This window comes from Embiotoca jacksoni, unplaced genomic scaffold, assembly GCF_022577435.1.
Source record: "Embiotoca jacksoni isolate LCO1_2020_lvr unplaced genomic scaffold, fEmbJac1.0.p SCAF_7, whole genome shotgun sequence".
NCBI classification, from domain to species: Eukaryota; Metazoa; Chordata; class Actinopteri; family Embiotocidae; genus Embiotoca; species Embiotoca jacksoni.
The window spans coordinates 6,524,148-6,586,220 of record NW_027185425.1 but is presented as its reverse complement, the minus strand read 5'-3'; the positions used below and the strand labels follow the sequence as shown (position 1 = coordinate 6,586,220).

Below are 62,073 nucleotides of genomic sequence, written 5' to 3'. Positions count from 1 at the left end.
TTGTTGTTCCTTAACTTTCTCTTCACACAACCAGCTGTTTCTCTGCACATCTTGTCCTCACAAATTTGACATTCATTCTTCATCTTACCCCCCCCTCACACACACACACACACACACACACACACACACACACACACACACACACACACACACACAAACACACACACACACACACACACACACACACACAGAAAGAGAGAGAGACCGAAGGCAGTGCTGAACATGTAGCTGCATATTTATGACACATTATAACAGTGAAAGACATGATGAGCCCGTCATCTCCAAAGCCACGCGTTCCGAAAACAAGCAGAAAACACCGTCCACCCGGTAGAAGGAGACGAGTGGACAAACACAGACTCCTTGGGAATGTTAGAAATATTCCAACACTGACACAAACGTCAGCTACATCTTACATGTATGTCTGCACACATGCATTCATTCGCTGAACCCTAAAGCATGCTAAAGAACAAAAAGGAGAATGAAAATTAAAGGAAAGGACAGCTACTCATTTTTAGGTTGTCAGTGACAGATTATCCTCTTTCTTTTTCTTTCCACCCCTGGATTAAAGTCCCTCTGGACATACAACACCATAGTCGTACAAGAAAATCCCTCCTGGCAGAATACCCACCTTCACTGGTCACATTTGAGGCCGTGCTGGCGATGGTATTGCGGTGAGAGGACACTTCCATGAAAAAGTAAGTCATCTTCAGAGAATCCCCTCATTATGGTCAGTTGTGGTGATGATGGACGGTGCGGGATGAATGAGGAGAATGGAGCTGGAATGACGCCTGTTTTGCAGGACCCGCTGTGTTGTGAGTCTCGAGGATAATGAAGCCAGAGTGAAAGCCTTAGGAGTTTGGTGCCATTGTTGCCGGTATCTGTGCACAGTCTGATTCTAATCGGGCGTCACCGCATGATGGAATGCAATTAGATTTTTGTCTTGGACTTGCTTAAAACCTCGGATGATGCTCAGTGGTTAACGCCATCAAGACTTGACTGGAGATGCTTTTTAGCTGCGGTAATGTGTGTCCACTCGATGTTTATAAGTGATATTTTACTCATAAATGTCTGATTTTAATGTCAGCTTCCAGCTGTGAATCAGAAAATGCGCCCGTTTTCATTTAAAATCACCATGATGTCTGTCAAAGGCGGCAGTGTTTTCGCCTCTGGATGTCTCTGGCTGACATCATCACTTCAGTCTCTCTCTGCTGTTCAGCTGAAGGAAACATAAAGCTGCACAATTGTTTTGAAACAACATTTGATAGTTGAAAATTGAAGCTACTATAATCAATATTTTGATGTTCAATATTTGTCAAACGATTATAAGTGACTATTTTGGCTCCCTCTTATCAAGCCCATTTCCAGCAGCAGCAGGCCACTGTTTTCAGTGAGGAAGCTGTGATAATCTCACTGAATTCACAGCACCAACGAGCAGTCAATTGACCACATTGTGAACATAGTGGGGCATTGAGCAGTTAACCAGCCAAGTAATGCTTCGCAATGCCCTCAAAAGTTGGTTTGCTTAAAATTTGTTTGCCAGGTTGTGTGTAAGAGTTATTTTTTTAACATCCTTTCCTTCAGGTTTTGTTTCATGTTTTTTGTATGAACCTGATCAATGACTTTCTAATTTAAAAGAGAGTAATTTGTTTGTTAACCGAAAATCTGGCAACTAAAACCTTAGATTAGCTTCAGAGGAGGAAGTGTTTAGTCCGGATACTGAATGGTTTTAAGAACAGATCACTTCACGGCTGGTAGGACAGCAGATTATAGCGACAAATAACTCAACATACATGTGGACAGTCCTTTAACCCTCTCATTTCTCACCTGGCCAGCAGTAGACCTCACCCCCTTTCACCATTTATCATCTGCCCGACCCTCATATCAGATCCATAGACTTTAAGTCGACTATAGTAAGTAAGTAAGTCGCTTTGGATAAAAGCGTCAGCTAAATGAAATGTAATGTAATAGTGTTTATATATAGTATCCACCAGCCCACTCACTTACCCGCTTTGTCAGATCATTCATAATGTTCCAGCCTCAGCTTTTAGCCTGGCTGCCTGATATTTGCTTTTTCCCTGTTAGTGCCTTCTTGCCTTTTCCCTTTCTGGATCAGTCTACTAGCCTGATGTTCCCAGACCCAAATTCAATGGGTACATGATATGGGCATGTGTATGTTTCATGGGGAACAGTTTGCAGTTGTTGCATGCTACTGGGCGTACACATTAGGTTTAGTTTGAAACATTCTGAGCAGCTTTAACCAATCTGTATGCAACAAAACCATCCCAACCTCTACCACCGCTGCACCACATTTAGAATAAAATACTCAACTGTAACGTCATCGCACTTAACCACTGCGTGGACGCTGATTAGTCCGCCTTTCAGAGTGGCTGAGCGAACGCTAATGTGAACAGAATTTCCCGACTGTAATCACAGCGAATAAAACAGACGCTGTGAGCAATATCAGGCCATCAGTTCACCCCTGCTGAATACCAACCTGATGCTGAACCAGCTTCTGTCTTCTCATTTTTTCGATGAGTACACACTTGAGTTACCGCTTCCCACATAACTAAAGACATAAGCTGATCTGCATGTAGTGATAGTTGTTCTGTCACGATTATGAGATTTTAAATGATGATTAATTGTCAGACAAATAATTGCGATCAACTTTTTATTTGTTTTATACCACTATTATAGCATCAGCCTGATCGTACTTTTATAATACACCTTATGAAGGGGAGGGCCATTTATTAGCTATTGTGTTTGGCTTTGCAGCCAAATTCATGAAGTTAATGTCAATAGATGCTCATAAAAATGTCGTCAGTCAATTATTAGAAGTTTCACGCCTCAGGACAAACAGTTGGTGGCGCTAATTCTCCACAAATGTGCCTTTAACCTTTAGCAGATGAAGAAGGCATCCTACGATAATATCATTAAAAGAGCACCAGTCAAACCTCAAACGTTGGAAGCATTGATGGAGATGTGACATCTCTGTTAGTGTCATCCAGCTGTTTTTATACTAATGAATAGAAAATGATTCTGACAACTGTGCTCAGATAATTACAACCAGGGGATTATGTAATAACTATGACAGTCGTTTGCAGTAATTGTCATGGTTTACTGAGTCACTTGAACAGATCTGAGCCATCAATTATGTTAAAAATAATCATCTTTCCCGCTGTGACAAGTCAAAATGTCTGCTGTGAAAAAATTTACAATACTGATGTGCCGGCGATGTCATGCTACATTTAGTGAGAAAACACTTGGGGAAAACCCTGGGATCTCAAATAATTATATGCATAATTGTCAAAAATCTTTGCTGCAATAAAACTGCGCATTATTTATTTTGAGGGCTTACTGTGATTTCACGCAGGATCCAAACTCCTTTACCTTGCAGTGTTCGTAATTATTGATAAGAACACCCTTCAAACAGTCTGCTCTTATTCTAAAATATGTCACCAGCGATGTGACGATTATTTCCTTCAGCAAGTATCATAAAAAACCAGACAGCTCCTCTCCTCCAGTTTAAAATACAAACTGCTTATTCAGAGAGTCTGCAGCCTCCTGTTCAACACTCCCGTGGGGAGCATGTGGTGGATCAGCTTTCCTAAATGTAATATACATTTAAAAAACACCATTATTAAGCAGCAAATTCAATTGTGCCAATGTGTTGCGCTGCCAACTCTTCAGGGAACGGCAGCTGAACAGGAGCTCAATATAAAGGCTTTGACCTCTGGAAAGCTGGTAATTGAACCACACAAGCGAAGAGGAAGAAGAAGAAGCTCCTGCACAGATTAAAATCTTTATTTTAATTTATTTTATTTTAGCACTTTTCAACTGTACCGGGAAAAAAAAAAAAAAAAAAAATCATCATCTGACTTTGAGGGGAAAAAACGATATCTGAATTTGTTCGTTCCGCTCAAATCATTTTCAATCTTCCCTACCTTGATGAAAAAGGATTGTGGTACATTTGCAGGAGGGTGGAAGCAGTGGATTTATTTACAGCGATGACTCATGTGCTGCAACGGGGATGCTATTTTCAATCAACAAAAGCAGGGTTGTTACTGTAAAGACCTGGGGACCGTGAATATGATTTCAGTCAATTAAAAATAATCTTTGACTCTTTCAATAGGTCAAAGACCCTCAATAAAAGGGTCTATCGTAAACTGTAGATATTAGTATTCACCTCAAAAAGCAATTACTGCACACAAGCCGAGCCACCGCAGGGTGAACAGGACTGCAGGAGCATGGAGGCAGTGTAAGCCTCCACTACATGCATGTGCACACACAACTCTCTCCTGGCTCTTTTTTTTAGCTAGTAGTTCTCTGGGAATCAATTCGTAATTTTGACCTGCACGCACTTCCAAAACATCTCTGAAGCTGAACTGTGGCGTTGTCCGAATTGTTTAATTATACAACTGCTACATGGGTTTGGCAGCCAGACGGACAGCCCAGATTCTCGTCACCAGACGCATCAATCTTCCGTGTGTGAGGAGAGGATGAGTAGAGAGGAGGGGACGGGGGGACGTTCCACTTTATGCAACGACGGGTGATCTTTGCTGGGGAAAGTTTAATGCCATGTCGGGGCAAGTTAAGCCAGCTGACATGTTTCGTCTACAATTATAAACAGGCCAAACTCCGACATTAAAAAAAAACGGTGGATCTTAGAATATACATTTTGTATGCAGTATGTTACTCCTGTGGCCACAGTTCAACATCTGTCGGAAGGTCTGTTTTTGAGTGCTAATAGGCCTCCATACTTACACAACTGGGGGGGTCAGGACCTCTCACCAAAGGGTTCGCTGGGGTGGACAGATAATGAACAGGGAAGTAAATCAGTAAACATACTTCTGTAACACAAAACGAGCTTTTCTTTTTCAGAATTTTGCTTGACAATCGACCTGTGTGTCTTAGATGAGAAACACGAGATGATTTGGTTTTGTGGCCAAAACAGAAAGAAAACACCCCATAGCTGGAGCTCCTTCCCGTGTTTTTTATACTCTCATACTCAAACCTCTCAGAGAACTTTGAAGACTGTGTTCATTTTAGCAAACAAGATGCCCTTACAGAAACAGCTTGTAGTAGAATAGATGCTGCTGGGTCAACGCCTGAGGTGCATGAGTTGCTCCAATATTCTGATAGCACTGCAAAATCTGTTATATCTGCAGTTTAATGGCTTAAAGCAGCCAGAAAATATTCTGATTGACTTCCAGATTTTTCATTTAACATCCTTAAACTCACTAGTTAAAATAACATTAATACTTATTTGTATCCCAAAACAGGAGCACCTTCTGTGGTTTCTGTGGTTAGATTCATAAATCCACCACCAGGAGGCGTCTCAGATACTTCCACTCACCTACACCTGAACCTACCTTATGTTGATGCGTCATCAGGTATCCTGGTGAATGTTATCATATCACAACGTTGCTGTTTGACAAATAGTAAAAAAAATGAGCCTCTTACATTGAATTAATCCAGTTTTAAACGAGACTCATGTTTCAGTGTAAATACCCATTAATCACTATTGAGACTTGAGGGACAAAATTACTGTGTCCAATGTACCGCAGCTAATGAAATAACTAGAGCAGGATCGATTCATCTGAACATCATTACATCTTCTGTAATCAGTTTGATATTGCCGCCCATTAACGGTCCAAGATGGAGTTTTGTTTTAATTAAAAATTGACCACTGAGTCTGTTTGTGCCATCTCAAACATTTGTCATGTCGTTTGGTGATTTAAGGAGACCTTGAGAATATGTTGCTACAATTAGGCTCAAAATAATAGATGTGGTGTCATGATGGTCAGCATTTGGATGAAATGCTGAACAGCTTATACCTCCTAAAATATGCTGTTTTATGCTTAAGTATTTGTATGTGCCAATTTGCTGCTTTCTACACTTCTTCAATTCACTTTTAATCATGTTTTGTGCATTAAAACTTCCATATAGGAAAGACAAATTTACCTCTAATGGGCAAGAGGTTGAAATAAGCTCCCCCCCCCCCCCCCCCCCCCCCCCCCACCTGCTCCACTGTGAACATCAGTGATGATTTTAAGATTATGTGGCTTTTGAGAAACTGCATGCCGACTGCTTGGATGACAGCCTCGGCTGTCTAATACATGATTTAGCTTTGGTTCTTAATGGCAAAAGGCCTGGCCAGATGTGCCTTTTATTGCTATTTATAGCCAAGCCAGATGGATGAGTAGTTTCCTTTGATATCTCCCATTAATATTTATTGTCTGAGAAATCAGAGCATTTCACCTGTTCTATTATGAGAGAGGGAACAAAGCACAGATCCAGGGCAGTCAAAAAGCAGAGTAGCTTGAGATTGATAGCCCCCTCCCCTAATGAGATTAGATTTCTCTTGCGGTATATAAAATATACGATCTGAGAAAACCAGTTGTAGTAATCATGAAGAAGAGAAAATATGTGGATGCATTCCGCTTTGGGCTTGTTTATATCCCACTATAATTACATTATAATTGCAAAAACATTACCAGACAATATTTCTGAAAGCTCATGAGTCACATTTTGTAAAGCGGCTGCTTCCTCTCATCCAAACACGCAGAAACGTTCTAATGAACCTGCCACCGCAGTGTTTGGTGCCCCATTATTACTTCCTCCCTGTTTCAAGGCTACGCAGAGGCGACCGCGATACGTTCGAGTGCCTTGCAAAGTATTAGCAGATAAGGAGGGAAGACAGCAGCATTAGTAAGGAAGGGAAGAGTGGCTCGGAGATAAAGTGGAAGTAACTGAGAGAGGAAGTTAAGAAACCAGCCAGGCCTGTTCTCTTTTTGTTTTTTTCCTGGTAAAATAAGACACCTTAAGGTTTTACGTGTGCATGGCAGTGGTTAAAGAAGTTGAAATCCACACATTATGAGTTTGTTGATTATTCAAATATTACACAATACAGTAATGTGTTTGAAACAGCAGCATCAAAGTACAGAAAAGGCAGAATTCTTCAACAAATTCTGTGTATTTCATCATAAAATGTAGCTGAGCAAATAAAAAAGTTCTCCATAATAAGGTCTTATTTATACAAAACATACATTACATACACACAGCATCAAAATACACAGTCAGGAACATTAGTGCAGTAGTAATAAACTTCATCAACAGCATACAGGTAAATTACATTTTAAAATTGATCTCATAAGGCATTAAAGATCCAGTCGAATGTGTGTTTGTGCCACTGAAAGCTCTTGCCAAAACAACAACAAAGACAACCTGGTCGACATTTTAGCATCAACAAATACATGTTAGTTTCTCCACGAAGGACTCGTCCAAGTGAGAATTCCTGAGAAGAAGTGTCCGACATCTAGGTCTGCAAGAAAGTGATGTGGTTATTTCTATTCCGTCTCATGCGCCGGCCTTTTCCATTGACTTTGCGCTTTTTCCCTGCTGGAACAAAAAAACAACAACTGATTAGTATAACTTGTAAATGTTATGACTTTCTATGCTCATAATTAAGCAAACAGGACTTCTTAGACAGATTTTGCTTGGTTTTCTCTCAGTCATAACATTATGATTGGCTGTTGTCCATGAATGGTTTGGAGGACATCATCCACCCTGAGTCCACGGTGTCTTCAGATGCCAAGCATAGTTTAAGCTTGATAATGAAGTCTGCTGATCATAATTTTGTTTCCTCCCAATCCCCCTCTGACTTGCAAAATTTTCAACAAATTCAAACCAATACGTGGGTCTCAGTGGCAATCCAAATACTGCCATTACTGAATTAAAGAGTCGGAAAACTCTCCATAAATTTACTCAGAGACACTCTTCACTGCGGACAGTGAAACGTGCACCACATGCATTCCCCTGCTCACACTAAAACACACCTTTGACACACACGTCCATGCAGCTCTGCCTCGAGACAAAGTTGTTGCTGCTCCCGCCGCAGCCTGAGTAGACGAACTCCTCGCACATCTTTGTGGTAATGTTGTAGTAATAGCGAGTTATGGAGGCTGAGCACTTCCCTTTGTCCAGAGGGTCCAGACAGAGAACAGGAACAGCTGTGAAACAGAACACAAGACAATGAGGCCGACGGTCACAGTCTTTGAAGAGGAATCTTCAAGTTTAATTCATTTCCTCAGATTAATCATTTCCTTATGACTGAAATGGCTTTGCATGAATAAGCCGGCATGAGATGGATTACTTCAGGACTGCAGTGGAAGAATGTTACTTTAAGTTTCTACTAACTTTTTTGTGGACTGCAGTACTCCAGGCATGAGGTGAGGTCTTGGAAGCGGTTGGAGTTACCCTGGCAGCCGCCGTAGTAAAAAGACTCACACTGCATGGTGGTCATGTTGAAGAAGTAGCGATGGAAGAGGCCACGGCAGGGTCCCTCCTGTTTAGGAAACCTGCAGATTTGTGGAATCTCTGAGGAGAGGAGGGAAAATATTTTTTGAGTTTTGGATTTAGATCAGGTGAAACACTAATTCTTCTGAACAGGTCTAGATCTACCATACCCTTCTGTCCAAGATATATGTTTATATGTAGAATAAAAACAAATTAAAAACACACCCAGTTTGCATTCAATAACTTTTAGAGGTGCTCAAAATCCCCATCATCCCAGACAATGTCTATTCTTATGACTCTGACAACTTACTTGGGATTCTGTAACATGTCTTCTGGCACTCCTGATAGCTCTTGAAGTTATTGGCATTCCCCTGGCAGCCTCCATAATAGAAAATCTCGCACTTCTGGGTGATGGTGTTGTAGTAAAAGCGCTCGATGTCTGCTCTGCAAGGACCCTCCTCCACTTGAAGGAGACACACGTCTGAAAGCAGCAAGGATATTGTTACTGAAAAAGATTCCATATGAAACATACCGCGGTTTAAACGCTGCCGAACACCCGCCAAACTGCACACAACACGTCTCAACGAGCCAGGTCATATGATGAAAAACGGTTTAAAAGTGTATTTAAAAAGCTCGGTGAAATAATGAAGCGAGAGTTTTAAAACAAATGCAGCAAGGTTACCTTTAGGTGACAGCGCCAAAACGTTGTAAAACGGGGAAATAATTGCAAACAGCGCTAACGTGAAAAACTCCATTGTCCAAGTTTTGGTTCAACCCCACCAGACTTTGTCCGCTCTGCAGACCACCCCGGCCAGATCCAGCTTTATAGTACTGTTTCCCAGAAGGGGGACTTCAGGGGCGGGGATTTAATGACTCATTTCTATACCGTGCTAGATCAGAGCAGTAATAAATTGATTCGTGACATCAGAGAGGGATGTTTCTACGTTGTAACACTGCGTATAGTAGGTGTTAACGTTGTGACTAAGAACATACTCAACCCAAATCAAATAAATCGAATTCTCTCTGTTTGAGTAGAGGCATCCTGCCACAGAGCACTGACGGTGGGAAAGATCATGATGGTGGTGATGGTGATGGTGACGATGATGATGGTGATATAGCGATGTCCAGTAATCCAAAGATTCCTCAGACTTTTCCACAGTAGAAGTATTCTTTTCTGTAAGTGACAGCCATAGTTGTGAAACATAAACTAACTTTGTCTGAGCCATCCTGCCAAGTTCCCACCATGCACCCGTCTGACTGGTTCTGAAGACACACGCACACACACACACACACACACACACACACACACACACACACTCAGAGTGCTGTCACCTCATTCACCTGCGGCTTCTGATATCTTTTGTTTTGTTTAATGATTGCAGCACATTATTTCAAGGAAACAGTGATGTCATGCTCCATTAAACACTCAAGGTCCTCATATTCTTTAGACCTGAAAGCAGAATTATTATTATTTTACTTTAGTACAAATTTTGTAAAAATGCACTGTAAAATGTCGATTTTTGGATTTTACATAACTGCTTAATTCAATCCCACTGGTTTGTTTCAACTGTTGCTGGGGGTGTTTCTGAAAAAGTGCCTTGTACCCATGTTCAGACCTTGACAGGTGGAGGCTAAATACAGATTAGCCATTTTATCAAAATGACACATGATACATGAAGCGCCGCCCCTTAACCCATATCTGAAAACAGAAAACACAGAGTCAAAATAGCACAAATCCAGATTTAATCTGCGTATATACAGTAAATACTCTTCTTTGTTTTTACACCTAAACAACCCAAAAAAGGGACACCGGGTGGGATTCCCCCCTTTCTTTGATAGTGTACTTGAGTTACTGACATGATCATTCAGTGGGGCCTTGTTTTAATCAGATTAGCGGATTACAATTGTTTGTACGGATTACTTTATAACCCAGATTGAGGGAGAGGAGAGGGACTCTTCAACAGGATTTCAGGGGTGAAGGACTGCTCCTTTTAAGCAATCGTAAGTACATTTCTAGTCTTTGTCTTGTGTGTTGTGAAGTGGAAGTTAAACATTTTCAGAAAAATGTAGCTGTCATACAGCAGCGAACATAAAATTAAAGTGACTGTTTCATTTTTTTCTTCTTTTTTTAGACAATGCCATTTATAAATTTGGACGATCTGACGGACAAGGACAAGGCTGTAATGGAAGTAAACCAACTTAAACTTGAAGTGAAACTCGAAAGGTGGTTGGTAAGTTCTTTAAACTGAGGTGATGAATACCATCTCTTGTTTTTAAAGTGACCAGTTATCCAAAATGCAATATTTAAATGTAATGATACAAAGTTCAATTCATTATATCACGAGCATTATTTAAAGCACAAATAACACCTTTCTCTGCCTGATCATTTTAGACATCTAAATGCTGCGAGGAAATCAAGGATTATATTCAGGGTGGAGTGGAGGAGGACATCCTCGTCAAAGGCATTGCAGAGGATAAGAACCCCTTCAAGGAGAAAGGTGGCTGTGTCATCTGCTAGACTGGACCTGAGGAGCTTTTCATATCTCAGATTATAGCACCCAAGGGCATTCTCTCTCTCCTCATAAAATGGATTTGCAGACCGAGAAGACTAGAAGGACACAATAAAAGAAAGAATAAATAAACCTGCACAAGTTCCCAAGTAAACAATTCCCCGTCTTCTGGAAAAATTTGTAGCCTTAAAATGTTATTCTTTGGAAAGACGCAATAAGTAAGAGTTGTATTTGGCAAGGGTTGTATAATGCTTCTCTCTCATGTGGTGTACATAGTCTGAACAAATGGGCCCGTGTGTTGTTTCATACACAGAAGCAACTGTCATTAAACGTGCATGTTTATAACTCAGCCTGTCTCCGTGATTCACTGCTGTCAAGACAAGAGAAACAGATACATCTTCATAACTCAGTTTGCATACATTAAGGGTTTGCCTGACTTTTTCTCATAAGATTTGATGTGATCATTATCATTTTGTAGCATACATAATGGTCAATATGAAATTCTAAAGGATACTTTTATGAGCTCGGTTTGTTTGCAATGTTTAAATCTTTTTCTACTGTTGCCTTTTTAGTTTGATATTATTTTATCTATTGTTCCTGTTGTTTAAGCTCATGAAGGTTTGAATTTGCTAATATAATTAATGGGATTCACAAGATTAAGCACTAATAGCAAAAGGACATAACATTTTCTGTGAAACATAAGGTAATTTTTTTTTCTATCTTTTGCAATTTAGAGGTCTGAAATGTTAAAAATGTCGAATTTTTACTAGAAAATTTAATATTTGTTTATTTTCCTGCCTGTGTTCTGCAACCCTCCTCAGATTAATCCTGTGACCCTCAGGTTCAGAATCACTGCTGTGAAAATGAGATACCCAGTGGTCCAAGAAGTATTCAGATCCTTTGCTTCAGTAAAAGTACCAATACATACATCAATGTGTAAATTACTTTTACTACATTTCACTACATGCTGTTCTCTGGCAGAAAAATGGAATCAAAGTATTCAAGTCATCGTGCTGGTTTAGTCCTTCTGACTGTTATATTATATATGGTACCATTAAATTGTTAGTGAAGGATCCTTGTGTAGGCAGCATTTTACTGTACCTGCTGTCGGTGGCGCTATTTGAACTACTATAAGCTACTTACAGTTGTATATATAGGGAGAGAGATTTTTCTTCATTTGAAAAGAAACGAAAGCTGTCAAAGTATGCAGTAAAAAGTTCAGTATTTCCCTTTTTAGTGTATTGGAAATATAGTAACATCTAATGGAAATATTCAAGTAAAGTACCAGTAACTCAAAATTGGATTTATTCGTGAGTACTTACTTTCCACCACTGATACTGCAGGCTACTGTAAGTGGATTAGGCATTTTTGTAAAACTTCTATGGAACCTTTTTTTTTTTACTTATTCAACGTAAGCATTTCCCCCAAAATGATGGAACCAGACGGGAATAGAATGTTAATAACTAATTTTCCGGTGGGTTTATTTTTGATCCCGGGAGAAATCACCGCCTTTGCTTCCCAAAGAGTCACAGCCAGAAACACGGAGTGCGCATGCGCTATTTTGTAAACAGTAATGGCGCTGAACGGGGGAGTTCTGCGTTTGAACCTGCTTGTGCACAGCCGTAATTTCTACAAATTTAACTCGTTTGTTGGTGTCCGGTCGTTGTCTGAAAATGCGTCGTCTAAACCAGCAGCAGAGACCGCGGCCGACCATTTAATCTACTCGCAAGAGCACTTTGCATTGAAGGAGTCCCTCAGAAAGGTACGCTGCACTGCAAACATTTGACACTGAAGTTTTGAGGAAACGGAAGAAAACAAAATTTGACTTTGTTTAGTCGCTGACAGTTGGATAACTTATTGGTGTTGCTCCAAGGCAGACTATAATATTATATAACCTCAAGAAGCAGTGTCATGGAGACAGTCAAATGAAAGTGGGTAAGAGGTCACGGTGATGGCTTGTCTGTTGATGTCTGCTTTTTCTCTGTGTGCAGTCCAACATTTTCACGGTTTGTAGTACCACAGTTGGAAAGAAGTGTTAATGTGTGTGTCTACAAGTGATTGTACAAACAAGCATGTCTTTATCTAACGTTATGGAAAGGGGGAAAGCAGGGCAAAGCTTCCAGGAGAGGTGACAGCAGCTGCATGTTTTCATGACCCCACCATACACTCCCACATAAATAAATAAATATATATACACACATATTACTTTATTAATGCCAGCAGTGCTCTTGCCAACGTGCACAGCGTCTCAGCGCTGATAATAGGATGATGAGCAGCTATGGTTACATATTTGTCCATTTTTTTTTAACATCTATTACCATATGTAAAGAATCATTGGGTGAAATGAAATAAAAGTTGTAACGTTTACAACTTTGTTCCGTCAGAATCACTTTTTGTTGGCCAGGCAGGTGACCACATTCAAGATATGAGTTGTTGTTTTTTTTTTCAATGAATTTACACTAATACTGTAGAAATAAAGCAGAATAAGAACAACAAAGCTTAAAAAAAAAAAGTCAAGTCGAATCAATTTTAGTGATATAGCCTTAGACTACTAGGGAGGCTGTGGCTCAGACGGTGGAGCGGGTTGCACACTAATTGGAAGGTTGGTGGTTTGATCTCCAGCTCCTCCTGTCCACCTGCCTAAGTGTCCTTGAGCAAGACACTGAACCCTAAATTGCTCCCGATGGTGTACCATCGGTGTGTGAATGTGCTCCTGATGGCGGCACCTTGCATGGTGATCTGTCTCATTAGTGTGTGAATGGGTGAATGGAAAGACCATGTAAAAGCGCTTTAAGACTGAAAGGTGATAAAGCTCTATACAAGTACAGAACATTTACCATTTACTACTCTGAATACCTTTTTTTTTTTCTACATATACCTGGACAGAAATGGATGTAAACTCCAAATTGAATAGTTGGTACACAACCACGAGGCAGTAATTGTAGATCCAGGAACATGATTCTTGATTCCAGTTGGGTTTCTAACTGGAGGTTATTTGTAAGACTAAAGTGTATAAACATTGTTAGTGTCTGGAATACCGAGTGGGCCTTGGCATTCAGATGTCAATGCTTTATCAAGCTAATGCAGCCTAAACAGATACAATTTGAGTTTGTGTAAAACAAATGATTGGCCCTACAAAAAAAATTTGCATATCACATATCTAAAGGCCAAATACCTTTAGTTACAAGAACTGTTATTCTTTTTCTGGCCATAAAGGTTGGCAGATTTAAAAACATGTTTGTGGAAAACTAATTTTTGGAGCTGTGTGATTTGTCGGAATTTGAGTCCCATTTTCTGCTGTATTTTACACCGTGAGATTTAAGAATGTTAATATTCCCTGAAATGGTTTGACAAAACACTGAAATATCTTGATGTACAGATGATCTGAACTTGAGATAATTGATTTATTTAATGTGTTTATGTTTGGCAACTTGTGGAGAAGGCAAAAAGGACTGTTTGATTCGTGTTAACTGCGGTTTTAGGGGCGGAAATATTCAGTAGAAACTGAATTTGAATCATTTGTACTTGAATTTGAATTGGTTTATTTTAAGTTTATTGAAATTCAGTTTCAAACTAAAATTTAAATTTCAAGTTTTACAATTCAAATTCAAATATTAATGATTCAAATTCAGTTTCTACTGACACATAGTTCTGCCCATATGGTTTCCCCAGCTTTATAAGCAGAAACAATTGTTTTAGTGACTTTGGGGTTAACCAATTGAGTTTTTGTTTTTTGCTTGAGCAAGAGGAGCATTCAAAGACAGTTTAAAGGCACATTAGGGTTGTAGACATGGACGGAGGCGGGATGACTCAAAAGCCCTCAGCCAACTCAGATTCTTTTAAAAGGTTTTATATGAAAATTTCAAATAAAAAAAAATTCTCCAAACTATGAAATGTTTGTACTGCACCATTTTTCTCCCATGTTTGCTGACATATCACGCTTTTGTGTTTGCTGAACTGAATATTAGCAGTTGGCAGTTACAGTATGGTAGCAAATAACTCAAAGCAAGAATAAATAATCAGCTTGACTCGTTTTGGATAAATATTTGTAGACAAACACTGGAGACAGACGCTGTAAAAATATCAATGAGAACCTAATTTAAGGCAGGTTGCAAAGATGTTGCGGTAAATGGAGAGGAAACTTGTTGTCTGACTAAACCTTCAAAGGACGCCAGGAGGTTGAAAATAAACTAGCATTGGGAATATTGGGAAGGATGAAAATCTGAAAAGGAAATGCAGAACAATAAGTTGGCAGTGCAGGAAAGGGAACTTGAGGCAGGATGGTTTATTAAAAGAATTCACTAGACTCGTTTGTGTTTATAGATAGTATTCAAATGGGGTTGTAGGAAATCCTTCAGTCACTGCTCAAGGTTAGGCAGTGGCGGTGTTTCCACTACTAATTTTCTATTAGTAGGAAGGGCCATGTTGGATTGTATTTGTGTGCTCATTTATAGACTGAAAAAAGCATTCTTGTGCCAAGAAATTAGTCCGGCTTCCAGGGTCTCCTACATGTACAAAACCGGCCAAAGTTGGTATGCGTGGAAGGTCAAAGAGCCAAACAATACTTCCCTGATATTTCTAGGAAGAAGCTACTCATGTGCAGCCTCCCTTAATTTTCAGACTGAGATTTCCCAGACCACAACAAAGCCATTGTAGTACACATGTCTAAGATATTACAGAACAACTGTGAGGACCAGCGGGCTGTAATTATTTTTCAGCCGTAACGTATAATATATGGTAAAAGGTGAACCTTTAACACACTTTAACACAACGAGTCTGTACGTAGCGTCTAGAACAGTGATTCCCAAACTGTGGTACTTGTACCACTGGTGGTACGTAAGGCTCCTTGCTGAAAGGCCGAACAATTGCACTCCAAAAAATAGACATTTCATTTCATTATTTATTACATGTACACATCGCATTATAATGATGTGAAGATCCGTTGTTCATCATTTACATATTTTAGGAATAAGTATGGTGATGTAACGTCTGATGTTAGCTTAATGCAGTTGAATTCAGACTCCTCAGCCAATGTTTGATCTTTGAAAGGATGAGTGGATGCTTGAAATGGCTACAAGGTCCAAAAAAAAAAAACAGTCAAGGAGGAAGTGACAATGCTGAACCTGACAGGTCCGGCTTATCCCATCATGCTGAGGATGAGTCAGAGTGCCGAGTGGCGCCACTTTGGCAAGAGATGTCAATTTGAAACTGTAGCCTTATGTTTTTGCTATTTGTCCTGTCTGAGGCTATTATACGGTTAGATTGTTGAATTTTGAATGAAGAATTGTTGATATATGTCGTGTGAAGTGCCTCTCGGTTTGGTACATAGTGCTACATGGTCTGATTCATGGTCTGATTGGCTATCTCGCCCAGGGCAAGGCTCCCGCAGTCCAGACTGGACATTTTGAAAGACTTGATAATGCAATGTTTTTGACCCTGTCTTACTACATGAGCGGTCAGTGATGCGAAATTGTTCTGGTTTCTGGTATGTAGCACATAGTGCACAATAACCTTTGTGCGGATATGTGGGATAACTCCCTGCTGACCTTTATGTTTCCCTTTCCAGCAACCACTCGTCCCTCCCTTTCCCTCCTCAGGATCTGAACTTTGAACACAGATGAGTTTAAAGCAGGTTAAAGGGGACCAATATCTGCCTCTTTCAATACCTGCCGGAATTTTCATATTCGGCCCAGGCATTTACACCCATGTAGGTGTTGACAGCCGTGTCTGTTTTCGGTGTTGGACAGTCAAAAGATGATGGCCATGTTTTCTATCTGCTTAGTGTTCAGATGTTTCTCACCCATTGTGTTTGTTTTTGCTCGGGGAGTGGACCGGTGGATTGGGTTTGCATGTTTTGGCACGAGAAAAAGAGTGTGCACTACTTTTTGCAGTCGTGGAAAAAAAAAACTTTGAATACTTTTTCAGGACTTTTAAAAAAAAATATCAAATCAAAGCAACAGGAAAGGATAATCAAATAGGGTTTTTCACATTTCTGAACATACCTCAGTTAACTCTTTTATTGGCTGAGGCTTGGATTACCATTTCCACCAAATACCTCTTTTGTTTTAATCATTACTTTTCATTGGTTTTACCCACCATTTAGAGCATATTGCACTGAAGAGACACACATTCAAAGAGCAAAATTGTAATGAGTCTGTTGAAACCGTGGCTCATTAAAATGTTTGTTCATTGAAGTGAGGATGCATTTTTTTTTTCGAAAGAAACATTCAGAAAGAAAGTCACAGCACATATATTTTTATTTCATGTGTCTATTTAATTTGCTCGATTTAACTCGATTTGCTTGGACAGCAGCACTGAATAATAACAATCTTTATTTTGCACAAACTGTTGTTGATGTCCTGTGTACTGAAACTCCATGCTGTCAAAGCCTGACTTGTGAAGAATTGTCTAAAAAAAAAAAAAAAAGATAAAAATGAGCACATAAACATGAAACTATGCTAGAGATCTTCAGCCTATTCCCTGTGAAGCATCCTGACGTGTTGCAAAGGAAAATAGTAGCATACGAGCATCTCAGTAGATTGGTCATTCATAAGTGCTTCTCCAGCTGCGCACCACTTCCAGTTGCTTGACATGAGTCATGGCACTGATGGCCGCTCGCTCCAAAGCCTATTCCAAAACCAGGTTGTAACACACTCTTCACTCACTGCAGACATTTTCATGACTCGCAGAATAAGGCTCCAGTGACAAAGAGTATAATGCTCCTTTCATTAGAAGTCGAAAGACAAAACAAAAGCCGCTCTCACTAGCGAAGGATTATTATTTGAAATTGAGTGACAACACAACCACAGTACATTTGTTCCTCCCGTATAAATCCTTATTTCATTTAGCTTTGGCACAAATTAGCATGAAGTTAGACTTTTACCGATATGTAAAATTAACACCATTTACCTCTTATGTAATGAAAGTCATGCAACAACCACAGCTGCTCACTTACTGCTCTTTTTTTTTTTGCCACACTTTAAAAGCAAATAATATAGTCATCCTTCATTTCTAGGCAGCTGTATCCCAGGCTTTGTGGCTGAGTAGATGGAGTGGCTGCTAACCCAGGAGGAATGTCATTAGTTTGGGTTTCAGTACAGAGCTTCAGTTTTGCATGCTGATCTAAATAGTACTTGAGAGGTTTTTTCTACCCTGCCAAAAAAAAACGTAACGATGGGGAGAAAATGGAGTCATTAAAACATTAGCATGCAAATGGTTGAATGCAAAGGTATTGAATATCAGCAAAATATTGGCTTCCGTACAAAAACCCCACATCCACTGATAATGTAGAAAATAGCGCGGCGTGCATACAGTCGCTGTATTCAACGTGATTACCATGTAACACATATTTCCAGCCAGCTTTCTATTCATTGATATGAAATACCTTATGTCTGTCAGCTTAAGAGATTACTCTCTTACTTATTATTATTTTGATGAGAGAGGTATGTGCCCCACACAACTGGGAGCCCGCGCATGCATAGAAGTCACTATGTCCTTTTGGTCTTACTTATGAGACGGGAGATAGAATAGTGGGGCTGTCGTGTATTGTCAGAATCTCATTAAGATACAAAAGCGAAGAAATCAATGCGTGTCCATGCACAAACGTGCAAACCAATGCAAATGTCTTCTTGAGATTCACGAGAAATTTACAATAAATATTTCATGCACGTTGTATATTAGAAGCACACACAAATACAATATAAGATATCTCCTTTATTGTGTTTGTGTTACAGCTCATTGAGCAGGACATCAACCCTCACGTGGATCAGTGGGAAGCAGAAGGGAAGTTTCCAGCCCACAAAGTCTTCAAGATCTTGGGAAATGCTGGCTTTCTGGGGGTCAACAAGCCAGTTGGTAAGACACTTGATAATACCTGCTCCTCTGAGGACTTCTAAAGTCAGGTGGAACATTGACTTTGATAAACACACTTCAGGGCGATGCAGTACCCCTGCAGTCAACTCCTCCCAACAACAATCTTCTTCATCCTCCCTCAGGTTTTGTCATGAAATTGCACACAAAAATGAAAGTTGGTGCATTTGTTTGTTACACCTGTATCTTTATTAGATCTGTTGAGGAGTAGCAATGTATTTGGGATAGGTTCCAACCCGTCTCCCCCCTGAGGAGATGATTTCCATTGTGATTTCGTATTTAAAATCGGAGACAACTCTTTTTGAAAAATGATGAGTTTAATTGATCTCGTGGTATTATCTGGAAGAGAGAGAGATAGTGAGAAGGTTTGTTTGATATAAAAACACAGAAGCCTTTATTTTGGAGACTCGTTTTCTGTGCAAAGATCCAAGAGAGACAACAAGCCTGCTGGGAAATGATAATAATATTTACACCAAGGTGCCAAACTGGGTTCCCTTTTATTGCTCATGGAAACAAAAGGCTTTTACCTGATTGTGTCTTAAAGACAATTAAAATTTTAACAAATGAATACAGTAAAAATTTATTGAGTTAGTTGTCTAGACAAGTCCGTGAACAAACTGTTGAAAACCTACTGTTTTACTCTTCTCCCTGATTTTCAGTTAACCTGGATTTCTTAATGGAAAAGTTAAAGCATCAAAGCAGCTCATGTTTTGACGTGTTTGCCAAAAATGCATTCATTACACGAGAAGGACGCTGGACGCATACGAGGGCATTTTCCGGTGCAGACTTTTTTTTCCCATTTGTATTCTTGCAAATTCTAGTTGGTCATTCATACAAACGTGAAGACTGATAAATCATCCCGGCCTCAGTCTGCATGATATATGCTGCTGGGACGTGCTGTTTCTGTTACCATTGCAAAAACTCCCATGATAAATCTGTAGCATATCTGAGGATTGAAAACCCCTTAAAAATGTTCCTTTTGAGGGATTAATAAAGTATCTGTCTATCTATCTATCTATCTATCTATCTATCTATCTGGCACAACATAAATATTGCTTTTAAGGATACAATATTTTAATTTAAGAAGACTGTCATGAAAAGCAGTCAAACTCTGAATTATAGTTTAGGTGGTGGATAGAATTTCCCTAAATTAAGGGATAGGTGGATTGAAATGTTTCCCGCAACACTAGAAACTGAGGAATCCTTCACTGTGTGCCCATTTTGACCATTTCATGCGTCACGAGACATTTAGCACATCTTTTTCACAGCTGAATTCATGTCCCATTTGTTTTCTTTTAGTTTGACAGTCATACATTTACAGTCGGTCTGGTTTACAAATGTTCCCGCTGTGATGATGGGTGTTGGTGTCACAACCCCCCCCTACACACACACACACACACACACACACACACACACACACACCTCCCACACCTCCCACACCTCCCACAACAGCTGTCTGCTATCCCATTTCCAGATGTATACCCAGCTGGGTCTTTGCAGAGGTAGAGGAGGGAGAGGGATAACTGCAGTACAGGACCACAACATTTTTGTGGGTTTGATGTGTAATCCATCCTGAATATGTGAAGAGATTTGTGGGAAATGTTGGACAATCAACAGCAGATGTTTAATCTTCCACAGTTTTTCTGTATTAAGTTATTTCCACAATAATAGAGTTGTTTCTCTTAATAATTCTCCACTTCTCATTATTATCTTCGGTAAAGCCAACTGCAGTTCTAATTCTGACATTTGATGCTGAAAAAATAGAACAAAAATGTGAGCGCTGTGACAAATACTCCACCACAAGTCTGTAGGTCAGAGACGAGGGAGAGCGAGGGAATTAAAATGTGCTGAGTACACAAGCATTAAGCATTAGGAGACAAGATTAGAGAGGAGGATTGGCCCAGTGGAAGACACACTGTATGAGCAGGTGGTAGATTACCTTCTATCATGCACAGGAAACATTCCTAGTAGATACCATTAGTAGAACTTAATGACAGTAGAGGATCAATTATACTCTATAAATTAGAAACAACTGGTTAGTGTAGTGCTTTGCACTGATACTGTGCCCTTGCAGTAGGCCATATAGTCCCTGTTCACTAAGGCCTATGTCAAATTTAAAAGCTCCAAATGAAACATTTTTGACAGGTAAAGCCAAGACTTTGCACTGCATGTGTATCTTCAAAATAAAAGACAATATTCAACACGTGTATTTGTAAACTCAGGCTCTTTCTAATCATTACTGCTGATTTTGGTTTAACCATAAGAGGAAAGGAGGACCAGAGTTGCTACTGAACTGTAAGTCTTAAAAAAAAAAACCAGGTGCATTCGTAGTAACTACAACAAGACGCTTTCTGTTGTGTCGCTGTGCTAACTAATGAAGCAGACTCAAAGAATTCTACTGTGGGTTAATTGATTTAGAGGCTTGGATTACAGGGATGGGAAAAGGGATTTGGGAGTGTGTTTCATGCAGAAATGATTCATTGGGTGGAATTACACAAGAGGTTGCGCTTGTTCAGTTGAAAAACTTTTATGTAGTAACAGTAAAAAAGAAATCTGTAAATGTGTCAAGATTTTATAATATATCTATGAATTTGTTACTAAATACAATTTCAGGAATTATCCAGAATCAATTGACATTGTCTTGATATCCTGAATGTGCACCATTTTCCCTTATCCGATATAGAGACTCAGTTCGAGACAAAATGATCTCACATTCTACCGTTTCTGTATTGCTTATGGATACTAATATTTTTTATGAAAAAAATAAATGCTCATAGTAACATAGTGTATTAGTGATACATTGTTTTCTATGATCGTGTTGACTGTTACCATTTAAAACCCCAGACTATGTAGCACACTTAACACGAGGCCCGACTGTGTCTAGGCATTTGCCGTCATCCCTCAGGGCTCCTGTGGGCCTTGATGACTTTATATTTCAAAGAGCAAAGTATGAAATGTCCTACGTTTCAAACGGCAAACACATTTAATGTGTCTGTTTACAGCCTTATGCAGTCCATAGACAACACTCAACACTTACTCCGCACTCTTTTTCCATGTGCAAGGAAAGGCATTATTACCCTTCAACACAAGAACAGGAAGTTTTCTCAAGGTGGCTTCGCTGAGAGAGAGAGAGAGGACAGGGATGACCCCTGGCTCCCTGCCTGTTTTCCTCTCCACTGACAGAGAGCTATCTGCAGATCACACCATGGAAATGGCCCAATGTCCTGCTGGCACTAGATACAGCCTGGTCGCCTGCACACTTTATTTTCCCTTTAACTGAGTATTTTTGATGCTATGTTTAAATGAATAACATCTTGGTGAGACTTGGGAGATTTGGGCTGTTTCCTGTTTCACATCTTTTACTTCAGTAATGCTATGATCAATGACTTTCTATAACTTAGAAACATTGCGAACAGTCTGATTTTACATGACATCACACTGTAATGATGACATGCATTCATGATTCAGTATTTAGTAACTTATTTCTATTGGCGCAGTTACATAACTCCCATGGAGATGTTTAATGATTCATCCTCTGGGGGGGGGGAAATCATCTATTTTAAAATCATTTCCTTGTTGATTTGCATATTCAGTGCAGAAACAGTGTAGAATAGCCATGGAAAACTACAGCATGTTACTCATCACCTTTGCTAATGGCTGCTTGTGCTACGCTTTGAAATCCTTAGATTTTGTATCCTTTAATTGGTGTTTCATATGGAACTCCTTTCGACGAGAACCTATGGTGAGGAACAGCTGCTGCTCTGAAGAACCATATGTGTTCAAACTTGACATTTGTGACAGAATTCTGTTTGTTTTTCTTCTGCTTGCTTGTTCAACCAGACGGCCTGCTGTTTTGTTTAAATTAGGATAAACCTTGGTGCTTCCCTTGGTTCACATTATCCGCGGCAGGGTTTCCAGCGCTCCGAGACTTATCGCCACGCAGCTGCACCTGTTTCCTTTTTTTTTTTTTTTTTTTTCTTCTTATTTTTTTTGGCTCACCCACTCCCTTATTTGCTTGTCCTGCTACATCTCCCTCTATCTGTCCCAATTTATTTTGCTCTCTTTCTTTTATTCCTTGTCTATTTTGACAGTCTGCCAGCCTGTGCTGTCCATTATTCAATAACTAGTCTGACATGTGATATTAAACCACTTTGCTAGAGTTGCAGGCCTCTGTGTGAGGGAAATTCACTCATAATTAGTCATTGTCAGTCAGTGGTAATAGTATCCATCATTCAGTTGCTGCCATGCTGTTTTTAGTCACAGGAAAACTGAGCACAGAGCATTCACAAGTACTCCATCTTGTTACTTTTGACTGCCTGGAAATTATCATCAAAAGATATGTCCTGAATGAATAACTGTCAGGTTATATTTGCTCGAGCAGCACGAGATGAAGTTAAACTTTTCTTTTTGTACTGCAGAACGACTGTTCATCTTCATATTGTTTATTTGACAATGTGTGTGTATGTTTACCAAACCATCTTGAGAGAAATGCTGTGTGAGAGCAGGTACATTAGCTCGCTCATTCCAGGAGTTGCAGGTAGAAAATTGGCCTTTAGCATTAAGCATGCTAGTATAAAAACCAGTCTGTTTATTACACAATGGATGCTGCAACTGATGATAAAAGGAAAAAGAAAGGAAAGGTAAAGAGATGGGGTTTTATGAGGATGACTGACACAAAGTGGTGTTTTAAACCTGGTTTATAATGCACTGTTCAACTCCATTAAGGACCTCGGGTCTCCACTGCCAGAGTGGAGTAAATAGACATCCTTTTTTTTTCTTTTTTTTTTTTTTGCAAATGGGTTGTGAAGAGATCAAAATCAGGTTGGAGATCCTAAGTAGAGCAGATGAGATGACACTGAGATGACAGTGACCTTTATCTACAGTGTGCTCCTGATCTCCCAGCACTGCTTTTTGCACATAATTACAGATGGTGCAATTAATGATAACATCCTTTGAGTGCATGCTCCGATGCCAATGGATCAGTTCAGAATATTATACTAGTGTTTAGTGTCCAGTTTCCAGCGTGCGTGTGCAGAAAAGCCTGCTAGGTGGTGATTTTATCACAGAGGTAACAGGAAATATGGAAGTGAGACAGGGTGGGTGGCTGTAAAGCTACTTTAAGGTTACTAATATAGTGACAGTGGCATATCTATCCACAGCAGCTTGTGTTGGTGAGCCTATTTTTTCTTCTTCTTTAAACTTAGTATTAATGCTCACAACTATTATCTAATTTGCATAAAGGACAACCAAACCAAAAATCGAAATAATGACAATACACAAGAATCCACTTGATGCACAGTGAACTCTTAGACTTGAACTGTCAGAGGTAGTTAAAGTCAGAGGTAGTTAAAGGTGTCTTGTGTTTTGTCCTGTGCAGAGTACGGAGGCTTGGGACTGGACTTCAGCTATAGTGTCGCAGTGGCAGACGAGCTCGGCAACATCAACTGTGGAGGCATTCCCATGGCCATCGGTGTACAAACAGACATGGCTACTCCCGCACTGGCCAGGTACAATCATACAAACCTAGTATCGAGTACTCGGATAAGTTTTGCCTGAAATCATATATCGCTCGACAACTTCCGTTGGATTTATGTAAATCGTCATCTTGCTTGTGTAACTAATCCCCCTCCAGGGCTGCGTTTTCTTATGGAAAGTACAGGCTCAAGCACCAACGCTTATTTTTATTGATTTATTTTTTGTTCCTTTTTGCACCACCTCTCGAGCCAGTTGTGTTGGAGCTGAAGTACATGTTCAAGCACGTTTCCATGCCTGGTTTTCAGATGCTTGAGATGAAAATAGTGTGTTTGATGTACGAGTGTTTAAAACCAAACCACGTCCAACTATGCAAGAGCCTTTGTTTTAGACATTTTCTTCATCGCTGTGAAGTCTTTCCACTTTTTACACCCATCTCTTCTGAGGTTCTTTTTTATTTTAGTGCATTTTTATTGGTCTATTGTTGACAATAATAGTTGTTCTGAGGCTCACATTTCACTTGATGTAATGTGAGAATTGTATAAGTAAAATTTAAAAAAAGTAAATCCATATCCAAAGTCTTTATACTGGTTACACTTCTACATAAATGTACACATTTTTGGAGTCCGTCCGTAATATATTTGGTAGTAGTTTGTCTCACCCTTGTAGTGCTTTGGCTAGTTGTGTAGTATCCTCCTGCTGTGAAACATCTGCTGGTGACACAAGATAAAATTCAGTGGAATAGACAGTCGGAGTCTCGGGAGCTTAATTAGGGTGATATACACCAGCCTGCAATGAGGTTTATGAACTAAGAGCTGCAGAAAAGAGGGAGTGATATCATGGGTCCCCTCCTCTCTCCCACTGGAACTGTAATTGGCTAAAACATGGCAGTGTTGTTTTAAAGCGCACCAGCTTCTCCTTTGTCTTGCCACAGTTACACAGCACAGTTTAACTCTTTCACACAACTGTTGCTACAAAGTGTCCTGCCTATCAGGTTCAGATTAGATGTCGACAATATGGGCATTTTCTTGATGGTAAGGGACACTGAAGGGACATTGAAATATCGTCATGGATGATAATCTTTTGTCCGTGACTGTATGTGTCTGTCTCTGCAGGTTTGGTTCAGCTGAGCTCAAGAAAGAGTTCCTCCTTCCCTCCGTCATGGGGGACAAAGTGGCCTGCCTGGGAGTCAGTGAAGTCGGAGCTGGCTCTGATGTCTCAAGTGCGTTTTTTTCCTTCAGTATTTTATAATAAATTCCTCTTTAACAGCAAGTCAGTTTCAGTGAGGCAATAAATTCACTGTCATCACATCTCACCATTTTTGTCTTTTTATTTCTGGATCAGCGTTCTATTAATGTAGTGCATTTGTGTTATGTTTTCTGCCTTCGGTAGTAATACACCAGCTTTAACGTAACAGTAATTTCTTTTGGTAAAACTCTACGCCTAAGTATTTTAATTTAAAGGCAGAGATTATATTGCTGTACCTTTTTATCAATTGAAACTTTTGATTTAACCCTCTGCCCTTTTCTCATCTTTGCATGTCGATGCACACTAAATGCTGATTCAAGGTATCAAGACCAAGGCGGTGAAGAAAGGGGATGAATATGTGATCAATGGGGGAAAGATGTGGACCACCAGCGGTACCCAGGCTGACTGGATGTGTCTCCTTGCCAACACCAGTGATGGTCCTCCACACAGGAACAAATCTCTCATCTGTATGCCCATGAACCTGCCAGGTAGGATCAGTTTGTCATGTAACTATGAGCTATTCAGCTAACTAATGAGCTGAAATCTGCTGTGGTGAATGTATGTAATTTGTGATTCATCTTACATCAAGAATCAGTCCTCAAATGTAGGACTCTGCATGTTTTCAGGTTGTTTTGAAAAACACAGATTGTCATATCCTTCTTAAATAGCATTTATTATTTGGTGTTAGTGTGTCTTTGCCAAGATGTATGATGATTATGTTTCCCGTCTTTCCCGTCGTAGGCGTACACATCGCCCGCAAGATTGGTAAACTGGGTATGTGGTCGTCAGACACAGCGGAAGTGTTTTTCGATGATGTCCGAGTGCCGTGTAAGAACGTCATCGGCAAGGAAGGCATGGGCTTCACCTATCAGATGCTTCAGTTCCAGGAAGAGAGGCTCTGGGCAGTGGCCAACAGTGAGTGAACCTTTTTCAAGTTAATCTTTCCCTCAGACTTCATCTTCCTCAGTTTTCTGTTATATTTCTTCTCCATTTTTTCGTCACATCTCATCAGCTTTGTACAGATTTCACTAGAAAATGCGTCAGTTTGTCGTAGTGTTGTTGTTTTTAGTCTCCAAAAATAGGGAGTTCAGGTCACACAGTTCAAGCCATTAATCTTTGGTAAAATCGTTGTTTACTTTCGATTTTGGGTAACAAGCATGAGTCAATGTTTTCTTAGGCAGAATGTTTGACAAAGTATTTAGAAGTGAGAAAGAATGTTTTTACTGAATGTGACGCTCTTAAATCAGTCTGCCTGGCCCTGTTAATGAAAACTTAGACTAGAAGACTCAGAGTCATCAGTGTTGTTGCCACTCAGTAGTGAAGATGTTAAGAACAACCCTACATCACCTATCTGTCTAAACTGTTACGCCTCTAGCATTGACCACGATGGAGAACATCATTCAGGAGACCATTCGGTACACACAGCAGAGGAAGATCTTCAAGCAGCCTGTCCTTCACTACCAGGCGGTTCACTTCAGGTTGGCTGAGCTGCAGACGGAAGTCGAGCTGCTCCGCTCCCTCCTCCACCGCGCCACAGGTGAAACGCAACAAAAACAGAAACTAAAGATTAATGTTAGTATCGGCTGACTCTGAATGACTGCGTTCCCTTTTAATGTCCTTTTATCACAGAATTAATACATTGGAATTAGGACAGCTGTTGGGGTTATGGTGTGCATTGATGGGGAAAGTGTTGGCTTGTACCACTATAGCATTTATTTTGAAAACACACATTAATGTGCAAAAGGGCTTTAGGTGTTTAGATTGTTATCTATCACACAGTACCATCAGTGAGGCGTCCGATTGGTCCCGAATTCATCTGTAGTGTGAGATGACTGCCTCAAACATACAGCCAGACTCGTAAGGAATCATTTATGTGACAAAAACAAGGAGACCTGCCACAGATGATATAGTCAGTCCCTACATCTCAAAGTCATGGAAGCGTTACATGAAGAGACAAAAACACTGAGGCCGCCTAAATCCACAGAAGAACTGTGGGAAGTTTGAATCAATCTACCTGCACCTTGGAAAACTGTGAATAAGTGCACTTGTGTTCTTTTAAAGGAAAAAGGATATTAAGTAGCACTTTGTATGAAGCTACTTTTTTACATGATATTATTTTTTTTACTGTTAGGTTAGGTTTTAGTGCCTAATATCGTTGTACATAGTTGTGTATTAGCTAAGTGCTTTTCTTCACAGCGTCAGTAAGTCACATCTCACCCTCAACCCAAGTTTGGTCACATTCTTTGTTTTACATCTGTGGTGTTTTTGGAAAATGATAACCAATGAATGCTTTGATACCAAAGATAACCAAGGCAAATAGTTGACTCAACTCTGCAAAATTTACGTGAATGCCAATGCAAATTATTTGCCCATGTATGATGCAGTAGGTTGGTTTGAAAAGACAGAGGGCATGGGGCCGACTGGAGAGCAATGTGGTGGCTCGATATTAGTGTTATTGAAACAAATGGAACATGCCCAGCTCTTCCAAAATACGAGCCAAGACCTTAACACTGCAGTGTTTATAATATGAATATGTGGGCGCATCTGTCGGGCAGAGGTCCAAGGTCTTGTGCTTTTCTCGTTCTGTTTTTTACCTCTTCAGTGGCTCACAGCCTTGAATGGATTCATGGAGCTGGTAACAGTTCAAGTCCATTTACCCAGAAATCCAAGCTTTTGCATCTGTTTGGCACAAATAGATAAAGGGCACACACACACACACACACACACACACACACACACACACACACACACACACACACACACAAACTTCTTTACACACTGAAACAGAAACAATCCCGCAGCTCACACGTGCTCCTCTCGAGGGTACCTATAGTACAATAGAGGTATTGATTAGTTGCCCTGGGAAAAGGCTTGAATGGAAAAAACAGTGAATGAGAGCCAGCCGCAGGTGACCCTGAAATTGAAGCACATGTGCTTATTGTCTCTGTTTTCTGCTTTACATTCTGTCCATCTGGACATTTTTCACACTCTTCCCTGCTGATGTCTCTATGTCTGTCCTTCCTGCAGCATTGTACATTAAAGGCAACGATGTCACCAAACTGGCATCCATGGCCAAGTTAAAGGGCGGCCGCCTGGTCAGAGAGCTGAGCGATAGTTGTCTCCAGTACTGGGGAGGGATGGGCTTCACCAGTGATGTGCCGGTCAGCAGATTTTACAGGTAAGACCAAAATAACGAAAGAGGTAAGATACAGGTTTTCTTTTGTTAAACTTTATTTGTAAAAAGGGCTTTTCCTGTTTTCTTGATGTATCAGAAAATCTAGAGGGTGAGAATTTGTGTGAAAATGACCAGTCATAAGCACACTGCAGATGTTAATACATAAATGTGCTCCATATTATATACTCTGTGTGTGTGTGTGTGTGTGTGTGTGTGTGTGTGTGTGTGTGTGTGTGTGTGTGTGTGTGTGTGTGTGTGTGTGTGTGTGCGTGCGTGCGTGCGTGCGTGCGTGCGTGCGTGCGTGCGTGCGTGCGTGTGTGTGTGCGTGCGCAAATGAACTCCGAAAGAAACTGCATCTGATTTGTAACATACAGCTTCATTATATTCAGGGTTTCGCTCCTGCACACATCTAATCACAAAAAAACATGTAATGTCTCACCACAAAACTATGACTCAGCAGCGCCAGCCACTAACACGCCAACTGTTGTTATATTTGACTGACAGATGTGCATTTTTTGTGAGGGTGTAATGTTTCTATGGTAACGGCAGCCTCCCCAGTTGCAGGACTGATAAATATTGTGGTCAGTGTGTTTTACTTGACTGCTAAATGTGATTTCTTAATCACAACATTATAACTGGACAGATGAATGGCTTCAGTCTAATAAAGAAAACTCTTGAATGAATACAATCAGTCTCTTTTTCTGGGAGCCTCCTCCCTTGGGTATTGAGTGTATAACACTGGGCAACAGCATTTCAACTTTTTTTTGTCACACAAACTAAAATAGGTGGGACTGATAGTACACTTCAAACCAAATTCGAATCTCATTTTAGCACAAGGTAAGTTTTTGAGGTAGAAAATAAAATTGTTCAAGAACTGTGCATTACGTATTCCTTTATAAGGCTCTTATTGCACTTACAAATGTGTACTTACTCACTTCTGAATTGTACAAGTGTAGGATTTTGCATATATTTGGCTTAGAAACATCTCCTGTCGGTGTGCAGCAATAGTCTGCCAACATACAAGCTGATACATGAATATACTGGAACAAGAAACTAGAGGTTATAAATACATACTGTAAACATATTTAGATTCAGCGAATGAAAAACAAAAGTGTTTTTGTTTTTTTTGCATGGGTCAATTTGTTTTAACTAGTATAATCAAATAATACTTCTGATTGTCAAAGTCCTTGTTTTGCACTGTGCTGACATTGAGTGATAGGGCAAATAATGCAACTGTATTATTAGCCACATGGTGACAGAAAAAAAACGTACTAATCTGATTTAGCATGAAGTTGCGATTGTGACACAAAAAAAACAAAATGGTTTGAAATTTGTCCCTCTCATAGGGATTCGAGGTTAATGTCGATTGGGGGAGGAGCTGATGAGGTAATGCTGGGGATCATCTGCAAGTACATGGACACACTACCCAAGATGTGATGTCACAACTTTGCTGATAGCAATCAATGTGGAAAAAAAACCCCACATAAATCACCTAAGTGCAGTCGTGATATTTTTTTGTCGCTTTGACCCGTTTCTCATGAGGATGTTTAGCATTTTGCCTTTGATAGTTTTAACAACCCGGCATGCGGTCATGAAGATTTCCTGATGTGCTCAATCAAACATCAATTAGGATTGTTTTTTTTTTTTTTCCTTCGCCTGACCTTACAAATATGAATAACAATTGCACAACTTTGGTATAATTACATTCAATGAATTTATTTAAATAGTAATCATCTTTTAAACGTACCCATTTATGCACAACCAGCTGTTTTATGATCAGGCTTTTTACGTGACATTTGATACATTTCCACAACTGTCAAATATTTAGAGCGCATCTTATTTGTGTCCAAGTAGACAGACTCATATTGGCCAATTCAGAGCATACATTTTTTTTTATTTACATTCACAACATTTTTACAACAAAGTTGAAACAATGTAATCCATCCATTCATTTTTGAAATCATGTCATTCTGTAACTAAATCACTTTTTACGCAAGTTGTTCTGTATAGTAAACTATTCAAAATATTTGTTTGCGTTGCTCATTCAACATTCCCACTTTTGCATTAAGGTTTGCGACGCAGTATTATCTTCCACAGTTGGTGCATGTTTAATGTCTTATCTCGTCAATGCAGATATATTTGCAAATTATGAAGTACATACAAATATTGGCAGCAGGTATACATACAATATACATGATCCTCCCTCTTCTGATTAATCAGATCAGACTTTATCCACTCCTCTAAACAAGTTTTACCAGTAGGACTCCGTCAAATCGCATCAATCGGACTCCTTTCATGACTCAAATTAGGCTCATCGTATGAAATGCTGAGACACCGGGCCACATATGAAGCTCAGTCTTTTCAAATAAAAAAAAAAAAAATCCCTGCGTTCCTTATCCTAGTCTAGATTAGAGATATAACGGCGTGGCACATAGTGATGTGGAGTTTAAGGGGCCAAGTCCAACTGGGTCCTTCTATCACCTCAGCTTGATGAACCAGTACAGGACAAAGAAGACAAAACAACAGAAGAGCAGCATGTAGCACAACAGTTTGGTCTGACTGCCTCTGGACAGCTGCTTCACTCTGCCGATGGTGGCGCCAAGCAGTCCTCCTGTCGAGTCAAAGTCTGTGTCCTGCAGTGGGAAAGAGGGATTAAAGAGTGAAGTCCACAATGCACCTAAACATTCGGATCAAAGGATATATTATTATAGTTTGAAGTGGTGGATTATAACTATTTACTTAAGTTTCTTACGTTTTGAGTACTTTGATTTCACACGACTTTATACTTCTTTTAAACCACTTTTTAGGGGGGGGGGGGGGGGGGGGGAATGTTGTACTTTTTTTTTTTTTTACAGCCGCCATGTTACTTTGGCAGATTATGGTTTTAACATTCAAGACTCTAGAATACTTAAATTGAAATAAAAAAAAAAAAAAGTAAAAACTCACCATATCATCCAGCATTTTATTCTGGTATTTAACCTCCGTCCCAATGTCGATTGACAGCTGCAAATATCAAGAAAAAAAAAAAAAGAAAAAAAAATTACATAATTGGCAATAAACAACAACAATTATCAAAACGTAATTTGACGTCACATCAGAAACAACAAACCCATTTCAAGATATCCACACACCAGATTTCAACCACAACGTGCACAACACTTCGGATCTTTCCTTTCAGCTGTGACTTGATTAAAAACATCCAACCTGTCATCAGTGGGTTACTTACACTTTTTAATGCGGTGACTTTGGCTCGCAGTCCCTCCTGGAGGTGTTCATTCTCCTCCTCGTACACGCTGTATCCACTCGCTACGTAATTCCCGGAGCCTCCTTCTCCTGTGCGAAACCAAAGTTGGCTGTCAGTACACCAATAGTGAGGGGATTTATTGACATTTGAATTCTGGGTTTGTTTCAACTTTTATCCCCCGAGGAGAGGACGACATCGGAGCATTTTAGCAGCTCTGGGTAACAACATTAGCTCGCGTTAGCTCCGCTCGCTAAACAAGCGAGCGGAGCTGACGTATGAACTTTAAAAAAAAATAAATAAAAGTGTTCAATTTCTGGTTTGTTACCGAGTCCGGCGCGTCTCATTGTGAGCCTCTGAAGCGAACACCGCCCGGTGGTATATTTGGTTTTGGGTAAGAAAACAAAATGTGGTACTAAATGAGCTGGCAGTGACAGTCATCAGTAACCGGGTAGCGTCAGTAGAAAGCCACGACATCATACGGTGGCCGAAGAGGACAAACCTTCACGGCGCATCCGCGCAAAGCAAAAACAGAAGAGCGCGTGCAATAATTGCTCCGTTTGGACGGCATGTGGCAACTATTTCAAGTTGATTTAAATTGAATCTAAACCATTTGTGTGGAATACATATAATATGAAAAGTGTTTGTCTGTTTTCTAGTGTGTGTGTGTGTGTGTGTTTTTTAAATGCGATGTAAACAGCTTGAAATCACAGCAGAAATTAGGTGAGGAAGCCAGTGACAAAGACAAACTGCTCTCATCAGTAAACTCATCAGCATCCATCTTTATTGACTGTGCTTCCTGCATTCTAGAGTGACAACATTTATCCGTGGCTTAAGGAGGGAGTTTCAGTCCATCATTATCAAGTGGCAGTAACTCTGCATGATCCTTTACGATTAATGTGACAATTGCTATGACTGTGGTTGTTATTCAATAGGTATTAACATGCGTGGTGTAATGGTGAGTCTAAACATGATCATATTGAAGTAGCTCCCAGGTCAAAAGAACCACATCATATTTGTTTTCTGTTCTCTTTATGAAACAATTACTCTATAGAAGTTGTGGTGAGACTTTCCATATTTAAATGTAATTATAAGTGTCCCTTTTTGTTGTGTGTATATCTTTAAGGGAATAATGGATCCACAGTCTAGGCCAGAAACATTTGTGATGGTTGTCATTTTCTCTTGCACAGCTCATACAAGTAGCTCCATTTAATAAATAAGATATATTGTAATTTAATTACCAAAGATTAAATACAACAATGTAATTAAGAAGAAAATTGATTCTTTGTTGCATCTAACACACATCTTTCAAACATAACAGGTCTTAAAGTGGAAAACATTAGTGGGTTAATCTAACTTCAGTCGCAGAACATTGTTATGAGGAGAAAATTGCCATGATCTTCCTTTTAGACACAGACAGATTGTTTCCTTTGAAGGTTTTGAAATGCGATCACCATAAAATGGAGACAAATGCTCTTTGTGGGTTTAGTAACGGGGCTTACTGACACATCCATCTGTGCTGCATGGGACAGAAAAGACTTTCTCAATATTTCCAAAATCCTGGTGGTGCTGTTTAGTGGTGATTAGCTTTCCTTATCCCCTCATACATCATCCCTCACCCAGCCTTGTACCAATATCGCACCAGGCGGCTAATATGATATGAGAGATTAAAATGACTTTCATGACACTAATTTATTCCAATCCAATATCTTATAAATAAATACAACTTTAAGCTGCTATCTACCATAATGCATTTCAATGCCCCGCAGTCATCTTTTTATGTTTCACTCAAAGGCTTTGCTGTATGCATGACCTTGACATGAGTGTCAAAGAAACAGAGGATATTGATTGAACTGTGTGTGCGCATCTCAGCTCCCTTTGTGGATCTGGGAGGATTGGATTTATCAAAAAAGGGTCTTTAGAGTGGAGAAAGGCGTTTGGACGTCAGGAAGCTGAGGATTAATCCTCCCTGAAACTATGTGGATCCAGAACAGTCCTGACGCAATGATCAACATTGCCTGAGTCCTCCACAGACTTTGTGTTGGGCTCACTTTTTTTTTTTCCATCCCTTGAGATATTCTGTATATGTACATATTTTACTTGAAGAGTTTTCAAAAGCTGTTTGAAATGTCTGCACCACATTTGAATGTCTTGTGGTCAATACCATCAGTTTTTTTTCTGTCTGCAGTGAGGACAGTTAGATCCCAGTTTAACAGACTGCAATTTACTGCTTGGGGGAAAAAAAGCTAGATATTAATCAAAATATCCAAATATTTTCACATTTTGCAGAAGCTTTCTTGACACATTAAATGAGAGGATTGAGAGTGTCATCATGTCTGCGTGATACATATGACTCTAAATTGGGTAAAACGTCCTAACATTTTCTTACCGGCTCATTCAAAGCTCAATACCACAGCAGGTCTCGTAACACAAGTGTAAAAACACGATTTGATATTTTATCAGCTATTATAAAATAACTGAGAAAGATAAGTGCTTTTTGGAGGAGTTATGCATTGGCTACCCTGCACATCATGAACATAATATTCCCATAACTAATCTGTGATGGCTAAAAGAGATCTTTTCCATGAAGTATGCATGCCATTTGGCGAGGCAGGATCATAATTACCTGAAAATGAGAGCTGCTAACCTATCTCTGCACTGCACCTCTCACCGGATGCTGCTGATGCTTAACAATATCTCGTTCACCCTGATTAGCATGATTTCTCCAGAGAATGGGGCGATGACTGAGTCAGATGACGGAGGAGGAGAAATGTGGAGGAAAAACATGCCAGAGTAAGGATCAAAAGGATGCTATTGTGCTTCTTTGGTCTCAGGAGATGGGATTTTGATTCGCACACTTAACATTGCTTTGAACCGCAGTTAAAAGAACTCTGCCAACCCTTTGGCTGTGCTGGCTGCTCACTGGCTTGTAAATTGTTTTCACATGAGGCTCCTAATAAATGGATATGGTGTCCAGGGTGGACCTATAAATCCTTTCATTCATCTATAAATATCTTATAATGAGATTTGGATAAAACTGTGATATTTGGATGGGGTGGAGGACCTTCAGACAGAACAGACAAAGTGAGAGTTGATGGAGGCTGAAATGAAATGATGGCTCTCCGTTACACTGTTGAAGTTACACTCTCAAAGATCTGCGTTTTGTTCTCTTTGGTGGCCTCTGTGGTGATGAGCAGTAATTATAGCTGTTTTTTGGACTAAACTTCCCAGAAATCCAAACAGTATCACCTGTGTGATGTTGTTTCTTTCTCTTTCATATTTTGTAGTCATTGATTGTTGTTTGTTCAGCCTTAGTAACCATTTACTGGCAACAATAGCAAAAGTGTAAAAAAACAACAACAGTATGCCTCTTCCTCTTCATTTCAGTACGCTATTTGACACAAAAGTGAGCTGAAAAGCGAGCCTGTCACTCTGCTTGTGATATTTTTTGTGAAGCTAACTTCCTAAAGTTTGGCTGCATTTTGGTAACAGTTTGGTACCAGAGTCTCTAAGAGCATCTGGTGGCTGAAGGTGATGAAGTGAGCACTGGTTCTATAGTGATGGCTCATCTGTCATTAAAAGTGATATCATGAAATAGAAATAAGGTTTCTCAAAAGGACATATTTAAAATATTAATTTCTACAATGAACCAAAGAAAAATAATAATAATTTGAGGTTCAGGTATAAAGTCATTATATTGTATAAACAGAAAATATAGATTTTTTTTTTTTATTATTATTATTTTTTTATTATATTGAACATTTTGGAGCTCCATACAGACATATCAGTGTGATCAGTGAGTCAAATATAAAAACAAAGAAAAATCTCTGTAAGAAACAAGAGCATGTGGGTTTGAGGACAGAGATAGCACCAAAGGCTCTAAACTGAGAGGCTGTTACAACTCTCACTCAGTGTGGTGATCAGAGTAGGATTTACTGACTTTTCCTCGATCTGGAGGGCTGGTGACCACTGGGACCCCAATGATTAGGCAGAAATCTGTGCAATAAGCACATGAAGCACATTTATTTGCAGCATCCTAAATGCCAGATTGCTTAACTTTCCAAATGAAGCTAAAAAACCCAGAAAGAAGCTGTCTCTAAACACAGAACGGCATCTGTCATCATATCGTTGGAACACAGATCTCTGTTGCCTCCTCTAAACCCAGTCTCATTATTTTATGTGCAGATGCAGTGATGTGTTTGTATTTGTGTCTATACACACACAGTAGACAGTTTTCGTTGAAATCACTGCATAGCTTGCATGCATTGTCGTCTCATCATCTCATCATTCTTTTTTTTCATACAGTTCGTCATCTTACTGCTTTTTTTCCGGGAATGGCCACCAACCATTTATGCATACAAAGCATAAGTGACACTTAAAATTGACTGTGAAAAGGAGAACGGTAGTGGAGGCGGAGGGAGAGGGCAGAGACCTTCTCAAAATCTTCAACATCAAAGCATACATTATAGCTTAATGGCTATCCCATATTGCTGAATTCCTTCAGGGGATTTCTCCTAATGAACAAGACTATTACTCAGACTAAAGTAAGTTGGCCCCCTATTGTGCCTAGAATAATATTAGAATGTGTGCTTGTGGGTGACTGTCAATCTCTTCATCCCCCGCTTGAATCCCACAGAAATGTAGAGAAATTCCCCTCTGGGCTTGTTCGTTCTCTTTCTCTTGTTTAAACTGAGCTTTGATCAATGGTTGACACTAACACTGATTCTCTTGACAACGGTGGTGCAACACCATTTCCAATTGAATTAAGGTAACGATTCGGCGTAGCGTTGCGAACCCACCAGGGAGCTGGGCTAGCAGTTACTTGGTTTTCAGATATATTATGATGCTCATGGGACTGTTTAGTCCTCTCTCACTGATGACTTTGTAATCAATAAATGCCATTTAAAGTGCTTGTGATTGCAGGTCACATTACTTTCTTCTTCTGTTGGTCTTGAATGGAAGATAACCTGACTCTAAGACTTTCCCTTTTTTTTACACACACACACACACACACACACACACACACACACACACACACACACACACACACACACTAACACACTTAGAGGCAAATCTTTCTTCTTTCCCCATGCGTAATGCACAGAAAACATGTTATCAGTGTGCAGAACGGACACCAGCTGGGAGAAAAAGCGTAGATGAGTGAGCAGTGTGTGTTTACACCGATACTGGCTGTTACTATTACTATGGTTAAGGAGAGGGAAAATTACATTGGTCATGGCTCATATTCATTTTATCATCCGTAATAGAGCATAAACAGTTAGTAACAGAAAATACATGACAACAATTTTGATAAACATTTCATTGTTTAAATCACTTTTTAATCCAAATGTGTCATAATTTGCAGTACGTGTTTGGTAAACTGAATAGTTGGGTTTCTTTGCCTAATTGGTCAGACAAAATAAGATACCTGCCTGGTTGATTGATTGATTGATTGATTGATTGATTGAATTATCTGTCTGATTAATTCCTATAGGTGAAAAGGATCTTTAGTTGCTGCCCTAATCACTGTTATTCTACACACAACAGATTATGCAAGGAAACATTCATGAAAATTCATTGTCAACAAGCTAAATGAGTATGTGTGTTGAAAGACATGATATCACAAAATTTATTTCCACTGAGGCCAGAATTCACTCGCAGGAAAGTCTGCATTGTTTAACAAGCTATGGCTCCGACAGTATTTACTGCACGTCTCTACTTATGAGTCATCTGCCAAAGTTTGTGTGTGCGTGTGTGTGTGTGCGCGCGTGTGTGTGTGTGTGTGTGTGTGTGTGTGTGTGTGTGGTGGTCACTGCCTGCATATGTCTAAAGGAGGATGCTTTGCTGAACAAATTTTCTTGCGCATTAGCCACACAGATGCACTGAGATTTAATGAAGCCGTGCTGCAGGTTGTTTACCTCGAGGCATGATGTAACAGAATGTAAGTGAATGTATACCTGGGGGAAATTATCTTGCATGATGGCAATCAAGCTGAAATGCCTTCCTACTTTGCATTATTCTGTCTGTTGCTGTTTGTTAGGTGCAGAGGTGAAAAGTTACTGAGTGCAGCTACTTGAGAAGATTCTTAGAAAGCCTGCATTGAATTCGGAGCACTGATTTTTTGTTTATTATAAAGGCAGCAATGTGTTTACATGGGAATATCGCAGATTTACTGACAGTTTTATACTTCTAGTTTCCAGTTGTTTTGTCTTGAAACCATGCAAAAACAGATTTAATTAAGTTTTCTTGCGCAAACAACTTGGACGGCATAGTAGTTGAATAAATGTACTCAGTTAAAATCCAGGGAGTACGATTGGTGGGGTGTGATGAGCGTGTTGTTGCATTTGGCAGATTTGTGTGCAGCACAAGTCTTTTCAATGTGCTATGGCTGGGCACATTGTCAAGTTGAAGAGTCAAAGTGCCATTGCATCAAAGTTCTGTTGCAGTGAATGTTTTCATGGCATTGACATTGCGAGTCTGACCTTGGGGGATGAATTCACAGTGCACAACTCAATGAAGGTCAAAGAAAAAACACCTGGTTGCTCTCCCGACCTGATGCGCCTTCTTTGGTCTTGGACAGTGACGTTTTGCCTCTCTTATAATACAAACACCACTAAAATCGCTTCTCCAGCATCATTGTGTCATTTGTCTTGATTTTTTTGAAGCATTTGAAGGGTCTCTGTTGACAATTTCCGGAGTTTGACAAAAATTTGATGTGTGCTCTGTGCTCAACTCCATGGTGAAATCGTAAATGCGCACGTACAACTGATTACAAAAGTGTGTGTAACTAAGGTGCTGATTTTGATCAAGTGACGTTAATTGGAATACTTACTCATGAAGATTGTAGCTTCCCTTGCTCCATGCACATGATGGTGCTGTGTTGCATTCGGGTGCAGCAGTCTTTTGATCCACCCTTGTACACTCCAATGCCGCTGCCCCTGAACCTCCCTAATTGGGGCCTCGATGCGCTTCGTAACCTGGGGCCCCGACGATCGCCACTGCTCACAGCGTCCATCCACTCATCCTCTAAAACACTTATCCTGCTCAGGGTCGTGGTACGATGGAGGTTGTCCTCGTACCAACACATTATGAAATGTGGTGATGAAATGGCATGCATAATAATACCAGCATTCGCTAATTAGCTCGTGCTGTATGTCTACTTGAAGGAGAAAACTTTGCAAGCCAGGAAGATGCAATTTAGCAGAGTGAGTCATAAGGCAGCCGGGAGCAGATTGTGTGTGTTGTCTTTTGATCATATTGAGAAAACATTTCTGTCATCTCTTGTAATTCCTGCAGCCAAGTTGGGTTCTTTCATATCGATGCAGTTAGACAAGAGCATTAATGTGCAAGCTGGCTTCGCTCGGTCCTCATTTTCATATTGGAGCCCTGCTCTTTCAATTTAAATGGTGGTGACAGTTGGAAAACTGACCACACGGACGTGCTGATACACCACTGAATTATTTGCTGCTGCCACAGGCCTGACAACTCTCCATTAACTGCCATGAATAGGACTTATTTTCCTCTTAGCGAAAAGAGCAAACCAGACAAAACCAACCATGAATTCCATTTGAAAGGCTTACCGACACAACAAAACAGAATCACAATTTTATATACTGCTGTATCCTTTATATTACAGAAGCTTTGGTCTGCTGCACTTCTCCTCCCTACTATATGTCACTTCTCTCTGAGACTTTGTCCTGCTATAATTGAGTGTCACCACGGCTCATTTCCAGCACTCCCTTAAATTCCTGGTGCTCCTTTGACAAGTAATTCATAGTTTGCTGAATAGTGCTATGAATTGCTTTACAATAATCTCCCCCAAGGGATGTGGCATAATGTCAAACCTCCTGTTTTGTTGTGTCTGTTGAATACTTATTGTGACCGAAGATGGCCTGGCCCAGGTTCAGTTTTTGCATTTATGTCCTGGCTGGAGTGGGTTTGGGCACTATTTGAAGTACTGCAGAGGCAGGCACCTTGTATATGACTTTGAAAGGACCATATGGCGGACATAATGAGGCTTGTTTACAAATGTAACACAAGGAAAAGCATTGCAATCTGCTAAATCTGCCAATGTTTGCTATTGCACGGACTGAATCACAGCTTTTTACTTGCAATATATAATTCTTTCAATAGTACAAAAATTATCCCAACACTCTATAGCCTGCATAAATGTTCTCCTTACTGACACATGTGCAGCCCTATTTACTGCTTATTATTTCACTTTTATTATTTAATTTCCCTAGTCTTATCTTATTCTTCTTTTTAATTTAAGTATTTTTTTTTTTATCCTACTTTATACCTCTCAAAATCTCTTAATTCTTTAAATATGGATATGCCGCACATACATTTGTATATCAGAATAACCATGGTTTAAAATGAAGAAATATTTTATATGAATAACAGCATTCAAGATTTATGATAAAAGGAGTTGTTTTGATGAAATTGACAGGATCTCCATACGTTGAACAAACTCATCAGCATATTACATTTAGGAAAAAAGTCATGAACCCACAGATAATTACTGTATCACCCAGCTCTGCAGTTCACCTCTGCAGAGCTTTAACCTCTTTCAGCTCATTGTTTTGGTTGTGCAGCCTGTGACGTTTTCTCATTGGCTCAGTCTCATCACAGCATTGTTTCAAGCTACAGTAAGCCCTGTTTTCAGTGTAAAACACTTAAAAACCTATTCTAAACTACCGACCCCAAACAGCAAACAAAGTTAACTATATGATACTTAATATAGTGGGACATTTTACAGCTAAATGGACAAATATTCCCTCGAGAGATGGTGGAGACCAAAAAGAGAGCTCAAAAGAGAGGGAATATTCAACTTAGATTTGTCTGATGGCCAGAAATACAACTCCAAATGAATGATAATGTTGCTCAGTAGCTGCTGGATGTGTCAATATATAAATAAAATCACTTAATGACAGTTTAACTAAAGTTTTCCATGTCAAAAATATTTAATATTTAATTTGTTGACCACCTAGACTATGAGCAGTTTACAGAAAGTGATGTTATCAATCTCTTAACCTCTTTCTTTTTTCACCTTTTTTTTAAAGACAAAAAACTTGGAAGCATTCTTTGTTGGACTGTAAAGATAAAAATAGTTTGCAGCAAGTTTGTGCCCCTACAACAATACAGTAATTAATTAAACAACAAAGGTAATAAACCACTTTCTTTTTCTGCGTAAGTGAGGAATTGTTGTTGTTGTTGTGGGTTTTGTTATCTTAAAATGGTTTACATTGTTTCTCAAATTGGATTCAGGATCAGCCAATGATATTCAACAACAGCAGATTTTTCATTTGGGTTGAATATTCAGGCTAGCTTTACTCAGCATATGACATCTGAGCCTCACCCAATTATCCAAGCGGAAGCTTTCATTAAACACAGCTGTTGTTTTCTGAAGTTTCACAGAAGTTACACCGTGACTTTGAGTTCACAGCTTCACCCTCTGAAGACACCCGGTACCTTAAAAAAAAAAAAAGAGAGACTAAGTGTGGGAGGAGCCGTCAGATCCCATGCTGCTTTTATCACTCCATAACATTCTGACCCACTTTCTGCCTTGGAAAGTACAGTTTGACTATATGGTGTGTAATCTGATCACAAAAGTCAGTGCAGGTATTAGCGCTGCAGCATTTTCCACAAACCACAACTGTGAATCTTTGAAATTTGTCATACCTCATTTAACGGATATCTAAAGCCAGAAGCCACGCAGCAAGTATATCTTAATCACAGCCGAACTATTATTATACAGCACTGTGAGATCACAGGGTTTAATTATCCACTCCTTCCACTGTGTATTGGTGACATTATTAAGGTTACAACACAATCAGATCACTAGTATTATTGATGGTCTTCACCATGCCAGCATCATTGCTGATAAATTCTTAATATGTTACTGATTGCATCAATCACAATGATGTACTTCATACAGAGGCATTTTTTTCTCTCTTGAACATTGGTAACACTGGAAGAAGAGCAACAGTGCCACCTAGTTTAAACCACAGTATGAACATCTCTGTTTCCATAAGAAAGCGATCCTCCTCTGTGTACGAGGGAACATTCACCCTTAATGGTAAAGTATATAATTAGTAGCCTGTATTAAGATTGATTAGCATAATTAGTGATTGGTACAGTGTTTCTGCTTCTGCTGAGTCAGTGCACTAAGATCTCACAAACATACTGCTGTCAGGAATACATTTGACACGACCTTCCTGATGGGGGGAGGAATTACACACACAAAGTCTTTATTTAGACTGACGCATCTTCATTACTCTTAGGTCAGCTGTACACTGTGTTGTTAATTCATCAGAAGACACTATGCAAATTATATTTCCCCAACATCCCTTGTACAGCTCAAACAGTGAGTCATCATAACACTGTCAGGGGAGAAAGCAAACAAACGGAAACTGAAAAAAATATTTTCTTTGCTTTGTCATTGTTATTCAAGACAACATAAGTTAACCTGTTTATTTGAAAATATTGTAATGTTTTGCTGCCTCAAAAGGCCACAACATCAGATGGAGGCTTTCAGCCAGCATGTCTCTCCTCCTTTGTTTGGTTAAGGAAGTCTCAAGGCTAGTTGAGAAACTGCTCAGTCAACCGCTCTATATTTTTTGTGTTTTTTAACTTATAGTGAGGGACAATGTTTTGAGTGTCAGGGGTACTTCTGGCATGTTGAAGATCAGCATGTCACAATTCAAGCCCAGCAAGTCCAGAGTCAAGACCAATGAGTCCCAAGTCAAAACCAGCAAGTCCCAAGTAAAGACGAACAAGTCCCGAGTTAAGACCAGAAATTTCTGAGTCAGGACCAATAAGTCCTCAGTCAGACCCAAGTCAAGACCACCGAGTCCCAAGTCAAGCATCTTTCCGGAGTCAGGAAAATAAGTCCCAAGTCAAAGCCAACAAATCTCAAGTCAAAACCAACAAGCCCCAAGTTTAGCCCAGCAAGTACCGAGTCTGGACCAATAAGTCCCAAGTAAAAATCAAAAAGTCCCAAGTCAAACCCAACAAATTTCAAGTCAAGACCAACAGGTCTCAAGTCAGGACAAACTAGTCTCAAGTTTTTTTCCAAAGTCAAGACCAACAACGCTCTGCATACACGTAATCATCACTGATTTACACTCATATAACTCTTCTTGGATACTCACCCATCTTCTTGGATACTCACCCATCTTTCTATGTCGGGTATTGCAGCCAGCATCGAACACCATATGATGTATGTTGTGCACTGAAACTCTTTTAGCTGTAAACAACACTGATCGTTCGTGTTCGTAATTGACCATTGTAGACCATTGCAAAAAAAATGTAGGCATCGTTCTTTCTCTGGCTTTAATTCTATAATGTTTGCTAGTGCTGCTCCAACAGTTCGTGTCATTTTGTCTTAATTCACCATCGCCACCATTGTTGGAGCTACACTTAGAAACAAACGCTTGACTTCACCGTCTTTGCACTTTGCCACCACCACTGGTCGCTGATTGGTCCAGCCTTTAGAGTGACTAAGTGACCCTTCATGCAAGCATGGTCACAGAATTTTTTTCTTAATGTCTTGTCTGGTAAAATAAAGCTTAAATTAAGTACATAAGATAGAGTATGAAGGTATTTATTATCTGTGCCAGACTGTCAATAGTCAACATATTTTGCAATAAATCTGGGGCATGTAGCTAAAATGGAAGCAAGTACATTTTGAACCAACAAAGAAAGTCCCTGAGCCAAAGAGGAAATTTTGGCTCAGGCAGAATGAAAGACATAAAAGATAAGAAGATTTTAAACCCACATTTATTTTACCCGTACAGTTTGTTGTAGGGTTTTTATATAGTCCAGGGAAATGGGGGCATATTTTCAAATGAAAGACATTTTTCTGGGGTGTTATTTTAGCCAAGAAGCAACATCTTGTATCATTGATAATATGTTGGTCCCTGCTGTCTTCTTGAGAGAGGTTTCTGCCTGTACTGAAAATGCAACATTCATCCTGATTTGAAAGCACTCTAAGGAGACGCTGTTTGGACTTCTGACAAAAAATATTTTTCAATGTGTTCCCATTGAGATCTCAATAGAGGAAAACGTTTGACTGATATGAATTGCAATACTTCAACGGACAAATGTCCATATTTGACAAAAATAAAAGTATGAATTAAAATTGCGTTTGGTCAACAAAGACATATCAGTTGCCATCATCACACGAATGCAACATGATTTGTTACCACAGTGCCACGGACAGTCCAGATCTCCCTAGTTTTAGTCCATTTTTAGCTGTTAGTGATTTAAAGGCAGGAAAAAAGGCTTAATGTGCATCTTAACAAATCCACAGTAATCTACTTACGCATAAGTGAGAGGAATTTAAACGATATTCATTGACACATTAGGGAGATGTCTCTCTTATGGCTTGCTCACCGAACACAAATAGGAAGAAGAGGAAGGCATCATTTCCTTTACGGTGTTCAACTTCAATGCCATCCCGATGTTCTCAAGTCACTATCCATTCAAACATGACGACTTCAGATGTGCAGACTCAGAGACATGATCAGCCCAGGAGAGCTTTCGGTTTAAATATAGAGGGAATGGGTTGGCAGTGTTCAGGTGCATCTGTGGTCAGACCAGTTATAATGAGGTTGATGGTGACATTAGAGAACAAGGTACTGCCAGATGCAGTAGAGGACATTCTGTGAGGGAAAACGAAACAGTTCAATCTGAGGTCTCTTCCAAATATTGCCACCAAAGCCGCTCTATCTAATCACATTTGCTTGTCTCTGGGATTCAGTCAGCGGATCGTTATTCAAATGTTGACAAAATCCCTACTTTGAAGTTGAAGCTGAACACAAGGCAGCTGAAAGACAAAACCCATGGACAATAACAGTAAGAGCAGAACAAAATTAAAACTGCAAGCAGTGATATGCGGGCCCTCGCACGTTGCATGTTGGGGATCCAGCGGGTCGGGGCTGCCAGCTCCCCGACGTGCACCAAGTGCGCCAAGATCCGCATATTCCCACTTGCAGTTTACATTTTTTTCTCGATCTCGTTCCTTATTCTTCTTTAAAAAAAAAAAAAAAAAGCCTGTTTTTGGCGGGTTTAACATCTTTAAAAACTCATGAAAGTTGTTGCCTAATGCAAGTTTCATGAAGTTTGGAGCATCGTTTGACCTTAAACATTAACTTCCTGTGTCACGGCAAAACATCAAAATTAGCCGCATCGCCCTGGTTACACTACATACTCTATACTCCATACTCCATACTCTATACTCTATACTCTATACAAAAATTAATTTTGGGTCACTTTTTGGACGACTGTATGACTTTTTTTTAATCATATTTTGGACAACATACTTTGGATATTTTGGATGACTTTTTTTGCAAGTTACTTCTCACTGAGGCAGTGCACAATGGGAAAAAAAAGTCTCTTAGTCCAAAAGAGACTTTTTTGAGTTTTGTATTGTTGTTGACCTTTGGTTTGGTATTAGTATGACTGCACGTACAAACCCGAACCTGGCTTACCCTTAGATGGATTTACCTTAGGAGGTCTAGCCCTCCATGAACCAGCCCCTTATCTTCACCACCCAGGTATTATTCAGATCAGTGCCAGATATCAAACAAAGGTCCGATTGTTCATTGTTGAGTACTGTAATAGTGAAATGATGAAAAAAAAAAAAAAAAAAAAAAAAACCTTTCCGTAGTATAGCGTGGCTGTGTGGTGAAAACATGTCGTAAAACCCTCGAACGATTCAGATACTGTCATCTGCAGAGAAATGTAACACTGTAACAATCATATTCAGTATACACAAACAGGAAGATTGTGTTCACATATAAAACAAGGTAAAACATAGTAAGCTTTTGAAAAACACAGACTTTATATTATATATATATATCCCTCGAAGTATAATGTTTAGATTTAAATAATTCTGCGATGTTTTGCAGCAAAACCCTCAAATCCATTTCAACAGACAGGTGAAGTCAGGCATCTCTTTCTTTATATTAGTGGTGAAGACAGTTGGAACATGATTATTAACCATCGGCATGATAAATTAATCTTTTGGCTTTTGTTATTTTTTTTACTTTCGTAATAATTAATTTAAACTTTAACATATGCATTTTATTCTTATTTTTAAATTACATTTTAACATCTCCGTAGATGTTTTTCTGTGAAGTAAGTTTCTTGCTGTAAAGCGCTTTATTATTATTGTTTAACTTTGAATCGCGGTGGAAACTGTCGACCACCTGGTGGTCTGGACTGATGAGGAGCCTCTCAATGTGATGCTACAGGACAAACAGCTATTTATGTCTTCCTGAAAGGATGAATGAATCTACAGATCAGCCATGCTTGTGTCCACAGTCTACAGGTATCAGAAGTTTTGGACTGAGCCCCAGGCAGAACAAAGAGCGCATAAGTGCAGTTTTTCTGTCAGCAGTGACTTTAATAAATGTTAGTTAAAAGGAGCAATATGTAAAGGTATCTCATACGGCTGCCAAACACAAGAGCATTGCTAAGAGTATAGGGACGTCTGGCCCATAAAATCTCAAACATGTACTGTTTCTGGAAGTGTTGCTTTCTTTCTTAGCTCAGTTTACATTTTATAATCAGCTCTCCTGACTTGGTGGCAGGTCACTGACAAAAATCATACAAGATGTAAGTACTTACATTATTATAGCTTTGGAAATGTTAGCATTAGAAATATTTGACAAAAAATAATATAATCTGTTGTGTCATTATAATGTTGTATGTCATGTACAGTAGTTAAAGAATGTATCTTAATGACTTTAGTGATCCCCAACATTTTCGTGTGGTGACACCATGAGGCTGACATTTTTGTTTTGAGTAAACTTCAACAGAAACTATGGATTACTATACAATTTATATGGATTATCTATACAAAAAAAATGAACACAGACTCCCCAGGATGAATTGTAAATCTGGTGATCCCCTGACTTTTCATCGAGTGCCATCATCAATTTATCAATTTCAATTTGCCCAATTCCTTTGTTCACCAAGTATCCAATAGGTGCTAATTAGGACAGCATGGTAAACACCAATGTGGACCATTGTGAACGTGTTACCTGTTACACATCATTTTGTCTGCGTTGTCATTGGTAGCGTGCTAATTTAAGCATTGGTAACATCAGAGAGCTGCTAGCATGCTAGACTCTGAGATTTGTTTCAAATCCATATAATTTCTAAATCATATTTTTCAATTTTGACAGCAATATAAACCACCAATAAAAGCATAAACGATCACATCAGCTGTCTAAAATTAAACATTTTGAGTTAATACAAAAAAATGTAGGTTTGTTGTCAGGAAGACACGATGGCCTCTCTGTGCTGCAACTAGCAAACCACATGAGCTGCCAATTATCCAGCAATTGCAATTAAATCTAAGCCCCAAACAATTATATTTTTCTCTTCAAGGGCACATTTCAGTTGATTATCATAATACATAATTACCCATGTGTGTCCTTTTGGCCCATCTGTCTTTAGTTCGCTGATCTGTGCCTTTCTCCTCCTCCGAGCTCGTCTGAAGTTGACACTTTTTAAAACTAATCTTTATGTATGGCTCCTGACGTGAGCGGCTGACTCCATTTACAAGTCTAATGTATGCAGAACAAGCTTTCTTATTCTTATTGAGGCTCCTGGTGAGTGACTCATGAGTGACTGAACGGGACCTTTAGTAAGTACAGATAAGCAGGGGCGAGGGAAGCATACATGCCAGCATACATCATCTTAATGATGCATTATGTATGCATCAGGCGAGTTTAGGGAGACTGCTTCCAGAGAAGTGAATCAAAAGTAGATTGACGCGGCTCATTTTGGTTTCTACAGATATCTAACACCACAGGTAGCTTCTATATCCATATCAATAAAGGGATATACCACTGTTCCTATACTGTTATTGGAGTCAAAAGAAAGCAGCCAGATCAGAAAAACTGGGACCTTGTTGGATGATGCTCTCAGAGAATGTTGCACCTCATAAAAATTTGTTTTAAAAAAAGAAAAGCTTATAGCCTTAGTAATACATTTCAAGAAAACTCACTGAGGCATCGCCGCTATGTCAGTCAACGTCATGCTGTATGATGGGAACCAGGAATGAAAGAGCTTGGGAGTAAGAAAAGAGGCGCAGGGTTGTAATGAACAGTCCTGATCACAATGTCAAAGCAACACGGCCCTCAGCAGAACTCACGGTGGTATTTAAAACATCTATTTCTTCATTTTTATACATGAAAAAAAGATTAGAAACATTTGAAATATGAGCAGATACCGTTATAACAATGGTATCATCTATGTTTCAGTGGTGGAACATGATTTCCTACTCACGAACGTACCTTCACTTACATACAATATCACGCCAAGGCATGTCATACATTCCACGACAGGATACCCATGTCAGTATCACGTTTTGACTCGCAGAGGCATGAACAGTAAGTTGCTTTAAGTTTAGCCACCAAAAAACACATGGTTAGGATTAGGAAAATATTTGGGATAAAATAAGTAATTTTACGTACGTCACAAACGCTACGTCAGTCAAATTTTTGACATTATGCAGGGACCTTATTTGCATTATTTAATAGAAATCCACATCACGTTCTCATGGACTCAAACCCAGGTCTCCTGAGTAGAAGTCCATCCAACCTCTGACCCACCACCCATCTTGGGAGTTTATCACTCTTTATTCTTAGTGACTTTTTCTTTGACCCATCGTGTGTGAACTTTTCACGCCTTGGCGAGGCAACACGTAACGCTAACATGGTGTCCTCTCGTGGACTGACAGATGTATTACACACTTTATCATGATCTGGGCTGTCACACAAGTGACTTTTACATTGTTGCATCGCAGCTTTTACTTGAGTTAAAGATTTTGAAATCTCCCTACCTCTTATGTGTTTGTCCCAGTATGTCTGTGGGAGGAGTAGAGACACATTTTCATTGGACATTTGTCTCCTCTTGACGGATGCATTTACGTTGTCATTTTTCAAGTGTTCATCATAATGGTTCAAAGTGCTTGGCATGTTAATAACTACAGAAATACCCTCTTTCAGTGACATGTCTCAAACTGCTTTATGCTTGATTGTCTTTTGGTCTGACCCAAAAGAAGATAACGATTTATTGTTGCTATATATGTATATTAGTCATAAATGTGGACTGACAGGTCTTTCATTCATTGACCTGTTTGTCATCCTACATCATGACTGTCACACACTGCTGCAGGAGAAAATATTAAAAAAAACAACCATTTACCCTGCTGACTGACAGCCAGGTTACACTGTAATGAAAAGTTCTTTATCTGGCGGGGCGGTCACTCAGAGTTCACAAAGCTTGCAGAGAAACATTTTGACTTTTAGTCGAGACGGAATTGGACTGTATCCATTAAGGCAGCAAAGAACAGAGAGAAAATAATGCATCTTGAACAACCAGTAATGGTGAAATGGGTGGCATGATCAGGAGATGAGTCAGGACTGCTTGGACGCAGACAAACCCAACATTTTAGGTTGTCGTGATGAGGATGTTTTGTCCCAACCATTGGTCCAATAATAGTGTTGTCCCCAACCTAAATTCATCATAATGAAGGCACCGCAGTTTGTATACAGTAAGGTTAAATGTAAAGACAATCTAAAGAAAACAAAAGGCTTTAAATGCTCAAGTTATTTGAGTTGAAAGTGGAGAGACAAGATGGACTCTCTCGGCTGAGATGCTTTTGAATAGATTGGACGAGAGGATCTCGGAAATCACTTAACAGGGTAAATACAAATGATTTGATCACCACTGGTTTGTAGTGAAATAAATGAATTTCTATCCCTGTAATCACTGAGCTTTTAAGGTGTCCATCATAGTCTCTTGTACTGGGCTGCTTTTAGGTGTGGATGCATGTAACATTTTGTGATAATGCATGTGTGAAACCTGAATGCTCTCTAATTAAAGGGACTTATGTCAGCGTGGGGGAAGAGTCTGCTGTTTTAACGGTTCCGCCTCGGTTTAATGGTTAAGGTCAGACATTTAGTGGTGATGGTTAAGTTTAGGGTAAGAGGCTATGGAATGCATTATGTCAATGAGTCCGTGTCTATGTATATCTGTTTATGTGTGGGTCAGGGCATTCATTTACTGTTCACTGTCCAATTACACGTGCAGCACAGCTTGCAGCCAGAAGTCACGGCAGCCGATACGTGGCTTATTTACTGAACATAGCTGTAGAGACACACCTTTACAGAATGACTCATGAATCAGAAAGGTGTTGCTGATGCTTTTTGCATTTTAAGGAGGGAACACGTCAACTGACAGTTTTGTATGTGATGCAGTGGCACCCTCCAGTGGACACATCTCACAAGCTGCTGAGGCTGACTAGACTATGATAATGCTACAAACAGAAGTTTGATCTGACGGTTCCTGCAAGAAAATGTATGTGGGTTTGCAAAAAAGATTACAAAAATATTGTATTCCCTCTGCATTAATGGAGTTCAAATCACTACATGCAAAATATAACCTGTTACAATTACACCAGTTTGTTCCCTGACATTTCCATTGTGGTGTGTTGGAACATTAGAGGAATAAAAGATACAGAGTCTGAGGGTTTGTTGAGTATTTTTACCAGAAGAGGATGCTGCTCTCTCACTCATGAAGTAGGAGGGGAAAAAAACTACAGAGCTGGGGTTCACAGAGGAGCTTACAGTGTCTGTGGTCGGAAACTTTTTGTTCCACAGCAGCAGAAAGAGCAAAAATAAGAGAAAAGGAGGTTTAGACATCCACAGATAAGAGAGAAAATGTTTAACAATGTTTTTTTTTTTTTAGAGGAATACCCTTCAATTTAATGCCATGTAAAAGAAAAGTTGACAAATGTGCCCTCAATAATAGTATATGTATGATTGGTTTGATTTTTTTTTTTTAATGTTTCCATTGTTTTCTTTGCTCCACGCACACACTCTTTATTTTGGGAGAAGCTTTTAACTTTTTCTCCTCTCTCTCTTTCTTTCGGTCTGCAGATGGTCAGGGCGGGCCTTGGAAAAGATTGTGGGAGGTGTTTAGACGCTTCATGTTTCTCACATTGTTGCCAGAGGCGTTTGGGGTGAAATGTTTGTGTGATTCTCTACAATATGCTTAAATGTTGTAATGAGCAGGTTGAGAGAGCTGCAGTTTAAATGGCTGCAGCCGGCTGTCTAGACACTGGAGACTGTAATGAACTAAAATGGTTCATCAACAGCATTTATTATTTGAAGCAAATTTATTCACTGCTATTACTGAGCAAGGATGACTTTTACAGAAGACAAATAAGTGCTTGGGCATTTCCATACAGTAAAGCAGAGGAAAAGGACAGAGTTGCAGTGTGTCACATCTTTACATTTGTGGTTATTCTAAATAATTGAGATGCAGCAACTGTAATCTAGTGTTTACACTCATCAAGATGAACAACACATTCACTGTAGCTGTCTGATTTCAGGGCCTGGATTGTTCGACTTCTGAGCAAGCCATGACCTAAGAACAAGGTCAGTAGGCTATCACATCATCTGCAGTACACTTGTTTAAGATAACATTTTTCAGCGTGTAAAAAGGGATATACCACGTGAACATATAAGTAACCGTTTTTTCTTCCATCAGGTACTCATTTATCACTGATTAATTAAATAAATTAATCTGAACAAATTAAAAAGCAATTCAGCATGAAAAAACAGGCATAAATATACACAGAATCATTTATCTGTAAACAGACATAAAACGGTGAGTTCCACTTTTTTTTCTTTACAAATTCTCCATCACATCTTCAACACAAACACTCACTTTTCTGTCTCTTTTAAGGAAAACGATTCTGGTGATGAATAGGGAATTTTAACTTGTGTGAGTCAGAGAGGATTGCACACGTCGGACGTTCGCTTTACTCTCTGTGAGGCTACACCACATCATTTAAGGAGCAGCAGCAGGCTCAGTCTGGACTTCAGTTCCTGAGGGAGCCACCTTCACGTTCCACATCCTCCGGAGGATGTGGAGCCTCTACACTGGGGCACACCTATTAATCAGGAAGTGATTAATGACATACAATCCAGCACTGTGTATTTATGACACAAACATTTAGTGGACACAGTATATTTAAACCAATCTTTCTGTATGACTTAATACAGAACATTGTTTAAGCAAAAAAAATCTGCATCTAAAACACAGCTAATACTCTTCTTCTTCTTCTTCTTCTTCTTCTTCTTCTTCTTCTTCTTCTTCTTCTTCTTCTTCTTTTTCTCCTTCTTCTTTTCGTCTTCCTCAGAGAAAGTGCGTTTCAGTTTATCATTTTACAGAATAGATTTGTGCTTCCGAACAGAATTGCATTTACAGTATTAGATTAAAAATGCCAAAAGTGAATACCTAAATAACGTAAACTAGGGACGGATACAAGATAACTTTTCTTAAAATCTCTAAGCCAATATTCATTTTCACAGCAATGTTTCAGTCTGTTCATTCTCAGTGAAACAACTGACTATATTACAGTAATCACAGAGTTGTATAATCATCTCCTGTAGTCCTATAATATATTTATATACAGCAGATATTATAAAGTAAAGAACATTTTATTGTTGAAAAGAACAGAATGAAAGTGACTGAGCACAATACTGCTGGACTGGCTCACTCTAAACTTTTTATCAAACATGCATCTTATGAATGAAGGCTCATAAGAAGCAACAGTGTCTCTGTGTGAGAGTCTGGACAAAATGACATAGTACAGCTCGATGAAAATGGCCTATGAGCGAAGTACAGCTGAACCATCACTGTATCCTTCATGCTCTGCTGTGTGGTCACCGAGGTGACATTTAAACTGGAAGCAAGCCGACTGGACTGACCCTCCCTTCATCCCTGCAGCTACCACATCATATAGCAAGAGCGAGGGCTCTGCCAAGCAAAGAAAGAAAAGAAAAGAAAAGAAAAGAAAAGAAAAGAAAAGAAAAGAAAAGAAAAGAAAAGAAAAGAAAAGAAAAGAAAAGAAAAGAAAAGAAAAGAAAAGAGGAACACAAGACCCAAATAATTAAATAATACAAAATCAATGTGAAATGTTGGACGAGAGAGTGAGGACGAGTCAGAGAGACTGGGAGAGAAGAGAGGGAGAGACAGGGAGGGAAGACAGAAAAAAGAGACGACGTGGCAGGAGGTTTCGTCTGATGTAGACCTTGGATGGATAAGTCCGGGTTCATCTGAGGATGAGTGCTGGTAGAAAGCTCCATGCAGCCAATCATGAATGTGCTGTCACTAAACAATCATTAACTTTCAAACCCCTTTAACTGCTATTTGCACTGGATGAATTCAGTTTTCACTATCTGTTTGATGCCTAATGTGGGACATTTTCTTATAAATTAAGCCATAAATTAACATAGTGCTACAAAAATAACAGGACTATAATGTAATGCATGAGTATTATAAGGTGGTTTGAAGACACTTGTTGTGTTTCCAAAGCACAATCTTTCTGTATTTTCTCCCTGCAGACAGATTTGATCACAATTATCCTATTGAAATAGAGCTTCCTGTTTTACTACCAAGAAGGGACCGTTTGACTTTTGAATAAATCAGGAGTCTCTATAAGGTCACAGGATGCTGAGGAAGATTGTGGAATTTATCAAATCCTGCAAAACTGTGAAAAACCTGCTTGATTAAAGCAGTTTGACCTTTGCAGCGTGACATGTTTGAGATCGTAGTTTTGAGGGTTTAAATTGAATGTTTCTGACTTTTTATCCATGTTGACCCACTTATATTAAGAATATATTAATTTTGAAGGGACTGAAGTCATATATCAGTGCATGCTTTGTGCACCCAGGCCCTGATCTAAACAAGATTCAATACCTTACCAACTGTTCAACAACAAAAGAAGACCTTCCAGGTTTTACTATGACCCCATGTGAGTTTCTGTTTTTTTTACACCAAGGGCAACACAAATATAGTGCAGAGCAGACGGCAGATAATTTTGGGTTTCACCTCATCGTGGCCCACCTTTCAATTTTACACTTTACTGCTGCTGAAATGGGGGGATTCACTCAACATGCAATCACAGGCCACGAGTCTGTGAAGACAAGGTACGACTGGCACACTCACACTCTTCACACACTTCACAGAACCAGACGTCAGACTTACAGACGTGGATACAACTACTTTGTGTAACAACCTCTTGTTTATAGAAACCCCGTCAGAATACTGTTAATGAACAATCCTTAAAATCTAGTATTTATCACAATTTATGCTTTAAACAGAGTGCAACATTGTCAAAGTTCCAATAAACAACTAGAGTCACTTCTGTTTGTCCTTTTCTTTAATGCAGTTTTCCCATTTCATTTGTAGGACGTGTCAGAAATCTACTCCAAAGAGATCACAGCCATCACATTTTCCAGACTAACATAAAGCAGAAGCACGTAAGTTACACCAATGTTTAAAATTTATATTGTTTATGATGACTTCTGGAAATTTCTGTTTATTTTTTGTGTTACTGCTTGTGACCACATTTCATGACCTAAATTTAAAGGAATACTTTTATATTAACACACTCTTTGCTCGTGTTCGATTAAAGAAACAAGAAACAAAAGTATAGGAGACAAGGTGTTTTTTAAAGGAATAGTGTCACATTTTGGGAAATATATTTGCTTTCTCTCTGTGAAATGATTCATAGCACAAAAATGATCTTCTAATGTAATGCTGAGCAAAAATTTTATAAAAATATTTCCCTTAATGTCAAATTGTTACTTTAAACTGTTCAACCTATCAGAACCCAGCCAGAAAATCCTTCCACCAATCACAAAGAAGCAGCATCCTCCTTGATAATTTGTAGAAATAACCAGGAGAGGGGCGAGGGTGAGGATCTATGAGGAAAGGAGTGTGTCTGGGTGGGACAGGGAGGGGTGGGGAAGGGTGGGAATGTGGCAGGCGGCACAGAAAGCCTGGAACGAGGGCGGAGGAGGATGAGGAGTGGCTGTAAAGGCAGGTTTCTCTCTCTCCTCATTTCCCCCCTCCCTTCAGTGAAAGTAATGGAGCCCATAAGAAAAGCCATCCGCCTCCTTTGTCGCTTCCTGTCTGCCTGGAGGTGTGTTTACTTCTTTGAGGGTGTCATCCAGTGGATCCATCCACCATTACCTATAACACACCTTGGCAGGCCGGTCCCACCTCCCCCGTCTCTGACAGGGTTTTTTTCTCCTCCCCTGGTGGTGGTCGGATGGCGAGGATTGTCCACAAACACCAAACCCTTTGGCTATGCAGATTCCACATGAGCTTCGTTCCTTCCGAGCTTTTGTTCCACTGCTACTGACAAGCACTGCAGGCTGAGACAATCCAGCAGTAGGAGCTTTAGCACAAGGAAAGAGAGAAATGGAAGAGGGAAAAGGGCCATGGGGGAGGGGAGAGCTTTGGACCTTTTAAGATGTCTGTGGAAAATGAATCATGGGGGCCTGCACAGGGGGAGATCCAGAGGAGAAACACATCTGGTTGGGAAGAAAAACAAAAGAGAAAATGACTAAGAAAGGAGTAGAAAACATTTTTATATTAGGACAGAAAATGTAAAAGATAAAACATAAAAGGAAAAAGAAAAGAAAAAACTAAGAGATAATGGGAAAAGAGAGAAGATCATATAAGAAAGCAGAAAGTTCACAGTAAGATGAGAAGAAAATGATAAAATGGAGACTATGAGCTATTATCCTTGAGTTTAATGCTATGTTATTCTAAACTGGAGACGTCCCTCCCTAAACACTGACTCTTCTCCATCATAGGCGGGCAGAGGCAAGGAAACGCAGACCGGCGCTGCCAGCTCTCCATCCACTCTGGCCACCAGGGCTTGTCATTAAGATTTTTTTTTTTCCCGTGTTCTCTTTTAGAAATTGGTTTGAGCCACGAGAAGCAGAGTCTCTGACCCAGCCACGTCATCTTAGAGACTGTGGAGGAAAATGATCACTGTGCATCACATCATTATGAAAAAACACAGAATTATATCAAAGTTGCAGAGGAGAGATTCTACTGTACAACTGTACAGCTTTTGTTTCCTCTGAAGTAGCTTTTAGACTGTTTTATAACAAAGCTCTTTGAAGATGTTTATATTAAATGAAATAGTTAAACTGAAAAATTCTGGCTTTTCATGACTGAATTTTTTTTAAATATTCTATATATGTTCTGTATTTCCATCAAAATCAGCAGGACATATATCTTTGGAAACATTTGGATAATCACTAAAATATTTCTAATGACATTTAAGCAATCCTTGACTGCATGCTGACTAGTTTAGTCCACTTAGAGGTAAATCATTTTTAGATTTTAATGAGGATGGTGAGAAAAAACTTTCAAATATGCAGTGCTCAAAGAACACCTTGGATTATAATGGGAAATGCTATTGCTTTTTTTCTTTTTTCCCCATTTGTGATTATTACCACAGAGGGAGTGGTCAACAGACGTGGAAGAGGAAAGACAGTAGAAGTAGAAGAAGAAAAAAGGAGAGAGAATTCCAGACATGTTGGAAGATGACCAGATCGGTGCGGCTGGAGGCAGCAGATTTAGAGCTCAGACTACAAGCTGAAAAACCGTCCATATCAACTCTCTTCTCAGGTGTTTTCAGTCAAATTTAAATTTTGTAGCTCTTCAAAACTTAGGCAATGTTTGTGCAAAGATTGAAGAGCTCCCAGAAAGAGAAAGTCTCCTACTCATGCTCTGGTATTCCCTCTCAAGCTTCCCACAGTTTCTTACATCACCCAGAACATTTCCATCAGAAAGTTAAGATGACTATTAGTCAGATATTTAAATAGAAGAATCATACTGATATAACTCATGGACCAACTCTGACTGAAATAAATAATGAACGCATATTTTTGTAACCTTGAGAGCTAAAAAACTGAAGAAAAGGGAGATATCAGTGTGGCAAGAGAACAAAAGTATGGCATGAATAATTCCATTCGGTCAAACATGCTGGGTAAAGACACAAAAAACATAATCTTACATTAAAGAGCAGCTTTTTGGTGTGAACCGCTGCTGAAGTGGGATGCAGGGCCGCGTGTGTGTAAGTGTGTGTGTGAAGGAGAGAGTGTGTATTGACACTGCAGACCTCAGGGAGAAGTTAGAGGAAATATCCCCGGTTCCTTCTCAGTGTGGTCATCCTGTCTGACACAAGCTAAGAAAACACAGCAACATGGCCCCCCTCACCAGCCTACATGGTCACCTGAGTTTGTGTGTGTGTGTGTGTGTGTGTGTGTGTGTGTGTGTGTGTGTGTGTGTGTGTGTGTGTGTGTGTGTGTGTGTGTGTGCGTGTGTGTGTGTGTGTGTGTGTGTGTGTGTGTGTACAATTCGTTTATATATATTCTTATCTCACATCGTCTCATATGGAATATTTATGGTGACACATGATCGAGGAGAATAGATGTGATTTTCTTTCGTTAAAAAGAGCTCATGTTTATCTGACTTTTCTCTGAGCTAATATGATCAGATATTTCAGTCACCTAATGTTTTGGTAAGTAAAACGTGGTTTGTGTTTTGTCTGAAGGGAAGGGCTGAGGCAGGGAAATGGGTTAGGTTTCAAATGGCTAATAGCATGTCCCTGTACATCTCTTATTTTTACCTGGTGAGGACTGACAGGCTGAGTGTAGCCTGACATCCATGATGGAAGCAGAGAAGGAAATGATGTGTGGACGCGGCCTATTAGGAGATACACTGGAGAAGAAAAATGATCAAATGACCAAAAAGCTTTCAGTGCTTTCTTTAAAAAAAAATAAATAAATAAAAAAAAAATGCATGTTTCTTTACATCTCAGAACTAGAAGTGTTTTATCAGTAAGAATGTAAACGGATGTTTAAATTAAACTGAGCTTGTATGAGAAGAAACTTCAAGATCAAAGTCCATCATTAGTTTGTGTGTTATTTTTTCCTTATTTAGATCATAAGACTGTGCCTTCCCTTCAGAGTTTTCGAACCAACCTCGGCTTCAAAGTAATTTCTTCTCTCTTATGGGAAGAAGAGTCCAAAAGGACCCAAGGGCTATTTCTGATTACAGACAGGTATGAACCTTTTGAACAGTAGTTTTGTTTCAAAGGCTGTACCTATTTTCCTTCCTTCTGATGAAGTGCTTACTCTGATTTATACTTAAACTGTGGGATTTCCCCCCCAAGTTTAAGAACTTGTTTGCTGTTGACACGTGATGCATGACTTAAATATGAATTCAGATTTGACCACATGTAAAAACAAACATAGATGTACATACAACGCACAACATACATGTGTTGATAATATTTTATAATATATGAGTAACATTAGAGTTATAAACATTATGGACATATGTTGCTTTTATGTTAAAACAAAATTCATCTGTTTTGGATCCTCTCCTCCAAGTTCAATGGAAGTTTGTTTATGACCGGCTAAAATAATTTCACTTACATGCTCATTTCCATATTCAAGGAAGAATTGATGGCAACGGTCTTATGTTTACTGAATTGACAATGACATAAAATCACGAGACTAGTTATCAGTAGGAGTGATATCATGAACATTATCAGAGCTGTATCTCTGAGGTTGTCACCTTCAATACACCAACAATCTGGAAACATGATGGTAGTCGTGTTTGAGTTTGAAATACTAAAGAAAACGTGAGAGAGGGAACTTATATCGCTCGCTTTCTGTCCGACACCAGTTGGGGCCTGTCCTCTTCAGCTCAACTTCTCTTTCCACTCACAAACCCTCCCAGGCAGACCGCCTCCACTCTCTCCTCCCTTCAGAGCTCGGGGTGACTCAGGTCACAGCGGCACAATGAGTTTGAAAGTTACAGCTTATAAGTTTGTCATATTAATAAAGACATAAAATGAAATAATGGACTGACAAAAATAAAAGAGACAGAGATTAACTATAGTGTTGAAAAGCTTTTCACCAAAGCAAACTATGTTTGTTTCACACTAAATACCCTTTTCCTGCATATTTCACAAATTTAACAGGTTTTTTTTCTGCTTCTTCCTAAACTCTGCATACATTCTCTCTTACATGCTTTTTTTTCTCACACCATATACAGTTGTCTCAGCTGTAATGGGCTTTTTCTCCAACCGTCATCCTAAAGGCAGCAAAATGTTTAATATCTCATGTATTTCATGGCAGAAAACCTGTACCCTAAAAATATTCAACACAAATGACAAATCCACAAATTTGTTCTACAGAAAAATTAGCTGCAGTCTGAAGAGTTGAACGTACACTTTAATGCCCAGCATTAGTTACCACTTCTTATCCAGCCGTCTGCTTTGTTCTTTCTTCTGCCCTCCTGCCAGCTCATTGACTGTGTGTGTGTGTGTGTGTGTGTGTGTGTGTGTGTGTGTGTGTGTGTGTGTGTGTGTGTGTGTGTGTGTGTGTGTGTGAGAGAGAGAGATAATTTGCATTGAGCACTAAAAATTCTCATTTCCAAATCTTTATTTAAGCACAAGAGAAACTGAAAAACAGACGTTTTCTTCCTCCCCTCCTCCATCTAAATCCCACACAGTGGACACGTGGAAGAATTTTTCTGGTCATCATGAAGTTTTGGTTTTAGCTAGGGAAAAAAAAAAACCGGTCGACAAAAAGCAGGACTGGAGAGGAGGAAAAGAAAAGAAATTCAGGCTCCACCTCAGCATCATGACTGGCTACAGGAGATCATCTGGCTAACAAAATGAACTCGGTGAAGAGTGGCAGTGCGGACACGCCCTGAAGCTACGAAGTATGTGTGTGGCGTGTGTGCTTACATTACAGAGAAAAAGAACTAAAGAAAGAGATGACAAAGAAGCAAGACACAAACTTACTGTTCTACCAGTCAAAATGTTAAAATGTGCAATGAAAACAGATTTAGTTTGGTAAGTATCCAGGTAATTCTTGAATTGTCTTTTCAATTGGAAAAATAAATCAAAAACAATCATTAAAAAAAATAATGAAAAATTCCTCATATGTATATATATATTTGGTTGACAAATATGTTTACAGGCCTAACTGTTTTATTCGTTTGGATTTTGTCTGTTTTTAAATGTTGAGTTGTCATTTATTTTGGAAAATCGAGCAAAACTAAATTATATACATGTAAAGAAGGAAAAGTGTGTGTATATGAGAGAGGAACAAGTCCTTACCTGTCCCACTGCTCTGTGGAAACCCTGGAATGACTGGGACTTAATATGTTTGTTGGGACCACCACAATGTTTCAGCACGTGGTCTCCTCAATGATCTTTACTGGCATTATAAAACCACGTCTTAGCTGTCTGACCAAACACCCATTTTGTGTGTGTGTGTGTGTGTTTTGGTATGTGATTAATGCATGGGATTTAATTGCTGCAAAATGGTCAAACTCCAAAGCAATCAGACACATTAATATGCATTACCTGCATTAATCTGCATATCATTCATTCACCATCTGGAGGCTGAAAGGCAGTAGTGTCTGCCTAGCTGTGCAGAAATGGTTCATAACAGTAAGTCATAGCAACCTTATGGTTTTATCTGATTAAACTGTCTGCCAAAGACACCATGCAAACAGTGATTGATGAAGAATTTCCTCTCGTGGAAAAAGTTAATTCTAGTTTGCTCAGCTGTGGTGAACATAAGTTATCCTGGACTAAATTTGTGTATCATCTCCCGTTCTTAATAAATTATCCTGTGAGAAAAAAAAAACGTTTTCCTGCTTGACAAGGGAAACCCTGTCAGTTGACAGTGAAAGTGAGACTTCCTTTCTCAACATAATATAACTCACTGACTTTGTAATTGGTTATCTTCACATTTTCTTATTCTTCATTTCAGTCTAAGCTTTTATTCATATGTTGTTATTTCAAATATAAAATCCTTTCCATGTTGGAAAAACTAGTTCTGCATTTTAGGAAATACTCTTGTTTGCTGACGGTTAGAGGAGACTATTGATAACACTCTTTTGTCTGCACGGTGAAGAAGACGTTATCAACACCGGCTAATTAGCTTGGCATGAGGACCCGAGACAGGGATAACGGCTCGTCTGTTCAAAAGTAACAAAGAATTGAAAACATTTGCTGTCATTTAACTGTAACTGTTGTTTTTACACTTTGGTTTTTGTATTGATTAAACCAACGGGACATTGCATATATTATGAGCTTTTCAGACAGAGGCAACATCTCCTTGTGCTAAGCTAGCTGGCTTCTAGGTGTAGTTTCCTATTTAGCGTTTAGACATTGGGGTCCCAGCAATGACAGCTGGCAAGCTTATCTCCCGAGATATCAAGCTGTATCCTCTTTACTTTGTACCTGCTGTTTTTTTTTTATATAAACCACAGTTTGTCCTTATAGGGATTTTATTTGAACTGAATGTTTGGTCGCCTTAAAGATCATTGTCTTTCTACTCCCGACTCTACAAAGAGATTTCAACTTTAACAACCAAACACTTCCTCCCAAACAGCACTGAAATGTCAAGGGGGAAACAGAGTCAGATTTCACCTCCCGTTTCTCATTCCATCTGAGTTTTGTCTTTGTTGACAGAGACAGAAAGAAAGTGGGAAAGAAACAAACAGCAATTAAACAACACATATTGTAAAGAGATATAGGGAACAGATTAAGTCCAACAAAGAAAAACAGAAGTTGAGGATGAGGGAAAATTAGAATATAAAGTGTCGAAGAGGCAGGGAAGTAGAGAGGGGAAAAGCAGGGGCAGTTGATTTTAACCAGATGCAAAACTTTCTCAGTGGACGTCAGCCAACAGGCATGTACTCATGCTTTAGCTATGTCATGGGCTGCCTGCTCTACCCTAAAACCTCCTCCCCCTTCCTTTATGCTCTCTCTATTTCTTTTAACCTGCCTCTCTCTTACCCCGCTTCTCTCAACCTCTCCGAACCCTGATATCCCCTCCGTCTCCCCTCCTTTTCAGCAGCAGTCTCTGACTCATAATACTGTATAAACAGATGCCTGACAAATAACGGACATGGGCTGTTTGTGTATTGTCATGATAAATACTGGTCATAAATGTTGTCTAGTCTTCGTAATAAATAGGGCTGCGAAATGAAAGAATAAAACAACTAGTTTGATATCGTCCTCGCTACAGCCTCTAACTTTTGTCTGCCGCAGTGATTTTGAGGAGACACACAGGCTAGAATTTGCTATGATGGTGATTTTCCATTGAGCCTTCAAGAAACCAGAAAGAGGGAGGGAGTGGGGAGGGACTAGACAAAAGAAACTGGGGGAAAAAACAAAAAAACATCTGTAATTCACGAGTGGAATTTCTTCCATCATCAGCCAAACCTCCAAATGTAACCAGCAGAGGAGGTCAACACATACAAGTCTGGTAGATTTAGTGGCCTACATACACAATCGACACAAACCCCTCTAATAGTGAAATGAGGAAGACATC

General features: G+C 39.4%; 4 protein-coding genes across 5 annotated transcripts; 2 read left to right on the top strand and 2 right to left on the bottom strand.

Annotated features, from left to right (window-relative positions):
* Window positions 1–6,871: 6,871 nt before the first annotated feature.
* Window positions 6,872–9,264, bottom strand: tfpi2 (tissue factor pathway inhibitor 2). 2 transcript variants are annotated; one of them, XM_069176198.1, is made up of 5 exons: window positions 8,978–9,264; window positions 8,606–8,776; window positions 8,197–8,376; window positions 7,836–8,009; window positions 6,872–7,395 (listed from the first exon to the last, which is right to left on the bottom strand). In XM_069176198.1, exons 1-5 carry the CDS (start codon window positions 9,048–9,050, stop codon window positions 7,316–7,318), a joined length of 678 nt encoding a protein of 225 aa, XP_069032299.1. In that variant the 5' UTR covers window positions 9,051–9,264; the 3' UTR covers window positions 6,872–7,315. The 2 variants fall into 2 exon arrangements, with proteins under 2 accessions (XP_069032299.1, XP_069032298.1); XM_069176197.1 differs by having other exon boundaries at window positions 6,872–7,398; window positions 8,978–9,121.
* A 1,019-nt stretch (window positions 9,265–10,283) lies between these two features.
* On the top strand, window positions 10,284–10,813 carry gngt1 (guanine nucleotide binding protein (G protein), gamma transducing activity polypeptide 1). Its single transcript, XM_069176764.1, has 3 exons — window positions 10,284–10,296; window positions 10,428–10,526; window positions 10,688–10,813. Exons 2-3 carry the CDS (start codon window positions 10,431–10,433, stop codon window positions 10,811–10,813), a joined length of 222 nt encoding a protein of 73 aa, XP_069032865.1. The 5' UTR covers window positions 10,284–10,296; window positions 10,428–10,430.
* Window positions 10,814–12,370: 1,557 nt separating this feature from the next.
* LOC138214736 (probable acyl-CoA dehydrogenase 6) lies at window positions 12,371–30,597 on the top strand. Its single transcript, XM_069176519.1, has 9 exons — window positions 12,371–12,567; window positions 18,539–18,659; window positions 24,052–24,181; window positions 25,262–25,368; window positions 25,715–25,882; window positions 26,136–26,309; window positions 26,770–26,931; window positions 28,422–28,572; window positions 29,916–30,597. The coding sequence occupies exons 1-9, from the start codon at window positions 12,379–12,381 to the stop codon at window positions 30,004–30,006; spliced, it is 1,293 nt and encodes a 430-aa protein (XP_069032620.1). The 5' UTR covers window positions 12,371–12,378; the 3' UTR covers window positions 30,007–30,597.
* bet1 (Bet1 golgi vesicular membrane trafficking protein) lies at window positions 30,443–32,277 on the bottom strand. The gene is made up of 4 exons (XM_069176520.1): window positions 32,139–32,277; window positions 31,796–31,902; window positions 31,516–31,572; window positions 30,443–31,202 (listed from the first exon to the last, which is right to left on the bottom strand). The coding sequence occupies exons 1-4, from the start codon at window positions 32,155–32,157 to the stop codon at window positions 31,047–31,049; spliced, it is 339 nt and encodes a 112-aa protein (XP_069032621.1). The 5' UTR covers window positions 32,158–32,277; the 3' UTR covers window positions 30,443–31,046.
* Window positions 32,278–62,073: the final 29,796 nt, after the last annotated feature.

Coding starts and splice junctions, on each gene's coding strand:
- tfpi2 (XM_069176197.1), bottom strand. CDS start 9,050: ATGGAGTTTTTCACGTTAGCGCTGTTTGCAATTATTTCCCCGTTTTAC. Junction 8,377..8,605: donor GACATGTTACAGAATCCCAA/GTAAGTTGTCAG, acceptor TCCTCTCCTCAG/AGATTCCACAAATCTGCAGG. Junction 7,399..7,835: donor CATGGACGTGTGTGTCAAAG/GTGTGTTTTAGT, acceptor TTTTTGTTCCAG/CAGGGAAAAAGCGCAAAGTC.
- bet1 (XM_069176520.1), bottom strand. Junction 31,573..31,795: donor AAGTCACCGCATTAAAAAGT/GTAAGTAACCCA, acceptor TGATATTTGCAG/CTGTCAATCGACATTGGGAC. Junction 31,203..31,515: donor ATAAAATGCTGGATGATATG/GTGAGTTTTTAC, acceptor TTCCCACTGCAG/GACACAGACTTTGACTCGAC.
- gngt1 (XM_069176764.1), top strand. CDS start 10,431: ATGCCATTTATAAATTTGGACGATCTGACGGACAAGGACAAGGCTGTA. Junction 10,527..10,687: donor TGAAACTCGAAAGGTGGTTG/GTAAGTTCTTTA, acceptor TGATCATTTTAG/ACATCTAAATGCTGCGAGGA.
- LOC138214736 (XM_069176519.1), top strand. CDS start 12,379: ATGGCGCTGAACGGGGGAGTTCTGCGTTTGAACCTGCTTGTGCACAGC. Junction 25,369..25,714: donor AGCTGGCTCTGATGTCTCAA/GTGCGTTTTTTT, acceptor TGCTGATTCAAG/GTATCAAGACCAAGGCGGTG. Junction 25,883..26,135: donor TATGCCCATGAACCTGCCAG/GTAGGATCAGTT, acceptor TTCCCGTCGTAG/GCGTACACATCGCCCGCAAG.